This window comes from Mytilus galloprovincialis, chromosome 4 (genome assembly GCF_965363235.1).
Source record: "Mytilus galloprovincialis chromosome 4, xbMytGall1.hap1.1, whole genome shotgun sequence".
Taxonomy (NCBI): domain Eukaryota; kingdom Metazoa; phylum Mollusca; class Bivalvia; order Mytilida; family Mytilidae; genus Mytilus; species Mytilus galloprovincialis.
The window spans coordinates 23,960,413-24,032,501 of record NC_134841.1 but is presented as its reverse complement, the minus strand read 5'-3'; the positions used below and the strand labels follow the sequence as shown (position 1 = coordinate 24,032,501).

General features: G+C 31.6%; 1 long non-coding RNA gene and 1 pseudogene across 1 annotated transcript; both read left to right on the top strand.

Moving 5' to 3' along the window:
• Positions 1 to 28,441: 28,441 nt before the first annotated feature.
• LOC143070997 (uncharacterized) lies at positions 28,442 to 35,327 on the top strand (annotated as a pseudogene).
• A 1,078-nt stretch (positions 35,328 to 36,405) lies between these two features.
• Positions 36,406 to 40,920, top strand: LOC143071671 (uncharacterized). The gene is made up of 4 exons (XR_012976944.1): positions 36,406 to 36,567; positions 38,335 to 38,432; positions 38,927 to 39,047; positions 40,800 to 40,920. It is a non-coding gene; the product is annotated as an uncharacterized LOC143071671 (long non-coding RNA).
• Positions 40,921 to 72,089: the final 31,169 nt, after the last annotated feature.

Here is a 72,089-nt window from a genome sequence, read left to right as displayed (position 1 = left end):
TGTTTTCATTTGTATCTTCGGTTATGGAGAAGCGTGAAAAATAAAAATGACAAAAGTTTTACCTCTGAAAGTTTTCTCTATTACGAGTAACGCTTAAAATAGCTAAGTGCCCTAGACAGTATGTAATAAATGTTTCAACATACGCCTTTTGTACAATATATCTATCAATAAAATCATATAGCAGACAGCACTATTGTTTCTTAAAGCAAGAAATGAAAGATAAACATGTCAAACCAAGATGGGGATTTCTTTTCCGGATCTATTGATGTGCATTGATTCCTTTACAATCATACCATATCTTTCTTTGTTAGGAGGATGGCAAAACAATTTTGCTTGTTGACATATTCTCTATTGAAAACGTTATAGAAATTTACACTTGTAATTCTGTCAATCGGACAGTATCTATTATTTGTTTGAATAATAAAGATAGATACATATAAAAGATGGTAAAAAGCGAATTAACCTTGAGGACACATCATCGAATTAACATTCCCGAAAAGCACATATTTCATTTAAACAAACAAAGGTAGACTACTGTTAGTTAGTCTGTTCGTGTAGATTTATTATTTCCTTCTTTGATTTTGGGACACATAGACACTTGATTATAACAATGAAGTGTTTTATCATATAAATTGGAGTCACCTGCCTCAGATCTAGAGGAGAACATACTAATATCCCATTATTTCTTAATACATAGAAATCATGCGCAGACTGAAAAGTGGATTTCATTTTTAGATTTACATTATTTGCAGTTTCAATGTTCATCGGACATAATATCGATATAGGAAGATGTGGTATGAGTGGCAATGAGACAATTCTCCATCCAAGTCACAATTTATAAAAGTAAATAGATCCATATAAACTATTGCCACTACGGGTCGAGGTTCCTTCCCCGATGATACCACTAGTCCAAAAGTCATCAAGTCTTTTTTAACATGAATTATCACTTATAATGTCATGTTCATAAATTTATAATTTAGTGTGGGTATCTTTTAATTATTTTTGGTATCCGAATCTCCGTTAACGAACTATGAATTTTGTCTGTTGTATCTCAAATGCATAGTGACTATTCAACCTGAGATAACACATGTGTTATAGTAGTCTCAGATTTAACACATGTGTTATAGTAGTCTCAGATTTAACATATGTGTTATAAATTGTGTTATAGTAGTCTCAGATTTAACATATGTGTTATAAATTGTGTTATAGTAGTCTCAGATTTAACATACAAATTGTGTTATAGTAGTCTCAGATTTAACACACAAATTGTGTTATAGTAGTCTCAGATTTAACATACAAATTGTGTTATAGAAGTCTCAGTTTCAACATACAAATTGTGTTATAGTAGTCTCTGATTTAACATACAAATTGTGTTAAAAACGATATGATTTTTTTTTCATTCGCTTTTGAAAGAAGTGCTCATTTTCCCTTACGTACTGAACACTGTAATTTGTTCCAATATTCAAATAGATAGCAATAGAAGTGGTCCATAAAACATTTTTGGCAAATTATACATTTTATCATTTGCTTTTGATTTTTGATTTAACAAAACCGTTTCTGGAACAAGCGGTGGTATGTTATCTTATCTACAAATATTAAAGTATTCAATATAAGCCTCACTAAAAATGGATAACGCAGAAATTAGAATTTTATATTCAGTTTCAATCATTACATGAAGGGGATTGTAAAATATTTTTGCATATTCAGATTTGTAGGTGACCAAATTCCTTAATGGGCTCCAAAAATATATTAAGGTGAGTTATATGGCCCTCAAATACTTAAACTCGAATTTCTATTTCTTTATAAAATTTTACACACTCTTTATGATGTTAACAAAGATATTACCTCTGAATTTGTAGGTCATATTGAGGCTGTATATTTGATATGATTTGATAAATACGTCTATTCAGTGGGTTTTTCAATTTTTTGTTTAATCATTGTTACGTAAATATTGAATTTATTTCAGTTTTGAAATGATTTGTTGAATACAAATAACATTCTCATCAAATGTAACATTCTATTCACAGAATTGAATGTTGTAATATATATTCTGACAGGACTTGAAATCGTTGAAATGACTAGCGCTTGTCCGAAGTCGTGGGTAACGGAGATTGGTCTATAAATATATCGTAGCACACTGATTGCTATAAGGTTAGACAGTATAGTAAATCAAATGATATAGGATTGTTACACCGCATCAGATCGTACAATTCAGCAGAACGGATAATAATTGTCTCAGGTAAGAAAATATTGCATACTTATTATTTCAAATATATATGATCATATATGATTTAACAAAATATATTAATTGACATATGTTTTTAATATGAAAAATAATATTTACATAAGATCAAAGAAACTTCGTGATATGATCTAATATATGAATAGATTTTACTGTAACAGCAGATGCGATGTATTTCGTATTTTAAATCCATGCTGTGGTATCTATCGTTTGTAAAAACTAATTGTAATTTATTAATATTTAACTTTCGGCTCTAAGTGGTCATAATGAGGGTTTATTCGGAAATGAATATATTTGATTCTGACTTGATATGAATTTAAATTGTCGCAATTACAAATGACTAAAAAATGAAACTTATAAAACATTTAATATGGATTGGGAAGTTGTTACATTTCTCAAAAAACTAAAACGTTATTAATGTGTTGGATGATATAACTGATTGTACAATTCTGAATTAATGAGCATACCAATTTGTATTTCGTTTAAAAAAAAGGAATGCGGTGAGTTACTTAAATCGTGCATATGCATATGCTAAATTAAATAATATAACATTAAAATCCGTACATCTGAAAAGGATAAACTTCAAGGATTTAGTGAAAACAACATTCAGCATTTTGTTTCCATTATAAGAGTTTATATAACGAACACTGTATATTCTGCATTATGTTGCGGAAACGTGAACTTCAAACATACAGGAAAACAGGAAACACATTTACAATTGTCAGTTGTTATCCAAAGGAACTAAGAAATTGTAATGGACAATACAAAGTTTAAGGTAAAGTTGAAATCAAGCAAGAATTGATGGCAAATAACGGATTGGAGTTTTTTTTTTTTTTTAGAATAGTTTCACCTTAGATTAATCATAAAATGGCGTAAATACAAAATTTAATCTTGGTATCAATGATGAATTTATTTACAACCACAAGGGTCGATGCCACTGCTGAAGGAGTTTAAATTCCATGAGGGTATCACAAGCCCAGTAGTCAGTATTTATGTGCTGACATGAATTATCATTGATACGGTTATATTTCATGTATTTATTAATTAACTGTTTACAAAAGTTTTGGAATACTAATGCTTTTCTACCTCAAGAATATTTTACCTTAGCTGTATTAGCCTATACGTTTAAAATTTTGGTCTTCAATGTTGTTCAACTTCGTACAATATTTGGCCTTTTTAACCTTTATGGATTCCAGCGTCACTGATGAGTCTTTTGTAGAAGAAACGCGCGTATGCTGTTAATACAAAATGTAATCCTGGTATTTATAATTAGTTGATACATATGCATAAATGCGAGAAAATTAAAACAAATCGTAACTACCTTCATAACATATCTTATACAAAGAACTTGTAATTTACAACACCCCTTTCTTCTCTTTATATATATTAGTTTTGAAAGTACACGTGTACTTATAAAATAGTTATTTATCTTGCTTCGTCTGGAGATTGATCATTCATATATATGCGATGCCTTTATACCACAATGATGCGAAAAGAAGAGGCGCATTAAATACGAATTTTCGTTTGAAGTCAATTCTTTGAAAAAGATTTTCTTTTTTCGTATTAAACTTTTTGGTAAAGTAAAACACTTATATCATGTATATGCATCAAATATAAACCGTTGTATCGGTTATTGAATAAATAAATAAAAGAAAAAGTGAAAAAATTCCAAAAGTCTATTAAAACCAGAGTACATATCTCCTGTAAGACTGGTGCTTCAGAGAGAGAGAAAAATATATAACTTCGCATGCAGCTTCTATGGCATTGAACATTGAGAAAAAAGTTAGATCACAAAAATACTGAACTTAGAGGAAAATCAATTCGGAAAGTCCATGGCAAAATCAAATAACAAAACGCATCAAAAACGAATGGACAAGAACTGTCATATTCCTGACTTGGTACAGGCATTTTCAAATGTAGAAAATGGTTACTAGTATGCGACAAAAGGGAAATTAAAAAAAAAAAAAAAAAAAAAAACTCGATAAAAGATAATTGGTTACTAATTAAACACGGACACCGTGCATGATCTAAGTTTAATTGAATTGTATATGAGCATCTCGGTTTCATTTAGGAAGCCATTTAAGTATTCATAGGTCGTTTGTTGCTGTATATCATATGAATATTTCCTTTATAAAACTGGTCGTTATAGTATATTTCTTGTAAGACATTTTTCATTTCGGGGCCTTTTATGGCTTATTATGTAGTATAAGCTTATCTCATTGTTGGAGGCATTACGGTGACTTATAGGCTTCAGACCACAATTAATCTCTTTGTTCGTGGTCTAAGAATATAGTTCCTAATTATTATATGGGGTATTTCTTCCTAAGTATTCTGACTACTGATTTCTTTAAAATGTTTACTATTTAAGTGGTCCTAGAAATAGGTAAAGTAGGGTAGAAATTTGCCTTCGTCATGTATTCAAGATTTAAATCCTACTATTGGCATGTTTATATGGCTCACAAAAGAAACAGCACTAATATATTGATCTGGGACAGGCATAGTTTCTTCAAATAACAATGGTCTATCAGCAGTTAATATAAAAAAGAAGATGCGGTATGATTGGCAATGAGACAACTATCCACTAAAGACCAAAATGACACAGACATTAACAACTATAGGTCACCGTACGGCCTTCAACAATGAGCAAAGTCCATACCGCATAGTCAGCTATAAAAGGCCCCGATAAGACAATGTAAAACAATTCAAACGAGAACACTAACGGCCTTATTTATGTAAAAAAAAAATGAACGAAAAAACAAATATGTTACACATAAACAAACGACAACCACTGAATTACAGGCTCCTGACTTGGGACAGGCACATACATAAATAATGTGGCGGGGTTAAACATGTTAGCGGGATCCCAACCCTCCCCCTAACCTGGGACAGTGGTATAACAGTACAACAAAAGAACAAACTATAAAAATCAGTTGAAAAAAGCTTAACTCATCAGATGGACAAAAATACAAGTGGAATTTATTTCATGTTTAATGCAATGCAAATTTTCGATTTTACTTTTGCATTGTAACAAATTAAAAGTATAATTATCAATATTTCGATTTGAGCGTCACTGATGAGTCTTATGTAGACGAAACGCGCGTCTGGCGTACTAAATTATAATCCTGGTACTTTTGATAACTATATAATTGTGTTTATTTTTGTGTCATATTGGTCTGTTATGAAGAGTTTACACTTTAGACATCATACCATAACTTCTCATTGTCATAATTGAATATTATTTGATTACTTTATTTAAGTGACGAATTTAGTAAGCGATGACAGATTTTAAATAATATTTCAGTCTTATCATATATATCGGTCATTACATGAAAACTAGTTAGCCAGTGGTCTACGTTCTTGACTTACAGTGTCACTCGCTGGTTAGGCGATCTATATTGTGAATTGGAACCAGCACATAACATATGTCGCTGTATATATTATTGATGTTTTGTTTATTGTATGCCCCTTTTATGGGCATTATGTTTTTCTGGTCTGTGTGTTCATTTGTCTGTTCGTCCGTCTGTCCCGCTTCAGGTTAAAATTTTTGGTGGAGGTAGATTTTAATGAAGTTGAAGTTCAATCAACTTGAAACTTAGTATACATGTTCCTTATGTTTGATCGTTCTAATTGTAATGCCAAATTAGAGATTTTATCCCATTTTCACGGTCCACCGTACATAGAAAATGATAATGCGGATGGGGCATCCGTGTTCTAGGTACACATTCTTGTTTGTACATAAATCGGGTCTTTATCGCTGAACTCTAAGTTTAAACGTTTTTGTCATTTGGTTGTTGGTGGTAATTTGTCTCATAGTCAACTGTTCACATTTCTTGAGATGTCAGAAACATTTTGGAGGATTTTAATACAAAATATAGATGATTTTCCGGAGAACGAACTGGCGATAGATTGAAAGTTACAAGTATAGGTCTACGTAAGAGAAACAGTAGTATCTGGCGTTTCGTTTCGATATGGAACAAGTACTCAGTATGCGCACATTTGGATAACAAAAACTTGGGTTTATCAATATTTGTTCTTAAAATGAAATAAAAGTTTAAATAAAAAAAAATGTACAATATCTTCTCTACCTTTTTTCTGGTTGAATCAATGTTATTTTAAGAACATGTCGTGAGCAGTGAGCATTTCCACTGGTTGTTTAATTCTTTCATTTGATTATTGTCTATTTGCGACATTTAAGGTTAATCTTCATATCTTCGATCGTCTCGTGGTAGAGGCAGACTTTTTTAATAAGTTTTATGGAATGTATTGATATAGGCAGCATTAGTCGCCCCTTGATCTACAACAAATGTCAAATGTCAAATGCATAACCTCAAAGTAAGAATTGTAACTGCTGTTGTTTTTCATACATGAAGAGAGTTGATTCTGGAAAATTATCGCTGCCTTTCAGCAAGTTTAAACAAATAATAAAGTTGTAATCCCGCATTTTTAGACTGTTACAGACTTAGAGTATATACCGTGTTTGTAATAGCATGATCAACACGACGGGTGCCACATGTGGAGCAGACTCTGCTTACCCTTCCGCTGCACCTGATATCACCCCCAGTTTTTGGTGGGGTTCATGTTGCTTAGCATTTAGTTTTCTATGTTGTGTCTTGTGTACTATTATTTGTCTGTTTGTCTGTTTGTCTTTTTCTTTTTTAGCCATGGCGTTGACATATTATTTACGATCTAAGAGTTTGGCTGTCCCTCTGGTATCGTTCGGCCCTCTTTTACAGTAGTTTCGTCTTGTTTTTAACCGATACAAATTTTACATTTGCAAGAACTCTATCATATACAAATGATTACACAACGTTCTTGAAATTTTAGGTCCTCTACGATCTTCTACTTTATACGTGTTTGGCTTTTTAAATATTTTGATATCAGTGTCATTGGTCTGATGAAGACGAAACGCGCGTCTCGCGTATCAAATTATAAGCCTGGTACCTTTGATAACTATCATAGTGTTAAACTTGATATTGCTTTTGATTATTTTTGTTGTATTCAATTTTTTCATTAGTATGAACATTGGATGAACGGTTCTCTACTTCATATTATTAATGAGATAGAAAAAATGGTCACAATTTCTTTCAACATGAAATAGACGGTTAGCATATGGAATTCTGAAATATGAAGCCAAAAACGCTAATCATACATTAACAGAATTAACGGATACAAATTCAGGATAAATATATTACACATGTATATTTAAAAGTAATAAATATCACATTGTTCTTCCTACAATAAGAGTATCATTTCTGATATTAATATATAATATAGACTAGAACAATATCGAAAAGCAATTTGACAGGGATATCAAAGGGATTTTTTTATATTTTTTTCATAGAATGCATATACTCTACCACGATATAAACTTATTCGTGAATTATCAGTTCTATGGTGAATCGGAGATAGCAATAGGTAACTGATGTGCAAATTGAATCAATATATCAAACAGCTACAAATCTAGGAAAAACTCGTTCACAAAGAACCAATACCAAACAAGATGCTTAGTTCTGTCTCCAACAATATTTATAATTTACTGACCGCTTCTGCATATTCCTCGGGTGATAACTCGAATTCAACAAAATAAAATAAACTTTAACTCTATCTCCTTGCATCCTTAACCTCCGATTAATTCATTTTTGTTTACACTAGATTAAGCGATTAAAATAAAGAAGGAAATATGTTAAACCGTTTAAGATCATACTTTTCACAGAATACTTTTGAATTTATTTTACACCAAATCCGCAGGAAATACCAGGACTATTATGATGGAGTAATCAGTTGTAACTGACTTTTACCAATCTTTAAGTAACTGCGACTAATAAGATCGTTACTTTGTTTTAATACGGTACTTTCCCAGGTAAGAGGGAGAGTTCACTACTTTTATAAATGTTTAAACCTGCATTATTTTGTTGGTGCCTGTCCAAACTTAGCAATATGTGATTCAGTGGTTGTCATTAGTTGGTGTCTGTTATAAATAATTTTTTGTTTTTTATTTTGTCACAATATGAGCCGATATTTTTTTAATTGAATCTACCATCTCGGGTCCTTTTTATAGCTGACGTTACGCATATGAGTGCTTACTTATATTCAGGTTTTTTACGCATTGTCAATTATGTCTTTTCCGAATTCTTTTAAGATATTTTTAAATTATGTGTTCAAATACGGAGGTTGTAGTTTGCATTGTTTAAATTTCCATGCTGTTTCCAAAACAGTGGTATATGTTGTTGAAGATATGTGATTTCTTAATCAATATCGTATAAATTTACAAGTTGAGAGCATATTTTCTTACCGATTTAATCGATATCAATTCAAATACAATTTTTCCATCAGAAATTCACTGTTGATAATGCGTTAAAGTGATTCGACATCCGGAGGATAAGCATTTTTCCTTTCTTCGATTCAAAGTATTATAACTAATACAGTCTAAAACGCTGCCATAGAATAATGTTTATTTTGATAATGAAAATGACCCAGTGTCTTGGTATACGTATTGCTCCTTATTAATATGAAAAAGGCACTATTCACATTATAGAAAAATGATATACAAATGTAAATTTGAGAATAGAAATGTGGAATATGCCAAAGAGACAACAACCCGAACAAAGACCAGAAAACAGCCGATAGGTACTAAACAGCATTTCAACGCAGCGAATAAATCCCGCACCCGGAGACGGCCATTAGCTGCCCTAAACAAAACTGTGTACTAGTTCAGTGAAAACAGACCTATATATTTCACATATGTAAAGGATTAAAGGTTGAATCCCCAATAAACGGCCTTGTTTAAGATAACCATGCATTACGTTTATCTTGGTTGGTATATTATATAACTTATACGAGCAATCATAACGATACATAATATCATCGCTCTCTCATGAAAAATAAAACTTAGAAAGGCCCTAAAATCTTTCGTGAAAAACGGGTCTTTACGTTGACCTTAAATTATTACTCACATCGGTACAGGAACAAGTCTGTATGGTTACCATTAGATGATTACATCATATTTGTTTGGTGGATTATTGTATATTTGCAATCATACCACATCATCTTATTTTCTACTGCTATATATTAAAGAAGCACAAGTGATACCCATAGGAATTTCTACTACATGTCGATAAACGTTATTACCAACCCACGAAAAATGTTGCATTGAGTAAATTCTCAGCTTCAATCATCTAATCATAACTCCAGTAAGTTTATCAAACATATTTACCTTCCCCATCTGCGAAGAAGAGTGTATGTGAGTTGCAACACATAATAACTTATGTCCATATGTTTTATTATAAAGGTTAATGACAAATTCTTTGATTGTAGGTACTGAACAATTGGCTGCAATGTCGGCCAGTACTATCATGGACCACTTTTCGATTATATGAAATGGTTGCTAACTCTAGAAATAGGCGTATTATGAACCTTTTCATTCATTAATAAATTATATTCAAAATGTTACATTTGAATATCCAACATAAACAAACGTTTATTTGAACAGGAATTGAGAAATTTTTATATCAGTTTTTTTTTCTGTTTACATCAAGTTTTTAAATACGATAAAAAAAAGTATCTTTAACGACACTGTTAGATAAAGGACTAACACATATATTTGTCCTTTATTCACAAGTTTTTAACCTATCAGGTTTTAAATGTTGCCATGGTCCACATTATAACATGGCCATAGAGATAAATATAAAATTCGATGATTCAAGTCTTTAAGTAGAAAAAAGTAGAAGGAACATGTGTTGTTTTATATATGACGTATGTTGTAACTGAAGTATAATTAAAACTTACATTTTTAACTTGGGGTTTGTTAAGTTTATTAACATCATATTTGGTACCGTTTGTATTTTATTAACATATGTTAACACAGTGTTATTACCTGTATTGGGTGTTTCGAATTTTTTAAAGAGCTTTTAACAGTGTTTACAGTATTTAGTGTTTTATTATAGTTCGTTTCTGTGTGTGTTACATTTTAACGCTGTGTTTCCGTTGTGTCGTCTGTTTTCTCTTATTTCTAAGTGTGAATTCACATTATTATAAGACGTGTCACGGTACTTATCTATCCCAAATTTATGTATTTGGTTTTGATATTTGTTATTCTCATAGGATTTTGTCTAATGCTTAGTCCGTTTCTGTGTGTGTGTAAAATTTTGTTTTGTTTTTGTCGTTGTTCTCCTCTTATATTTGATATGTTTCCCTCAGTTTTAGTTTGTTACCCCGATTTTGTTTTTTGTCCATGGATTTATGAGTTTTAAACAGAGGTATACTACTGTTGCCTTTATTTATCAATTATCAGCAATAATCATCAACGTAACTCAGAATCAGTAGTTTCGTAAGAAGATTAATAACTTTGAACGTAATCTCGACTATACGCCTACATATTGTACTCAGCGTCCGGCTTAACATATAAACGAGAAAGAGATTTATATGTGTGAATATTTGAAAATAATGAACTTTTAAAAAGAAATTAAAGGCATCATTACATTTCAAACATAGGCATGCTCATTGAGGCACTCAATCAAACATTCACAGTTTGTCCAACGCAGCAATCCTGACAGAAAATAAATCATTTTGGTAATATCCTCTAGCTAGTATTTTTAACATATCTGTCAAGAATTACTAGTGTTTGCAATACTTTCTGATATATAAAAGTATGAAAATAAATTCTAAAAAAAGACGCATTTAGTGCTTCAGATGCATGCGATTAATAAAGTGTTGTTTTAATTTTTTAAAGCACCATTATATTACTTATAAACTTGAGTTATTAGTTTTATCTTAATTAACATCAGAAGCCTGTTACTACTGTCGGCAGATGCAAATTGAGTGGTCAACATTGTTTGCTGTCTATCTCATTTGAAGCGCATTGGTTTTTTTTCTGGTATCGTATTTACTTCGGGTGCAATAGTTGTACTGCACATCAGCTAAGCGCATAGCATACGGAGTAATAACAAAAAATGCTTGGTGCAGTCAGAATGTGTCGTGGATGGGTGATATCTCTTTGTATTGACTGTTACATTTGTGAACTATCATGCGTTGCTTCATCCGTTAGGTGTCTGCATGATGAACGCGCGTTCCTGTATACTATAACCTCATTTTTTCAAAGGTTATAGTCTTGACAGAGTGAACGTTACCATAAGTTTGCTAGATTATTTTGACAAGGTTATAAGCATGTTTGGTTCACTTTTTTGATTTTGAAATAGCATTTCAAATCCAGACCTAATTCTATGTTCTCCGTAAATGGCCTGTTATAAATATTATTCTTTCGTAATACACAAAAATACAAATGAAATTCAAGTATTTCTATTTTCCTATCTTAGATATGCATGAAATATTCGCCTTTGATATTCAGCATTGAATAAACGAAAATCACACATTTGTAATGCTGGATAAATAGAATCGACAGAAATTCATACTGTTCGACTTAGAGAAAAGGAAAATAAATTCAATTCAATTGTTCGTTTTGTTTTATTCCTTTCCAAGGCCTCGACTTTTATCAGGTTATCAATTTTATTTTTTTAACTCTATCAAGAAATCCGTCTTAATGCATTGATTTAAAGGATAATTACAAATGCAAATGGTTTGAAAACACAAGGGACATCGAGAGATAACATATTTGTTGATTTTTACCGTCACAGAATCGAAGAGTGATGTCCGGAAGGAATTTCTGAACGATGTTGCCAAATTTGTTTTAGTAATGATGGGCTATATTTACAAACCAATTATCATATGTAATCTTTTGAATGAAAATCCGCATTACTTCAAACATTACTTTTGAATTATATTTTTAGTTTTTCATAATGCAATGTTTCAACCACAGTTGCTTTCATCACTGTTTGTCGAAAGGGAGTTTCATGTTTGTTTCTTAATTACTTTATGAATTTACCAGATTTGTTAGACGCATTAAACATATGTTATGAAAACACGTCCAATCATCGACATTGAAATAAAAACTACAAGAATTTTCGTAGCCATTCTGTTGATGTAAATGGTGTTTATAAATAACGTGACGAAATTGGAAATTTGCATATTAAAGGAGAAAACTTTTAATAATATGTGGATAAAATCAATATCTCTTATAACACAACCCATATTTGTGTGAATCTTTAAAGCTGTATATAAACTATACACCTATAACCTGTATATAAAAGAGGGACGAAAGATATCAGAAGGACAGTCAAACTCATAAATCGAATATAAACTGACAACGCATTGCTAAAAATGAAAAGAACAAACAGATAAACAATAGTACACATGACACAACATAAAAAACTAAAGAATAAACAACACGAACCCCACCTAAAACTTGGGGTGATTTCAGTTGTTCCGGAAGGTAAAGCAGATCTGGTTCCACATGTGGCACCCGTCGTGTCCTCGTCAACTGCGATCGGGTGTTTTACCATTCATCAACAGCTTAACCGATATAGCTAGCCAACATTTGTATACCATATATACATATATCACTTTAAATCTCCGCCCACAACCGGACTAAGTTTTCTGTATTACAGTTGACGAGTGTTGTTTGAACTTTTGTTACCTCAATAGGTGTATTGTAATCGCATTTCGGTGACTATTGCTATGTCTATGAATGTTCCATTCATTGATGGGCAGCCCCTTTCTGCTCATAGACAATAAACAGCAGTATTAACTTCATTGTATACAGCACCAATCATAAAGACCAAAAATTGAATGTGTAAATCAATCATGCCATAATGTCAATAATCAGTAAATGTACGGACAGTTCAAAATTCTTAAGCGTAGGACAAATCATACACTTTCGTCTTAAATTGGACAGTGATTTGTAATTCATTTAACTGTTGGAATTGGTTGTTATATTATGATATATAACTATTAATTTTGGTCAATGCAATATTGTTGACCGTGCGACATTAAAGTACGAGGTTTGGCATGCCACAAAACAAGGTTCAACAAACCATTTTTTTCTTTAATAATGTCCTGTACCAAGAAAGGAAAATGGCCATTGTTATACCATAGTTCGTTTCTGTGTGTGTAACATTTTTACGTTGTGTTTCCGTTGTGTGGTTTGTTTTCTCATATATATGAGTGCGAATTCACATTACTATAAGACGTGTCACGGTACTTTTCTATCCCAAATTCATGTATTTGGTTTTGATGTCATATTTGTTATTTTTTGTAATGCTTAGTCCGTTGCTGCGTGTGTTACATTTTAAGGTTGTGTCGTTGTTCTCCTCTTATATTTAATGCGTTTGCCTCAGTTTTAGTTTGTTACCCGATTTTGTTTTTTGTCCATAGATTTACCAGTTTTGAACAGCTGTATACTACAATTGCCCTTATTGTTGACCATGCGAGATTCTTTTCTACGTACCCATCATCAGCTGATTTTGGTATTTATATATAACTACGCGGGCCTCAAAGGATTTTGAATAAAGAATGAATGCGAGTTTTAAGTCTTTCAAAGCAACAACAATGTCCAATATTAGTTGCAGGATAAACACAATAACTCGTATTACACATTTGTGTAATGCTCGTGCAAACACATGTGGTATTTAAAGACACCAAACAATTATTGTCTATTTCAACTGTACATCTGTAAAGCTGCATTTCTGTAAATATTGACAATACAATTTCCCATAGGAACTCCTTTTACTGCGAAAACTGTACCACTTTTACTATGAAGTTTTGAAAAATCTATCCTAGAATTGAAAGTTCATATGCGCCACAATTTTTTCAAAGGCCAAAATATAGGGCTGTGTGGCATATTTTGAACGTTTTTATATCCTGAACTTCTTAAACTAACACAATTTTTCTTAACTACCCCTACCTTGAATGAAAGGTTACCACAGATTTCAATGTAAACAATATGCACATGTTTATTTACTGGTAACATTCCCAAGTTATGTCTCTGTGAGTTGGAACACAGAGAGCATAACTGGGAACCTGTATGTAAACAAAATTAATTTTTTATGAATATACAAGGTCTCCTAAAAAAAGGCTTGTTTTGAGATATGGAAAAACTTTATTAAAAATTCAATTTAAACACCAAAATGTATTCCCTTGGAAAAAACTCATTCAATTATGGTTTTTTTGCTTAACTTTGGAATTTCAACCAAATATGAAAACCCTGGACCTTCTGTCCCTCCAATGAATGCTCGTATTACACACATGGTCCAATAATAACGTTATATCGATATGTCTAAAATTTGTTCATGTATGCCATTAAAAGATTTGTACGTTAATCATGAACATAACTGATAATGAGTTTCAGTTTAAAAGCCGTTGGCTGTAAAACTTAATGGAAGTTCAATCTGTTGTTATCTTTAATGGAATCTTTCAATTTGCTACGAAATTACAATGACATAGTCAATGATTACAAATACACTTATAATCAAGTTGGACAGCAGAAATAACGATAACAAGAATTGATTAATCAAATAACGCTTGTCTTTTACCAATGCCACTGGTGAAATTTTAAGTTACCAAGAAAGGTTTACACCAAGGACATATTATCTCTTTATAGCACTTATAGTGAATTGACAAAGTGCACAATGTTATGACCGACTTCATTCCCGTTTTGTCGTATGGAGCGAACTTAATTTCTTACATTATATTTTTATTGAACTATAAATACTTTATAACGATTCTGAAAATGTATAACTGAAAAGATAATAAAGTTGTACATGTTTTCTATAATATAACAAAATCGTCATTCCAATCTGAATTAATGTTAACACGGTTAAACTTTTTCACATCTCATCAGATGATATTTTCAATAGCATGCAAGCTAAGAACTTGTACCCTTGTTCTGGTTTTGTTCATTTTCAATTCCGATCCATTATGTCAATACCAATGAGTTACATACCATTAGAAATTCACTAAATAAATTCGTTAGAAAAATGACAGAAATAAATAGTATATATGTAAAGTTCCTATGAACACAGGTGCAAAATAAAACACGAATAGTCATGATGCTGAAAAATGCGACAGCCATGTTTTCTCTGTGGACATTGTGATATAAATTATTCATTTTCTTAATCTTAATATGAAAAAGTTTGTAAGAATATAATAGGTCTGAAATGAGCACAGTTGTTGCAAGGTATCTATTTGTGGTATATATGTACTTTTTAAGGAATTAAAACAAATATGCTCATCAAAGATTAAGAACATAACAGGTTTTGAGAAATTGAGATCCGTTAAGTATAAGTAGGCAAACAAAGAAATACATGATCTCTTATGCTATTGTTATGCAAAATAGTAAAAAAATGATAGTCTTCAACTAAGAATTGAGTATATTTCAGTGTTGTGCATTTGTGTTCAACGGTGTATATTAAAGTGAGTAAGTGTTTTACATGCAATTGTGATGAAGATCTTCTGTCTGGAGTTACATATGCGTTTCTACTTGACGTTTTCAACAATAATATTAAATTGACTTGCAATATTAAAAACGGCTTGCGATGAATGAAAAGAGAAAAAACCGTATAGAATTTATAACTAATTGCATAGCAATAAGCGAGATTCCTATGATTAAATGTACTGACAGCGCGTTAAAAAAAGAGTAAAGAACCCAAATATATTACTTTTTTTACTGATGAATGGTAATGATGAATGTTTTGGTCATTGACATTTTTTTTTCATTCTAAATATCAGTATTCTAATGTTTGTAATTTTATAGGAGAAACGTATCTATGCATATGAAATATGTAAATTGAAGAGGAAAAATATATGTATAAGTGCTATGTCAGCTGGACAAAAAAGCTTTGCAAGCTTTAATCTTATGTAGCTGTTACAACTTCAATGTACAAAGTCATTTTCCAAACATTTCGATTGAATTTTTGTATTGAGTTTTATGTCTACAATAACATTGAAACCAACACGTTTTTATCTTGCAATTATGTGTCTTATCCTACATGGATAGCCTATAGCCCAACGCTAGGCTGTATCTATATAGTATACAGATATTGCTTTAACATTGCCGGACTACGTTTGTGTACTGCTGTTGATGAGTACTGTGTAAACCTGTGTGACTTCAGAATGTGTATTGCAGTCGCATGCCAATGATGTATTGCCTGAACATATGCGAACTAACGATTAGTTGTATACGTTCTGTTTTTTAAGCCTTTCGTAAGAGGAAAAGGAATTAAACCCATTTCTGATAACAGACACACATTAGCAGTAGGATTTTCTACGACGCCAATCATCGATACGAAAATTTGAATGTGAACATGTGTAACACGAAATCAACAATGGCAATTTCAGCGTGTTAAGTGAATATCAAGTTCAGTTAAAAATTCCGAGGTGTCGGATAATGATTTGGTAATTGTTTTTACTGTTGAACATAGTTGTTTTGTTGGAATAGATAATTATTTACTTTGAGCCATACATTTTTGTTGACTATTCGAAATTCTATTTTGCGAAACTGTTTTTATATGAATGTGTGATTTTGTCATTAGTACGCTTGCCTTTTTGAAAATAAATGCAACACATGTAAGTTTTTCTGTCTTTCAAAGCACAAGCAATCAGAATTATTGAATCCACCATTTTCTAAAAAAAGAAAAAACTGTACCTAGTTGGGAATATGACATTCTCTTCATTTTTAAATTTCCTCTGTGTTCGGTATTTTTGTGATTTTACTTTTTAGTCTGCTCGAACTGAAGTAATAGCTAGCCAAAGCTCGATTTACACCTGTTTCGTAGCCTCTTACAAATACAGTTGATATTTAAAGACACTAAACAGTTGTTGAGGAGACATACACGTAGCCTCTGGCTAATAGCAATCATCTTTAAATGAATAAAGAAATAAATTCAACAGTTATTGTCTATAGATGCGGACATTAGTTCATAGAACACAACAATAAACTGTTACGAAGACTGTAATTCGCAGAGTTAAAGAATTCAAAAGAAGGTTGTTATTGTTTACTTTTGTCATTTACTACATACATTTACTAGATATTATTACTGTCCGATTGAATCTGAATTTTATAATAATGTGTCAAGTTTCCTCAATCTCAAGAAATTAATTATTAGAATATCTCTGTCGGTTGTTTTAATATAATTGATGGCTGAAATTTGCTTAAAAACAACTAGGCCTTATGTACATTTGCTCGCTAAAGCTGAAAACAAAAAGTAATCCTTAGTGTTATAATTCCTAGTGACTTTTTTCAATTTGCAAGAAAATCACTATGTAATTGTCAATAAATGTATATTAACTCCTGAATCGAATTTACAGCAAAAATAACGAACTCAATGATTGATTGATGAAATGAATCTTTCATGGATACCCTTAATTTTACACTAAGTGCCTAACCCAACTAAAGTGTAATGCACTAAGGAAATTTTCCTGAATTCTATAACAGAAAGTATAGATTAAAGAAGTGCAAATTGTCATGCTCAATTATATTTAAGATTGAAAATGCACTTTCTTTGGGAAAACCAGACTATATATCCAATAATGTTATTGTATGAATATTTTTTTGAAATTTTGATTAAAGTCAATTCAATTCGTTATAGCAAACATTTTATGTCAGTTTCTCAATCAATTTTCTTTTATCTAGTTTTATTCAACAAACACTTGATATGCGATGTAAATAGGTTTTTAGGCTTTGTTTTGTTGAATCATGATAAACTCGGAATTGGAATTTCTGTCCAACCATTACAAACAAAAAGAGAAAATTTGAAATGTATTTATGAAAAACAACACATCTACGGTGTCTTTAAAAAATGTTATCCTTTCAGTATAAATTCTATTCTTTTAAACTGCAGCGTGAAAAATATTTATCAAATTAAAATTGAAAGGCTGTTTTAAAAGCTTTTTAGTGCATTTTTCATTTTCGCAGTATAAAGTCTTTTCAAAATTCGAATTTTCAAAATTTATTATTATTGTTGGAAACTTGACTCTGTGATTTAACATGTACGAACATCTACTTAGTGTGGTTTTATTTTATGTGTATAATCGTAGAGGAAAAGTGTCACCACTCAGAAATTGAAATATGAACATAAAAGGAATTCATTGAGTTGAAATTTGAGGTTGTTTGTTCTTGAAAAAGTATTTTCGTTTTATTGATATAGATAAAAACACTTTAGTGTTGTCTTCACTGAAAATTTATATATTTTGTTAAGATTTATTCTGACGTCACACAAAATAAGGTGTAAATCTCATTTTAAAAACCCTCATGAGAGGTCAACCAATTTTATATAACCGACAAGATAATAATTTTATAAAGAAAAATGTGAATTTGAAGGGTTATATGATCTATTGAAAGCATCACTTGGGAATTTATCAATAAAATAAACCAGTTACTTACTGAGTTGTATCAGTCTGTTCATGATTGATTTGCATAAAACATTAACCTAAACATTTGTAAAAGAAATCTGGTCCAAGCTCTATACATTTATATACTGATATATACAAGTACATCTTAATATTTTATTTAACAAAGGGGAAATTGAATTAATAACATATTTGGAGTTCGTTAATGACATCTCCAAATTTAGTATTTTTATGAGAAAAATATTTTGTATTATTATACATTTGGCAAAATGCTAGAGTATGAGCTATTATTATGCATTGCGCATAATGAAGTTAAACTTGTATTGTGATCTCGAGTGCAGCCAATCTATATTCTTTCTCTCAATTTGACTTTGTTTTTAGTGCAAGACAAAATTCCTACCACTTTCCAACATACCCTCTACTTTTATAGCTCACTTAGTCTATCGAATACGCCTGCAAGCTGACATAGCCGCCATGGCATAACATAGACCATAGGGGAAATGCAATTGTTGGTTTATATCTCTTAACTTAAGCATTTAGATGACATCTGACAAATGAGTGAAAATGTTTACCAGGTTAAGATCTATCTGCTTAGAAATTTTCAGACAAGTCAAACGATGCGTTGTTGGTTTGCTGCCCTTGAATTGGTAATTTAAAGGCAATTTTGCAGTTTTTGGTTATTAACTCGAATGGTATTATACATGTTGTAGATAGCGATGAACTGTAAACGGCAATAATGTCAAACTAAGTAAAGTAAGATCTACAAACAAGTCAACATGACAAAAACTTACAATTGATTCCATATTATAAGGAGTTATTGCCCTTTAAAGTCAGTTCTTTTACAATTTTACGTAAATTGTTATAATCTCGTGGAAACACCTTTTGTTTTTCTTCTGATTATTTTTTTTTCTTCTGCCGTCTGAGATGCTTTTTTGTCTTACAGCATATCGAATGGATTTTTTGGCCAATGATGTTGTACAGTAATGAGGGTTTCAAAACTCACCCTGTGTGACCGAACACTTATTCTTATAGGAGTTATCTCCCCGCGTCCCCCTTTTCTTGTTATCGCTATATCTCTAAAACCGTAAAAGATTTTAGCAAACTGTTTTCACCAAATTGTTTGTCTACTCTTGAAAATGATTTGGTTTATTTTGACTTGAGCGATCGGAAGACATCTTATGGGAGTTATTTCCCCTTGAAAATTTAAGATAGGCGATTTGTTGGAAAAATTCATACGTTATAAGTCGTAGAGGCCTACAGTCTTTTGATATGAAGTTCTTGGTCCATTTGAAGGAAATTAGGGTCAAGGTCAAAGGCCAAGGTCATGTTCTAAATTTTGAATTTTGCTTGTTACCGTTATTCCACAGAAACTGTGACAGTAAATGATGTGATGTGTTTGCCAAATAACTGTTTACAATAAGGCGCAACTTCAACCCATTTCAGTCAAAGTGTTTTGGTTAACCGTTATAGGAGTTTTCTCCCCTTCAGTATTTCTCCACAACCATACAAGTGATTGACCTCCGGTCTTTCGTTTTGAGTTCACTGACCTATGACCTTGAAATTGAGATCAAGGTCGAAGGCCAAGGTCATGTTATAAATTTTGAATTTTGCTTATTATCGTCATTCAAAAGAAACTGTTACAGTTAATGATATGATTTGTTTGCCAAATTACCGTTTACAATAAGGCGCAACTTCAACCTATTTCAGTCAAAGTGTTTTGGTTAACCGTTATAGGAGTTTTCTCCCTATATGTATTTCAAATCAGTATTTCTCCACAACCATACAAGTGATTGACCTCCAGTCTTTCGTTTTGAGTTCACTGACCTATGACCTTGAAATTGAGATCAAGGTCGAAGGCCAAGGTCATGTTATAAATTTTGTATTTTGCTTATTATCGTCATTCAAAAGAAACTGTTACAGTTAATGATATGATTTGTTTGCCAAATTACCGTTTACAATAAGGCGCAACTTCAACCTATTTCAGTCAAAGTGTTTTGGTTAACCGTTATATGAGTTTTCTCCCCTTATGTATTTCAAATCAATATTTCTCCACAACCATATAAGTGATTGGCCTCCGATCTTCCATTTTGAGATCACTGACCTATGACCTTGAAATTGAGATCAAAGTCGAAGGTCAAGGTCATGTTATAAATTTTGAATTTTGCTTGTTATCGTCATTCAAAAGAAACTGTTACAGTTAATGATAGGATTTGTTTGCCAAATTACTATTTACAAAAAGCCGCAACTTCAACCTATTTCAGTCGAAGTGTTTTGGTTAATCGTTATAGGAGTTTTCTCCCCTTATGTATTGAAAATCAGTATTTCTCCACAACTATACAAATGATTGACCTAGGGTCTTTTGATTTGAGATCACTGACCTATGAACTTGAAATTGAGGTCAAGGTCAAAGATCAATTTGACGTTCTAGATTTTGACCTTTGCTAAAAATTATTTTCTGTTCATAATGAAACAATTAAGTCTTCTGCATATACCTATTAATCTTATTCTTTTTTATATCAATTTGAAGAACCAAATTACATGAAGAAGGAGTGACATATTCTAACATCGTTTTTTAAATTTCATTCCTATTATCGAGGTGGAAAGACCTTCAATTATTCTCTGAAAAATTGGTTTTTAATTATTATTTTTTTTCTTCCAGCAACTTTTTTTTCTTTTGCTTCTTTTTTGTTTCACAAGATGTCGCTTAGACATATAGTATATGATATCGAACAGTAAATGCGCTTTTGAAACTGACACCGCGTAACTAAATACTTTCCCATATAAGAGTTATCTCCCCGAACACTGTTATTATTATCATTCTTTCCGCCAAACTTTAACGACATTTCCCAAAAAAAGTACGCGACATGTTAAACTGATATTAGGTATCTAGTATCGGTTGACCAAAAACTATTTTGTGGTGAGGGCACGACCCTGTTACATTTCTTTTATTGCGGTTATCTCCCCTAACACCGAAAACCTTGTTATCATTCTAACTCCGTAACCATAGTAGGTAGAAAAAAAAACAAAGGGTGGAATTTATTCAGGAACAGACCCTGGTTCTTCGCTACATATGGATTGAAAAGATTCAACGACTCATTGGTAGGGTTATACCCCTTCGAAAATTAACCGATGTCGGTTGGCCACTAAAACTCAGAAACCGTAAGTTGTAGCCACCTAGGTTCTTCACCAATGATAATCAATTTACGTGACTAAGAAAACTGACCTAAGGTCAAAGGTCAAGGTCATGACCTAAATTTTGACCTTAGCTTGTTATCGGATTTACTCAATAAACGTAAAAGATGGCTGATAAAAAATGACGGAGAAAATGTGTCTTGTGCAGATCTACATTTCTTATGTTGGATTCAAAATTATTGGACCAACTATTATGGACCTAGGGCACGAAAACTGTTTTTCGGGTCCGAAATGATGATTTTTCGCTTACATTGTATAACTCAAAAGAGGTTAGAGATAGAAAAAAACTTTGAACTGCAAAAATGTTCAGCATAATAAGATCTATAAAATTAGGTCAAGGTCAGAGGTCAAGATCTCTAGCAACGACATAAAACACCTTAGCAACCATATATTTTTGAACTTAGAAGGCTATGAATAATACAAATATGAAATTTTTAAAACTGGAAATGACATTTTTGTCCCTAATAACGACATTTAAGTCCTTAGCAATCACTTATTTTTAAATTTTTAAAAACTTTAAGTACTATGAATAGTTCATATGACATTTTTAATACTGGTAGAAATATTGTTATCCTTAGGAATGGTTTTTGTCCTTAGCAACCACTTGTTATGAACATAAAAGTCCTTAGAAACCATATATTTTTTAACTAAGGAAAGACCGTTCAAATGTTCATGAACAATTGACTTTTTAATTGTTAAATTGGTTTTGTTTAAATGCTTGAACCACGGCACTGGACGTTTAACCAAAATTAAAGAATCAATCTATCAACTTGATGACATTTCATCTTGTTTCATAGTATTGAGATTTTCAGCAAGATTTTGGTGACAATGAATTACAAGACAATGCACTTTATACTTATAAAAAAAGTTAAATGAAATAAAATCAAATGTCTGTGCTAGATATATTCAACTTGTGAAGTTTTACCCTGGGGATGCACTATTTGTCTGGATTTGTCGTACTGTTTAACTACCGGTCTCTCAATTTCTCGTTTTTTATTTATCACCGAATACAAATTACTCATGGATTTGTATTTGTCATGCGCCACACGACTGTAACTTCTACAGTATTTGTTTTTATGATTAATTCCCGAATGCTTCTGTTATTTATTTCCTTCCTGCAAATTATAGACATACACAAAAATGTAAGAATATCTTATAATGACATTCATATATGTTTCGCATGCATGTACTGTTATCGTAAGTATTGATTACAACGTGTTATAAGATTGGCCGTTGAAAGGTATGAGAGGTGAAGCCAATGTGTTGTCAGTAGTTATATATCAATGTCAATGATATTGTTATATTGCGTGACACGGATGGGTTTATACAAATACTGATCAACCCATAATTCATGGGGAATCACAACAACCGATAGTCAAAGAAAATTTATATAAAGTGAAACGTCGTTTTTTCATACATGTAACACTTTTAAAAATCTTAACAATAATTTTAATGACGTAAAGGTGTTTTTTTGGTGTCATGCTCTATTAATTCGAATTATATTAAGGTTTTCATCAGATAATACAAATTTTAGTCATTACCACTTTACCCCATACATTTAGATTTTCATCAGCCCTTACTACTTTAATCAACCGATGTCTTAATGTCCCGGAAATCTTGCCCTTCAATCTTAAATTGATCTAAAAAAGAGTAAACACATTTGATTCATTGTAATGAATTGGGAAGTGTGTTAAAATATACTTTTCTAGCGCAGTTTTACGACTGCATTTTTTCAAAAGTTTTTAATCATAATTTAAAATTGTGTTCTTGTTGCAGGTTACACGAAACTGATTCTGAAGGTCTTAACCAGTGTCTAAGAGGGAAACAATGGATTGCAATGGAACTATATACACTAACAATTTTACAAACAATACTGACTTCTGTCCAAATAACAAAGGTACAACTGAATGGGAATTGTGTGTTTACACTTTATTCGCTCCACGTGCAATTCTAATAGATAGAATTGTTTCACCTTTTTGGTATTGCATTGGATTTCTTGGAAATATATTAACGATCCATGTTTGGTCAAACAGAAGGCTAAAAAGATTAAATACGTCGTCGCTGTACTTATCTGTTCTTGCAATTACTGACACTATAATGTTGACACTGCATATGTTAATGGAGCTGGAATATGCATGGGGAAAACCGACATTACGATACCCTGTGTGGTGTACTATTTTCTTTGTTTTGTTTTATTTTTCTCAATATATGAGTCCGTTGTTAGTTTTTGGATTTACCTGTGAGAGATTGGTATCAATAATTAGACCTTTTAAAAGTGAGAGGTTTTCAAGGCATTCTAGAGCGCCGAAAGAGATAGCTTGTTTGACAGCCTTTGCTCTAATCATATCACTAGGACAAATAACGGGATGGACGGTAGAAAATGGTGAAATAAAACCAATGTATATAACATTTTATGAAACCTGGTCTTACATTACGGAAATCGTTATTTTCATAATAATACCAGTGATCACTTTGATTTTTAACATACTGGTAATGAAAACGGCAAGGGAAGCCACAAAGTTCAGACGGGAATCAGCACCAATATCCAAACACTCTATTTCAAACGATGGACAAATTTTACAACGAAAAACTGCGTCCAAAATATTACCGACCACTCTAACATTGATGGCTGTGTCATTTTACAGGATTTTTACTACAGCACCAATCACGATAATATATTTATTTCAATATCAGGTATTTCCATATGGAGATCCATGTTTAACAACGAGTGGGATGGCTGTAGATCCAGTATGGCAGAAATATCTACACTGGCTTGTTTTTAAGAAAATTCTAGATGAGGTTGGAATATCCCAGTACTCTTGTAATATCTTTATATATATTGTTACTGCGCGACATTTTCGATCAGAATTGTTGAGACTGCTGTGTTCTAGACTTCCGTGTGCTGACAATGACTCCATGAGAAAAGAATTTATGATGCTTAACCAGAGTAATGGTGTTTCAATGACACGACCTACAGATGGGTCACTTGTATAATCTTTATCGCGCTCATTATCTACGGGTTTAACTTTTTAAGGCTTCGAAATATGATTTAAATTAAATCTCTCGTAAAGGTGAATGAAGATATCACCTACTTGACTATTAATGTATATTATATAATATATTGATGTTATGTCAAAGTTAGACATTTGTTTTCTTTTTTTAATTTCGAATCTGTGATTGTTGTCTTCTCCATTATTCCCTGGTAATATGTCACCGACTATAATTCATAACTTACCATTTATTGTCCCCTTAAATAAATGATTGAAGGTTTTGTTTTTTTACAAACAAATTTGTTCCTCGAAGTCAGATAGTTATGTGAGTTCAGTTCTTTCACCTAAAATTACTGACATACGATGTGAGATGTTTATAAACTTCAACACAATCGAAAAACAAAATGAATACAAAGAGGACGAAAAACATTTTCTAAACAATACATCATTCTGTAGATCGTCCAAAGTCTAAGGAAAATTTAGATACTTTAAGCAAAATGTATTGCATTGTCTGTATTTTCACATTTTCAACAAATACTAATTTGATCCTTCAACACACATTTAAAGCCGAAGGATTCGAATTAAGTCAAATGCAACACAGGTTCTAGTGTATAGGGATTTTCTGAGATTTCACTACCAAATATGTTGAATACACAAAATAAGGCAAATTATTAAAACCAACGGGGGAAAATCTCTTTACATAAATTTTGTCATATCACCTCATTGTTGACAGATTGTCTTTACCTTTCATGTCTGGAATATGCAGCAAATGATATAATGGCGGTGAGAATGTTTGTCACGCACCTATATTTTAATTACTAAAAGGACGACATATAGACGGATCAAATGCAGACTCTATAGTGTCTGTCATTGAAGGAAGATGTTCATTACTATTCTGTGGTAAGCATGTTGTGTCGAGGTTTATATAATTGTTTGAGCGTTTCTTAGTGATCAGTGTTCTTGCGTGAGTTTGTGCTATATTTCTGTCACGTAGTGTTGTCATTTTACGTTTTTTTTTAAACGTTTTCAATATAAGCCGGATGTTTGTTTAACCACCTTCTTTCTAAAAATGTTGTGTAACTATCAAATATTTTTAATGTATGTTGACGTTTGTTACACGAATTTGTGTTTCGCAATCGATGCGTTACTTATGAACACGTTATAGTACGTTTGCCTTGATATACCAGACACGTTAGAATACACGGCACTCGTGTTGGATGGACGATGAATACAATATGTTGTAACCATCTCAAAAAGTACAAATATTTGAACTTTATTTTTCTACATGTATGATATTGGAAAATTAAAAGTTTGCAAGACACTGAAAGGGAAGATAAACACAAATTGTGCTTCAACGGAAGTTGTTAAACTGTCTACTTTGTAGGTTTTACACTTTCTCAACACAATTTTAAAAATCTAATTACAATAGACAACTAATAAAATATAAAACATGGTATGCAAATTATACCCATGGCACACACTTTTTCTACTAAAAATCATCTATATGCATGGATTTTGTTTCATACAATGACCATCTCAACATGTTAAACATAAACACTTTTGAAGTTAAACTTGTTTAACACTGAAACCTTTTTCTTATTAGATAAACATGGTACGCACGTTAATTTAACACATCAATTATGTGTTTGGTTTAATGAAAATCAGTAACATCGTTTTTCGTGGCGGATGTCTGTTGATTTTTTACGGCTACATGTTGTAATGTACTATTATATTATGTGTGTATTAATTTCTCTTAACACCATGTTCTTGCGTTTATTTGTACTGAATTCATGTCCAGATGTGTTGTCATTTTACCAGTATATGTATCATCACGATATGAGCAAGATGTTTGGCTAGCCATAAATCCAGGTTTAACTCATTATTTTGTTCTTACAATGTCCTGTACCAATTCAGTCATATGGTAGTTGTTATCTTAAGTCCGTTTCTATGTATGTTGGCGTTTTCTTTTATTGTTGTTCAGTGTTTATGTTGGTCCGTTGGTTTCCCTTCTTAGTTGATGTGTTTCACTTTGTTTTTATTTGTTACCCGAAAATCCTTTTGCTTAATCGAATAATAACTATTGAACAGCAGTAAATTACTGTTGTCTTTATTAAACATGAAATGCATTATTTGAGGAATTAAAAAAAGAAACATCTTCAGCTGCCAAGATTTAAGAATTAAAAAAAGAAACATCTTCAGCTGCCAAGATTTTGCGAAAGAGTTTAAGCAGCTAATAATTTTACTGATATCTATATGATGATACTAGGTGTTAAAAAGCTCTTAACCAACTCATATTTTTATACCAGAGTAATACAATTGTGCTACAATTGATCATTGTATGTTCAAGACTAATAACCTCACATTGGATCGTGCCACCTTATCGCACTCAATATGGAAATTTCTTTTTTAGAACAGTTCTCTTATTGCTTTTTTTATTCAACTATGTAAAATGTCTTAAATATCTGTAGTTGCAAACTAATTAGATATTGTAAATTTCAAGAAAAGAGTATACGATATGGAAAGAATACTTATATTCAAGAAAACCGCATCAGAGTGTCAAAGTTTTAATTAAAATCCATTTATCTGAGTATTAAGGTTCCGTCCAAGTCCAATTTTTCCAAAAATGGCTGATATTTTTAATCAACTTTTTGTGCTTTATTATTCTATACTAGCCACTAAAACAACCACAATTGCTTAAATCATGAGTATGGACTTGATTGCTTACAAAATCACGAGTTATATAGTAGTAATATTTCGACAGGGGTGTGTTTTGTCAGAAAAATATAATAATTCTGAACACATTTTTTCAAAAAGTCCCATTAATTTATTACTTAATTGAATTCAACAAATCATATGCTAATCTATTCTTCATATTGTCTCGCAGTGCACCCATATGCAATTGTGTATATGTTGATTGCCAGAAAAACACAACGGCCAAGTTTCGTCATCACCTTTATCGTTTATGTCCCGCCATTTTTAATTTTTGGGGTTCGTTTTTTTATTTCATTTTGAGTGAGATCGAGGGGAGCTATTTCAAATAACCTTTATAGTGCCTTATTTATGTCACTTCAGTCTCTTACCATCATCCTGCTTTTGTTAAATATCACGACGCTTTTCGTTTAAAATACTTCAAAAAATCAGCTGTCATCCTCCTGCTCAAAGTGAAAGTAGAGAGTCAGCAGCAATGATTCGTCCGCCAAATATTAATATTATATATTTAGATGCATTTTAAAATTAAAACTACATAATATCTTGTTTTTATTATATAAATGATGGATATTCAAATTAAACGTAAAATCGGGTAGAATTAGTACTGCAATTCGAAACCAAAGAGTTGTTTTAATGATTCGAAACAACTTTCGGTTTGATGTGAATGGGCTGATCTGTTGATCCAACAAATGAAAAGTTGCCGATTGAAGAGTTCTTTCCATAAAAAGGTGAGAATGATGGGTATCCAAACATAAATACCAAAAACAAAGATGATTTAATAATTACTAATGTGATCGAAATTGTCCTTATATCGTAAATCGACACTCAAGTAAGTGATCCCATACCCCAGCGCCATCACGGTGTTTGTAAACATTGGCAAAAAACATGAATATTTTTTTTTTCTGTTTGTAAACGAACTAATATTTAAGCATAACAAAGTAATATAATTTGAAGGTAAGTGAATAAATTTTAGTAAAAATTAAAACATACTGCTTGAGACATAAAACATATGGAAGCTTGACATTGACATCAGTACTAGTTAAGTAGAGTCATAACAAGCATTTTAATAATAATGGGTAGTAAAAGGAAAACGTCGAAAACATTTGGACTAGGCTCTGGACCAGCAAAGGGCAAAAGAACAAGTATAAGATGTGGAAGACCAACTGTTAATTTTATAATTAGGAGAAAAAGGATTAAGCGGAAGTCTCTGCCGCTGTCCCTTGTTTTAAAGAGAATCAAACAGACAACAATTGGTAAGAAAAAAAAACACCAAAGAATGCCATAAATTTTTCACTTCCGTACTATTAGAAAATGGATTAAAACTGAAAATCAGAGAAAGGAAAATTCATAATTTAAGCCCACAAGGTTTTAGAGTTGTGAATTTGGACTCATTACAAGGACATGTCAGTGAAATAACTATGCACGTATGTCTGTGTCCTTCAGCAATTGAGCTAAAGTTTTAAAACCAATCACCAATAAAAGTTGTAAGCGAGGAAAGGAAATTAGGACTTGCAACCGTTCTTTGTGCTCAGTGTGAAAGATGTCATAAACAATTTAAATTCTGCACTAGCCCATCATTGCCAGAAAGTAAAAGGTTAGATGTAAACGTGAGAGCTGTGTGGGGAAGTATTGCCACTGGAAATGGACCGTCTCACTTAAATGAAATCATGGGGACAATGAATTCACCAGGACTCTCGTCAACTTCATTTTCAGCAATTGAACAAGAAGTAGGGGCATGGTGGTTAGCAGCTCTCCAAGAAAATATGTTACAGGTAATTATAATTGATTAAAACATAAATGTAAAATGAATGCATGAACATGGAAAAAAAAACATAATATATAATAAATGTAAATGAGAATCCCATCCCCCCCACACACACGCTCAAAAAAAAGAAAACTGAATAAATAAATAATATATGTTACTTTTCATAGGTTTTCATTATAACATGTCATACATCATGCACATGTACATGTATCAATTTTAAACATGATCTTAATTACTGCCTGTGCAAGTTAAGTAAAAAGATAACTTTTTAAATAAACATCTTATATCAAGAAATGACAAGATGCAAACCTTCATTGAATCTTGAACATTTTATTATTTGGATGAGAAACACAAAGACTTAAAAAAAATATATATATAAATGCTAATATTGCAAACACTCAACAGATGCATGGGTTGGAAAGGGGGGAATTTTACTTAAATCTGTTCTTTTAATTATATGCATGTACATGTATGTCTGTAAAATTTGTACGGCTCCTAAACCAGTTGTCTATTCTAATGAACAAGCACTACAAACTGCTCAGAGTATGAAAAGACCATATTTTTTGCTCAACCAGTATTAAAGTCGGGCACATTTTATACTTGACAAGACTTGACATAATCTTGACACTACTTAATTGCACTTGATTTTGGTCTCGACTTTACTTAATAAGTCTGATTGAGTATTTGCTACTCTTGATATAGAATGAATATGGTCTCGACCTTTCTTGACTCAGTCTTGAGCTTTGAATTTAGTCTAGACTGGTCTGAATCAGCCCATTTAACTCAATTATGTATTGATCTTACAAAATTTTGTTCATTGCTGTCAAATTAATGGATAAAAAACTATAATTTTCAATTCTGATTAAATTCATATCTATAGTCACCTTTAATTATTACTATTACTTTATCACATTAACTTTGATTTTTAGCTCACCTGGCCCAAAGGGCCACGTGAGCTTATGCCATCACTTGGCGTCCGTCGTCGTCCGTCGTCGTAAACTATTTCAAGAATCTTCTCCTCTGAAACTACTGGGCCAAATACATTCAAACTTTAATAGAATGTTTCCGAGGGTATCTAGTTTGTAAATTGTATCCGAAAATTTAACCCATCAACAAACATGACAAGCCATGGCTAAAAATAGAACATAGGGGTCAAATGCAGTTTTTGGCTTATATCTCAAAAACTAAAGCATTTAGAGCACATCTGACAGGGTTAAAAATGTTCAATAGGTCAAGATCTATCAGCCCTGAAATTTTCAGATGAATCTAACAATCCATTGTGGGGTTGCTGCCACTTAATTGGTAATTTTAAGGAAATTGTGCAGTTTTTGTTTATTATCTTGAATATCATTGAAGATAAAGATAAACTGTAAACAGCAAAAATGTTCAACAAAGTAAGATCTACAAAAAAGTTACACGTGACCAATATTGTCAATCGACCCCTTAAGGAGTTATTGCCCTTTAAAGACAAATTTGCTATATTTGTTCATCAAACTTGCTTAAATTAAAAAATGTTCTCCTCTGAAACAACTGGGCCAAATACTCTCAAACTTTAAATGAATGTTCGTTGGGGTATCTACTTTCTAAATTGTATCCGAAGTTTTGATCCATCAACAAACATGGCCGCTGTGGCTAAAAATAGAACATAGGGGTCAAATGCAATTTTTGGCTTATATCTCAAAAACTAAAGCATTAAGAGTAAATTTGTCATGGGGGTAAAAATGTTCAATAGGTCATGATCTATCAGCCCTGAAATTTTCAGACGAATCTAACAATCCATTGTTGGGTTGCTGCCACTAAATTGGTAAGTTTAAGGAAATTTTGTAGTTTTTGTTTATTATCTTGAATATTATTGAATATAAAGATAAACTGTAAACAGCAGAAATGTTTGGCAAAGTAAGATCTCAAAATAATCAATATGATCAACATTTAAATGGCATTTTAAAGCAAAAATAATAATTGTGAAAGGTTTAAGCAAAACGTTTCAGGTGAGCGAATCAGGCTCTTGAGAGCCTCTTGTTATAAATGTGTGTAGCTATCGCAACTATATATTGGCCTTACAGAATGCCACATTGTTTGGTAGTTTGTTGTATTGCTGTCAAATAAAAGGATTAAATTAATACACGTAGTTAAAAACAAAACTAGAATTTTCAGTTTGGGCTTAATTCAGAAAGTCACTTTTAAATTATTTTATAACTTTTCCAAATTAACTTGGTTTTACATAAAACTATACAGCTATCTCAATTATATATTATTCTTACAGAACGCCACGTTTTTTCATAGTTTGGTGTTTTGCTGTCCAATTTAAGGACTTTTAATTAATAATGTAAAAAGAGCTAGAATGTTCTGTTCAGACTAAATTTAGATAGTCACCTTTAATTTTTTTTATAAGTTTTCAAAATTAACTTGGATTTACATAAAACTATTCAGCTATTTCAATTATATATTAATCCTACAGAAAGCCACATTGTTTGGTAGTTTGGTGTATTTCTATCAAATTTTTTCCAATGTTAATTTCTCAATTATTATAAATAATAGGATAACTTAATAAGGTTAATATCTCAGAAGGTAGAAGACCTGGATACTTTATACTTTTATATAGATGCCTTATGTTACGAACTGTCCGTCTGTCATATGACCATTGGCCTTGACCTCATTACTATGGTTCAGTGACTACTTGAAAAAAGTTCAAATTTTTTGCAATGCTAATTTCTCACTTATTATAAGTAATAGGATAACTATATTTAGTATGTGTGTACCTTGCAAGGTCCCCATGTCTGTCAGTCAGTTTTCACATGACCTCAACCTCATTTCATAGATCAGTGAACAAGGTTAAGTCTACAGGGTTAAGTCTATATCTCAGAAATTATAAGCAATAGGTCTTCTGTATTTGGTGTGTGGAATGATTGTAAGGTGTACATGTCCAACTGACAGGTGTTGTCTGACCTTGATCTCATTTTCATGGTTCAGTGGTGAAAGTTAAATTTTGCAATTTTGTCTATTTCTCAGATACTATAAGCATCAAGTTGATTATATTTGGTGTATAGAATGTTTGTAAGTTGTACAAATCTGTCTTGTAATAATCATCTGACCTTGACCTCATTTTCATGGTTCATTGGTCAATATTAAATCATCAATGATTTGGTCTTTTTTCAAATACTATAGGGATAGTAGAATATATTTTGGTGTATGAAATAATTGTATGGTGTGTATGCATGGCTGTTTAGTAGGTGTTAGCTGATCTTGACCTAATTTTCATGGTTCATTGGTCAAGGCTATTTTTTTTCATGAGGTTAATTCGGAGATACTTTTAGCAATAGGTAAACTAGATTGTTGTATGGAATGAGTGTATGAACTACATTTATGTCTGAAAAGGTTTATCGCACCTTCATCTCAAGTACAGTTAATTTAATGTAATGCTTGTTGTATACAATGCTTTTTTACACTTTCAACATAAATTATATTATGAACACTAGAACAGGCGAGACATTTCAGTGTGTCCACTCTTGTTTAATTATGTTTGCTTACATTAGAAAATCTTTTCCTTTCAAACTGCTAAATCAATTTCAGCTAAACTTACGATGAAAGAGTTTTAGAGTATCTTAAGTATCAATTTGGTATTCTATTACAGTGTGGGTCAAGAAACATTTCAGCTTATTCACTCTATGTACTATACAAAATATATACTATAACCCCCACCACCACCACCACATTTTCCAAGTTAAATGGACAATCCATTAAATAAAGCAAGAGGCAATCCATATCATGTGTATGGAATTAATTAAAACATGGGAAATATTTCAGCTTATTCACCTTCTGTACTATACAAAATAATTTTTAATGTATCTAACAAAACTGTCACACAAACTTGAAAAATTGCAGAAAAAAATCCAATTTTCTGTCTGAAAAAACAAAAAAATCCCACCACACTTTAAACTTTTAATTAGGTTTAGCATTCATGGCATCAATTAATGATATTTTAGGAAACTCAAGTGGGACTAGTTATATTTATATGTCCCATATGTTTATTTAACAGGTTGGAGCAGAGGAAACAAGGATTGCCATGGAGAACGGATTTTTTCATCAGTGTATCCCAGCAATAACCGTAATTACTGATGGAGGATGGTCGAAACGAACCCACAAACATTCCTATAATGCCCTGGGAGGAGTGGCAATCATAATAGGGCAAGCAACAAAAAACTTTTGCATATAGGAGTACGAAACAAGTATTGCTACGTATGTAGCACTTCAGAGAAAGTCAATACAATCCCAACAGAACATACATGTTTTAAGAACTGGTCAGAAGATAGTCAGTCTATGGAAGCTGATATTGTGCTTGAAGGGTTCAAACAAGAAGAATCCAAACATGGCCTATATCCGTGTTGTAGGAGATGGTGACAGTTCAGTTTATGCTAGGATACGAGATGAAGTGCCTGGTTGGGTAGATATGTGGAAAAGGAAGAATGTGCTAACCATACATGCAAATGTTTTAGGTCAAACCTGGAAAAACTTGTTTCCGAAAATCATCTATATAAAGGTAGAAACCATTTAACAAAAACAACTCGTGTACGGTTCGTATCTGCTTTGCGTAGTGCCATCAGAATGCGTTCTAAAGATGTAGAAACAAATCACCTCACAAAACCTGAAGCTATTTCTCAGCTTCGTCATGACATAAAAAACTCTGTTTTTCATGTTTTTGGTTTACATTCCAACTGCAGTAACTTTTGCAAGGCAAGGGACAATGTCAATCCATCACTCATGACCATCATGTCATACCACCAGACCAACCAGTGGAAGAGACATTGGATATATTTGAAGAACAGGAAAAACTTTGGTCTGTAGGCTCATCATTAGCTGCACAGGAGGAAGCAAGAGGAGAATCATCTATAGAGTACAGTAATGTTGAACAGTATATAATTCAAGACGTGACATCAATTTTGAATAGAATTGCTGAAAAAGCTCACCGTCTCATTTCTAATACAGCAACAAATTTAGCTGAAAATTGGATGAGAGTAAGGACAAAATTTGATGGCGGAAAAATCTACAAACTCTGTAATAGAGGATCTTGGCATGGACGATGTTTTGGAGGAGGGCTAGGAATGAATTTTGGACCAAAGTTGTCACCTATTGTTTGGGAACAGGCAACAACAACAAAAGCAGGTAAATTCTTTGATGAATACTACGCTAGACATGAAAAAATCTTATCAGTAGCAGAAAATACAAATCGAAACCAGACACTCAGCAATTGAGATGGAAGAGAAAAATGAAAGTTTGCAAACAAAGCAACTCCAAAAAAGCTAGACAGTCTTATGGCACTGAGGCAATGGATTACACCCCTGACATATCTCCATCTGATTTATCAAATATAAAGGACAAATATATTCAGACTCATATTAACATTGGTATACCTCAAATGAATGCAATAACAAATTCTACTTCACAGCAATCTTTGTCTGGTCTTTCGCACACGGAAAGAAGAAAACGCTTAACAGCTTCAAATTTTGGACCAATCATTCGCCGTAATCCTTCATTGAAAGTAATACATTTAGTCAAAAATCTTCTGTACTGCACCTTCTAGGGAAATAGACACACCAGAAATGGACTTCTGCAAGAAAGAAATCTATAGAGGAGTATACGCTCAAAAAGGCAGAACAACATGAGAATGTAACTGTTAAATCTACTAGTTTGCTAATTGCCCATGAACACCCATTTTTGGCTGCTAGTGCAGATGGTATAGTTTCAACTGCGTCTGGTGATGGTCTTTTGGAGATAAAAAATCTTCTGCACAACAAACCTGTCAATCTCTACCAAGCAAGTGAAAAATCATCATTCTGTCTGGAAACTGTCAGTGGTCGTTTAAATTTGAAAAGTACCCACAACTACTTTTATCAGTGCCATGGTTTAATGAATATTTGCAATTATCCTTGGATAGATTTCGTTGTGGGGACTCTTAATCCACACCAGTTGTCTATCCAAAGAATATTTAGGGACAATATCTTGTGGGAAAACATCATGCTGCCAAAACTAAAAGCATTTTACTTCAATGCTATTCTTCTGGAATTGTGTTCACCACGTAATGGCAAAAGTCCTGGAATAAGGAAACCAGGAATCTGGGTGAGTATTTATGAAAAAAAAGTGGAATGTCTCAAGCAGTATAAAAATGTTTAAATGAATCGTGGTTTGAAAATTACATGTATGGAATTGAACAAAGGATCATATGTGTATTTTAATACTACTTGTACATATATATTGAAGTGTAATGTGTTAGAGTAGATAAGACACACATTAAGTGTGCGCTTCCTTGTATGTATTCACCAATGCACTACTATGGTAGAAAGTGGAATATTCATGGGGGTGTAGAGGGTGTACGCCACCCCCCAACCCCCTTTTTGAACTTCCAGAGTCCAACCCTGGTAGACACACATCTATATGAATTATGATGTTAAGAGTTATAAGGGATCTTTTTTAGGTTTATTTTGTTACAGATCAACAGACCTGTTATTTTAGAGTTTGAGAAACTAATTTTTGATTTACATTTTATTGCTGACTTGAAAATTACTCATTGAACATTTCATTTAAAAATTGATAGAAATTTGCAACTCAGTGCCAGATCTGGTAAGGGGATTCAATTGCATGGGATTTTGAATCATCATTTTATTTTTGAAATTTGTTCTTTTTCAACTGAAAAATTTGACAAAGAATGGATACTAATAATCAATACAGTGGACTCCACTTAATTGCATACCTGTTATAAGCATAATTCGCTTTATTGCATAAGATATGAAAACACCAAACCATTCCCTATCTCTTCTATACATTTTTTTTTTTAATTGAATAGATAAAAACAGCTATTCCTCTTAAATGCATAATTATTTCTCAGAGTAGTGTAAAAAAAGACAAAAAATGTAAATTTTGGGGGGAATTTACCTATTGAAATCAATTAATTAATGGATGAACTGACTTTGTTTTCATAAGACTTTTCTTTTTACAGAAGGACCTATCGATTCTATCATGTTATTATTTGGATATCTGTCATATAGGTGTAAAAAACATCTAATCAAGAGATTATCTCTGATTGTATGGCTTCATTATGACACATTTACAATTTAACAACTTTTTCTTATCATCTGCAGTCAAGTAAAAGATTGTATAAAATACCCCATTTTCTTTCAAAATAAATTTATTAAAATATTTTGTCAGTTATATTCACTTTCTCTTAATTGCATATTCCTGTTAATTGCATAATTTTCTCTGACAAATAGGCCATGCAATTAACAGGAATCCACTGTATTTATATTTCAGTAGAAGAGGTAGGCCAAGATTGGTGAAATTCCTAGACAAAAGAATAGAACACAAATGGATTGTAGACAATACATCTGAATGGTATAAAGGGACAGTGCTGAGTGTAAAATCAGGAAAGGATGGTGTGAAAGGTACTTGTTTAAATGTTATGAATTTCTATGTATGTAAATAAAGTACTTTTGCTTGCAAACATCAGTGTTCAAAATAGCTTAATATACAGCTTGAGATCACATAAAAACTATTTCAGACACAAAAACGAGAGCAAGGACAAGTAAACATTTATATTAATTGTTATGCCCAAAATGGCAAAATGAACTGTTTTTGAATATTTCTGTAGATGCTCATTTTAAAAGTAGATGGAACATGGGCTATACAGGGTATAAAAGACAGTCAATATCTTATTAAATAAATGAAAGACCAAATTGAATGAACAATCAATTTGCTTATAAAATATAATTGCACTATGAATCTGTATTTATATCTTTACTTGGGCACATCTTTGTTGTTATGTTTTGTTCAATTTGATGTATCTCTTTAAGGTTCAATTTATGAAGTCCTATATGACAGTGATGACAACCCATATGAAATAAATCATCTGGTTGAAGATAACCGATCTGAATCTGTACGGTTCATTGATGTATAGTGCAATTTTAAATCAGGTCAGTATTGTAGTTTTAGCTAAAATTTAATATTAGAAAAAATGTCACCTGATGCAAGGTTCAAAGATTAATGGCATGCTATATCTCTGACAAGTATATTAATCTTTTTTACTTAAAAAGAAATTATACCCCCACATGTGGGTTATATATTGGAATAGCCTTGTCCATCCGTTATTTTGTCATTCCGTCATCTAAATTCGATCCCAGTTATACAGTTGAAAAAAATGACAGGTGTTGACATAACATTTTACCACTTTTGAGACAGAGAAGTTATTCCCAATGAGATTTCCTTATCTTTACATGCATGTGTTATGACTTTTTCCTTTGGGAATGCAGAACAAATATAACAGCAACATTGTCTATGACATTTCAACCAAACAATCAATTTTTTCCTAACTCATACATCTTGATGTAGTTAAAAGTGACAAATATAATCAAACATGTGTGGTATGTTCAAGATAATGAATTATCAAGACCCTTGGGGAAAATATTATAGTTCTTCAATTTGGCTAAAACCTTGTTATAGAACAATGAAAAAAATGCCATTGGTTGTTGAGATTTCCTGATCTTACACTATCATGGTTGTAATATTCCTATAATCCCACTAATAACATATCACAATGAAAAAAAGTTAATGTGATACTTTTATCAATATTTATAAGTTACATTGAAATGCATCACAATTTATAATTCAGCTCAGATATAAAACATGATGTGTTTCACACCTATGCTTGTCCTCACCAAAACAATAGAAGAAAGATGTAAAGTTTGATAAGCACAATGACTCTATCCTTATGTAGGGTTTCAGAAAAGCAATTCAACACTTTTATGGGTTCTTGTACCTGAAAACACTTTTTACTTTTTGGCAATTATCTGAAAAATTTATATTTTTATAAATATGAGTTGCAGAAATGATCGGAGGACATTTACCCTTAATTCCAATATGGCAATAAGTCATGGTTTTCATGTGAGATAATCATGTTCCTAGGAGCCTCTACTTACCGTTATAACAAAGTGCTGAGGTTCGTTTTGTTTAAGGAGTAAGATTTCTTTTTGTTTTATCTATCAATGATGGTTGCAAATTGTATAACATGAAATCATAATTCCACATTTGATTTTAATAAAATCATGTTTGAAAGATGCAAATTCTCCTTCTGTATAATAAAGAATTACAAGATTTCTTGACTTTTAAATGTTTTATTTATATTTGTAGAAAATTATGTGTTTGTACTATTTCAGCTTGTCAAGAGTTGCATGCTGATGCTTCCACTGCTTCACTCTGCAAATCCCAACTTGGGTTATCCTTCCAGGGTAAAGTTTGGAGAACCTTTTTGAGGGTACTGAATTATTATTGTGTGTATCAAATTTCATATTCAAATTTATTACACCAATGCTTCTCGTTTATTCTATGAAATATTTTTAGAAAGATTTGAACAATGTTTTCCTATGTCACTGATCATGACCTTCTTACCAGCATGTTAAGCTTTATCAAATAAGCAAACATCAATACAAACATATAATTGTAAACTGAAACATAGTTTGCAAAAATGCAGAAAAGAGTGGAAACAAATTTGCAGTTTTAAATCTTTAGAGGTGGTGTAAAAACATTTGACGCCAATAGTAGTTGTCAGCTAATATGTGATACAATTTGGGGAAAAAAATGTTATAAATGGTATTGACATTGGTGCTAATGTAAGCTGACTGTTCCCATATTACGTGAAATGCTTCTTATCATCTGTATGAATGAAATTATAGCAGACAAACAATTTGCAATGATAGTAAATTGTTAGGTTTTATATTTGTTGAAAATTATGTGTTTGTATCATTTTAGTTTATCAAGAGTTGCATGTTGATACTTTCACTGCTACACGCCGCAAATACAAGTAGTTAAATTATACTACCTTGATAAAGTTTGGAGAACCTAAACAAAGTTTACAGAAGGAATATTGATGGTAATTATTTGAGTTCATTCTCTAAGAATTTATTAAAATAAAAGTCTTTGAGACTTTTAGGAATGTTTTAATATGCTTTTTTTTATACGACCCCAAAAATTTTTTGGGATCGTATATTGGTATGATGTCGTCGTCTGCGTCGTCTGCGTCGTCGTCGTCCGAAGACACATTGGTTTCCGGATAATAACTTTAGTTTAAGTGAAGAGATCTTCATAAAATCTTTTCAGAAGGATCAATACCACAAAAGGAAGGTTGGGATTGATTTTGGGGATGATGGTCCAAACCGATTAGGAATTAGGGGCCCAAAAGGGGCCCAAAACAAGCATTTTTCTAGTTTCAGGATAATAATTTGTGTAGAAGTATTTCAATTGCTCTAAAATCATACCACAATGTTTAAAACCACAATTAGAAGGTTTGGATTCATTTTAGGGGATTATGGAGCCAAAGTTTAGGAATTAAGGGCCAAAAAGGAGTCAAAACAAGCTTTTTTTCTAGTTTCAAGACAATAATTTATGTGTAATTGTATGGATCTCTCTGAAATTGTACCACAATGTATCATATACCAAAGGAGAGGCTGGGATTAAGTTTTGGGTTAATTGCCCAAAATATGTAGGAATTAGGGGCCAAAAAAGGGCCAAAAAGAAGCATGATTCTAGTTTCCAAACAATTATGACAATAACTTGTGTTTAAGTGTATGGATCTCTCTGAAATTGAACTACAAGGTTCAATACTGTAATGGAAAGCATGGGATTGAGTTTAAGGGTTATTGCTTCAAGGGGGGTTCAAAAAGTTGGGGGCGGTTTTTTGTTTACCATTTTTTGAAGGCTTCCTTTTTTTTCAAAGAAGTTTCAAGAAGAAATCTTCAATTGCACAGTATAGTGCAATAGATTTGTTAGATCTTTGACCACATTAATTTTGTGACAAAAACCTATATTATGTCAAAAATTTGATCACAATCCAAATTCAGACAGAGTCAAGCTTGAATATTGTGACCAAATTTGCCCCAACTATTCAGGGTTCAACCACTGGGGTCGTATAAAGCTGTGCCCTGCGTAGCACCTGGTTTTAAATGAACAAAGTCCCAATAACATGTATTTATTATGAGAAATGTTTTATATAATACATAGTTTATATCAAAAGTTACAAAAAATACATATTCTTTGAGACTTCCATGGTCTAAAACTTTCAACAAGAATGCAAAAATGGCATATTTGGTAAATAAATGATCTTGTAATCAAATAATAAATTGTAAGAGATCTAGAAGGATATCACCAACTAAATGCATCACAGAAAGAAGTTGAATGATTGAACATGATGTTTTTGTGCACAAAAGTAATATTTTAGAAAATATAATTTTTTGAGACTTTCGGGAAATTATAAATATTTGGCATTAAATTTCCTAAACTTTGGTGTGAATTAGAAAGACAATTTGAACTGTTCATCACAAAATTATGTCAAAATATTGCAACTTTAAAAGTCAGACGAATCACTACTATAATTACACTGAATTTGATATAATTGATGAATTTTAATGTTTACTATTGGCCTCTATACTTTTAAAAACTTTCACTTTCACTTTTGTTTTCACTTTCACTTTCACAATGTAAGTAGTCCCAATAAAATGGCATCCAAATTTTTATACATTTATTTTACTTTACTTTTAAAATCTTGCAATTGACAGTGTTTAAATGCAAATTTATATATGGGTGTCATACATATTAATATATAATACTGAATTTTATGTCATTTTAGGTCAGTTATGGACTTACAAAAATTCTAAACTTTTTGAAAGAATTGGAACTTCAGAGACTGGACATTTTTTCCTGGAGATATTCAGAACTTTAAAACATTCATTAAAAGATACTATGCAATGTTCTGATTCTATTGATATGTAATTTGTCACAGTGTCATCCTTATATTCGTATGAATAATGTCAAACAAATACAAGCTAATTTGACTTAGACGGAACCTTAAAAGTCTCCAAAATGACAGGATTTGTGATTAATTTACAATTACAGTAATCTTTCTGCTATAAATAAATAAAATTGAGAATCGTATATAGTTTGATTTTAGAAGTCGATAGGATTTGCATTGTCTGCCAATTCAGAAAATATGGTGTTGGTATTTGATTTGAGGTCGTCTCTGTTGAAATCGTTTACATTTTATAAGTTTTCGGAGTGTTAAGTGCACACATTTTAAACTTAAAAATAAATGTGCACTGTCCGTATGGTGTCACATAAATATTCATTTTTGTTAACGTATGTTTGTTTTTGTTCTTCCCGGAAACATAATAGCAGGCTAGTCGTGCATTACATACAGTGTATCGATGCAATAAAGTTATCTTTCATAACTTGCAGTGAAATATCAGTACAATGTATTTCTAAGTGAACTGAAATCATTATTTCACATGAAAACAAATGCTGCAATTTCACGCCTCTGTAGTCATACAGCAATATGTGTTGCAAAGTTACACCTATATGATGTATTAACGCATGAAAATATATATACCCTTGAATGTTCTACTGTGTTCACAATAACAATAATAAATAAATCTCAAGATTTAAATATCGAGAAATTTACCTCGAAAAACAGTCGTAAAAGATCAATAACATGTGTGTGTTCTTCTTACACTCATTGTTCATAATTATTTTGAGAATGAATTTCACCACTGTAATGTCTTATCACTGGAAATTCCTTTAAGGGTAATTTCTGTAACATGGGGGTATTATTTGGTTGATGATGGTGACACGGCTGGTACTTTTGAAGATTATCTTACTTCATCACCCTTTTAGTAGGGGGTCTAGTTTACGGGAAAATTTAAGGACTCTCAATAAATGAAAAATTGAATTGAACGTGAAAATACTGACAAGGCACGATTTTGTACTTCACAAACAAACCAACGTCATTCCTAAGCATCTCTATAACTGTAGGACAGTTCATGTGACCTTATTCCTACATTTAATTGTCCTTTAAATTGTTAAAAAGAAGGTTTTTTTTTGTGTTTTGTTTGTCACTATTAATTGTCTGTTCTTTGTTTATCTTTTTCCCAAGATCTTCAATTTGTGGATAAAAAATCACCAGTGACCTGCTCCATACATTGCAGTCACAATCCTATCCTATTTTAGTTGATTGTGAAGTGACAATACGGACTTTTTGTACCGGATGTGTACTAGTCACAAACAGCATGATTGGTGCAACTCGTTGTGAAAAATTAATTCAGATCTAGTTTTAAAAGGTTTTGATTTGATTGATTCCGTTTATGCGTAGTATTTCGTGTCATTCTATGTGTGTAATAATTCTACCCGTGACATGTAAGACTTGTGTACCCTTTGTTTTTAAAAATCATATGTCATAAGTTAAAGAATTAACATACTCATTTTACAAATGGATTTTGTTTCTCATTGGCCAAAAAATTCACATTCTGGTTTTTAGCGGGTTTCGTGTTGCTCAATGACAGAAAAAATGGACAAAGCCAAGTAAAACATTATCATATAGATACTCCTGTTCTATAATCTTTGTAACGCCCGTGTTATCTTCTCGTTACATGAGTCGGAAATAACATTAAAAAAAACTAATTTGTAAATGAACTAAGACTTATACATTTCGAAATGGTAATCTGAACCTAGTGCTACTATTACAAATTAGATACACAAACAAAATTGTACCATGTAGTTGACAACAAGATTAAGGTTTCCTGCCATTAGGGACGAATTAAAGCAGCAATATCAGCAAGAAAACACTCACTTCATATATTTACTGACGTTTTATATAGTGGTCATCCACTAAATTTAACGTATTCCACATGCGACCATACAACTGTCTGAAATCTTTGCGAATCAAAAATGCTAAATTACATTCTGTTTAAGAAAATGCAAACTTGCATACAGAAACGTAAAAGTGAATAGCTATTGCTTAATTCAAAATCTTTTACACCGTTTTATACAACAGTGATGTTTCCACAACAAATATTAACCCTTTTGATTGACAACTTATCTCTAGAGTTATTTATATTGATATTACAACGGGCTGTCAGTTTTTCAAAACTTAATAACTTGTTTGTGTACTCAAACGGCGCAGAGTCCTTACACAATTTTATAAAAGACAGAAATAAAGTAATAAAATTTTGTTAAATTCATCACATTATGATAGTATGAACGTGATCTTTTTACCCAATCTCGATAACTGAAATGTCAATAAGCGTCTCATATATTCAGATATCTATATGTTTTACCCGAAATTGACGGCTTTAAACTAAAATCCATGACACGCATAATGATTTCAACTATTCAATTGTTAACTTCTCAAATATCAGCAGTAACATACCCTTTGAACCATCGATTGACTTTTGCATTTTTCAATATCTTGTTCATGTTCATACTGTACAGATTTTGATCACTAAAGGAAAACCACACGTTACAAATCTAATCCGTGCAAAGTGCTTATCTTGATTTTTCTTCATGAGGACCGATCAAAGCAAACTGTATTTTGAAAGAAAAAATGTATATAAGAACCGAAACAGTTGATAAGATAGCTGAATACGAATGGAATAGATATTTGCAAACACATCAATAAAGGGAGTTGAAACCTATTGGCTACTGATATACTTGATGTTATTTTGAATCATGACATGTTTATTAATTAAATTTACTTTAAAAATGATAATAAAATATTTGCAATGAAACTCTACAAATTCTTGTTATTGTGCGTCAAAAGCCCTAAGAGGTCGCGTGTTTACAAATAATGTTGCAATTAAAAGCAGTAGAAGAGATATGGTTCCTCAGGACAATCATTAAAATTCATTAAAAAAAAAACGAGATCAGTTTAACATCTTACACCATAACTTATATTATATCAGATATAGCATTTGCAGTTTAAGGATGTATTCTTCTGACTTGTCAGTCTCGTTGAAATATCGTTCTTAAATTATTTCCAAAACATGTGATACAATTGGAAAATATTTATATACCTAACAAAATATATTATCAAACTTAACTCTCTGAAAAAAATTGTGTATATACAATAAGTAGCTTTTGAGTCATAACAATTTTTAGATTGTATTGCCAATCAAGTCAGTCTCATTAGCCAAAATGTTGAGAAAATGGGTGAAGGGTACAAGAATTGCTTTTACACGAAACATCATATCAAATTTGTCTTTTTTATAGTTCTTAGAGATGTATTTTTGCAATCATTATAAAGTAAGTTAAATTAATTCAATTTTGTCTATTTTATCTTTTTTCAAAGTATGAAATAACTTTAATTGAAAAACTGATTTATTTCATGATAATAGCCCAAAAATGGGTAAACATTGATAAAAAGTGGGAAAATCATCAGAATAGGGTACTTTCAAATGACCATAGCAAAAACAAAATCCACCATAAAATGATTTTTATATATATATTTTATTATATTTTACAGTCATATAAACCCCCCAAACAGGTAAATAAAATTGAAAATGGAAATGGGGAATATGTCAAATAGACAACAACTCGACCATGGAACAGACAACAGCAGAAGGTCACCAACAGATCTTCAATGCAGCGAGAAATTCCCGCCCCCGGAGGCGTCCTTCAGCTGGCCCCTAAACAAATATATATACTGGTGCAGTGATAATGAACGCCATACTAACTCCAAAATGAACACAAAGATTACTTTTAGGAATGTTTGGCTCCTCAGAGGTGTATATCCTTAAGGGCCAATTTTACCGCAGTTTTTTATTCTTTTTATCGTCGAAATGTGAAAATGGTCCGAACGATATATAACATTCATGGTTGAATACTTAAAAAAATCACAAACATAAAAGATTTTATAATTACTTTTGCCATAGTCATAAAATCTAAATGTTACTCAAAGCGAAATATTGTATAATGCAAGACAATATCGACAAAATATCCTTTATATTTCAGAAGACTGCATTAGAAAATATCTTTAAACAAAAACAGATAGAAATTACAATTCCACAAACCAAAACAATAATATTATGTCAACCTTAGAAATTGGTTTCATAATGACTGTCTACTATCTATTATGTACTTTTAAGTCTACTATGATAAAAACATATTGTAGTTATATATTCAAACCTGACATGGGTCCATACATTTGAGTAATGTTTATTTCTCCTTTTCTTTAATACAGTTCAATATGCAAATTAACGGCAGCCGTCATGATTTGGTTGACTGGAATTTAATATCTGTTACACTTGACCACGGACTTGCTTGATTAATTGCAGCCCAAATCCTATGCTCTTTCGTTGCTGGTCATGTTAACGTCACCTTAAAGACTTTTCATCTGTTTACAAATTGATTTATGAAGACAGTAATGCATACCTAGTTTTATAAGAATTTGTTTTTCTTTCTTTAGTTTTAGTGGTGTTGAATTTCGTGCAATCCTACGTTTGAATTATTTCTCTCTGTTACATATTCATAACCGTCTTGTACACACTGTGTGTTTTGAAAATCAGGTCTACTGAAATCAAATCGCATTTGATAAAATGCGTGCGATACAGAAAAAACCTGCACATTGTACAAATGAATTGTGTTTCTCCTTGTCAACAAAGTTCACTCTCTGATGTTTAGCGGGTTTCAATGACTTAATCGAGTTATCCGTTAAGTCGAAATGAATTGACAAAGACTAATGAATACCAAACCTAACAACAACAAACAAACGGGTTTGGTTACTTAGGTACTCTAGATTGTGTTCCAGATGTTGCACCCGTCCTATAGAATTGTGATTAAAACAATAAGAAAATATCTACCGTCATCTTGGAAACATATATTCCCCAAAGTCAACCAACTAATGATGACGTCCGAAAAATTTACGACGAGAAAATTTCAACATCGCCATTTGAAACTCCTGATTTAAAAGCTTCCTTGTGATCATTTGAAGAGTTTTGATACCTTTGTCTGTTTCTTTGAGTATTTTTTTTTGTTGCATGGTTCTGTTAAGTTTTGCGACAAATATGTTTTAAAATACTGATTTGAACCTAATGCTTCTATTTCAAGTTGGAAATACAAGCACTATTGTAACTTGTGGTATTTTGTACCGTAAGAGTAAAAAAAACTTGCAATAGCTGATTAAGAATTTTCAGTAATACGTTCATGAACAGAGAAACGAGGAAGTGAATTGCCACTGCTTAACTGAAAGGTCGAAAAATATTCTTACTCAATTAAGCTTTACGTACAAAAAAGGCCGCGCATTTGATCGACAACATATTTGCTGAGTTTGGTGCATTACTATTGCGTTAAACATATAAAAACAGAATGCATACACAACTTTCTAAAAGTCACAAATTAGAACTTTATATCATTTTATTGTTTAATTTCGCATTCAGATATATTGATGATGACCTGTCAATAAGTGCTTGTATCTCACATATCTCTATACAAATTAATCGAAAGTCATCTTTGCCTGAAGGAGTTGAAACGTAAGTAAAGGTCTTCTCCCGCTCCAACACAGTTCCGAGAAATAACGATTAAAATCAAAGCGCCATAAGTTTAACGAGCAACATCAGTTTGATATATCTGTGTCCCAACTCACTTGTGACATGTTTTTGTTTCCTTAGGTTTTTATATACCATGTGTTTAATCTAAACGATTGTGTAATAATAAAGATTGTGACATTATGACTGAGGGAGTATTTTATTGAGGTTGATCCATGCAAAGCAAGAGCCACTTAATCTGTAAACGGACCCTGTCTAGCTCCTTGGTGAGCACGCGATTCCCTCAGCGTTTTTAGTTGTGAAAACTTATTGTTATATCTTCGCTAAAAAAGGACCAAAATAAAAGATTAATATATTACTAGTATATAACACTTTGGCTTTGGCGGGAGAAGCCATAAACAAGGCATTCGTACCCCACAAAAGCGCAAAAGTTGCAATTCTGATAGAGATGCTGGTTAAACCATTTATTTAAACAACGGCAACTAAAATAAAAAAAGAATAAAATAAAAAAAGAACTGACTAGTTTCTTTACTTTTATTGTCATTTTTAATGTTATATTTAACAATGCCATTAAAGTGCGAGGTTTGGCATGCCACAAAACCAGGTTCAACCCACCATTTTTTTCTTTAGAAATGTCCTGTACCAAGTCAGGAAAATGGCCATTGTTATATCATAGTTCGTTTCTGTGTGTGTAACATTTTTACGTTGTGTTTCCGTTGTGTCGTTTGTTTTCTCCTATATTTCAGTGCGAATTCACATTACTATAAGACGTGTCACGGTACTTTTCTATCCCAAATTCATATATTTGGTTTTGATGTTATATTGGTTATTCTCTTCGGATTTTGTCTAATGCTTAGTCTGTTGCTATGTGTGTTACATTTGAATGCTGTTTCGTTGTTCTCTTCTTATATTCAATGCGTTTCCCTCACTTTTAGTTTTGTTTTTTGTCCATAGATTTACGATTTTTGAACAGCGGTATACTACTGTTGCCTTTATTTAAAGGGTAGCACTAGATGTTAAAGCTCTTAAGCCGATATTTTGAACCCAATTCACATCGATAAGATGCTGTTACGAACGAACGTCCATCTTTAACATAGTTTTAATTAAAGGAATAAAATTAACGGCACCAATTTTCTTGCACCAGATGCGCATTTCGACAATACAAGGTCACGTTATGATATTTTTACTCTTTTTTTTTTTATTGTTTTAGATATATTTTTGTGGACTATAATTCATTACCTGGCCATCGTTTTTCTTTAAGCCTTGATGTTTTTCATTTTGTTGCGTCTTATAGTTGTTGATTGTTACTGTGATATTATTCCCTTTTTGGTTGTATTTTTCTTTGTTATCCTTTAATATCTAGTTTGTGCCTACTAATTTTATTACCTTTATAATTTCTTTTTAGTTTCATGGCAATTTCAAGTAATTGATATTATTTCAAAAGATTAACCGACATAGACATATTGATATCTTTTAAATTAATTTTAGCTAAAGATCAAAGTTAAAATGTTAGCAATTAAATTCTGCAAAATGCTTGTTTTTTTAACGAAATCTCATATAACAAAAGTTCTGAGAGGACGTTTGTTTACTAACTAATGTTACGATCAAAACATTAGAAAAGATAGAGATATTATGTTTCAAAAGGAAAATCTTTAATTTGAAAATCAAATCAAGTAAACGGGGTCAGTGTTTTTTGTTTAAGATAACGTTGCATTAGAATGTATCATTGAACAAATTTATATACAAAACAGATTTAATTCCAATACCATTCTATTTTTGTGTTTATCCTCGGTCACACCTTACCGGATAGCACGAACGGACGCCTTACGGATGAAAATAAAAGTTGTCCGTTGACAAAATTGATATTCGTTGGGAGTCCGTTGATGTACTGATCGAATAAAACGGACACACACCGGATATACAACGTACGAGAAACGGAAACGTAACGGACAGAACGGATGTCGAACGAACATTCAACGGACGAGTACCGCATAAAAACGGATACCTAACGGAAGCATACCGGATAAAACGGATGAACAAGATCAACGGAAAAATTAAAGGCGACAATAATAATACATGTAAATCGCATAATTATTCAAAATGTTTCTGTGTAACTGGTTTTGGTTTGTTCTTCAAAATGCCGCCAAAGGGCTGTGTCTGGCTTGAATAAGAGCTGCTTGATTGTGAAGACGTGCCTATACTCTAAGATCGATTATAGTGCCGTTACTATGAATAATAAGAATTCATAAAATTTAAGAAATCTGACATACCAATAATTGGCATTTTTGTCACGAAATTTTCAATTGGCATTTATCCGTTCATCATCCGTTATATCCGTTATACTTCCGGTAGAAGTCCGTTTCTCATTCGTTCAACATCTGTTTTATCCGTTAAACGTTCGGTAGAAGTCCGTTGGTGAATTTATCTTTCAGACCTCCAACGGATGTATAACGGACACGTAACGGATACAAAACGGAAACGAAACAGACGAGTACCGTACAAAACGGACGCCTTCCGGACGTTCAACGGACATTTCATCCGTTGGACGTCCATTCAAAGTTTTGAACATGCTCAAAAATTTCCACTGGACAGAACGGACGTCGACGGATAAAACGTATGCTTAACGGACATGCAACGGATATGGACGGCCGTCTAATGGATACGAACGGACGTCTAACGGACATGAACGGATTGAAAAAAAGTTATCCGTTAGTCATCCGTTCGAGCTATCCGTTAAGGTGTGACCGAGGCTTTAAGAATTTTCTCACGATAATTACTCCAAATTTGCAAAAATCTACCAGATTGTAGTTTTCCTCCATCTTTAGGTATTGAGAAAATACTTTACTGTCTAATATCCAATACCAGCAAACTAATTCGTAAATAAACAACATCAATGAGACTACTCAATGTTACACGCCTTTAAGACAAACTTTTTAAATCTTCTGATATGAATTCGTGATTTTGACCACTCTTAGACATTTGCTTTTCTAAAACATTTTCTGTGCTTGTTATATTATGTCAGGAAATTGTCCAGTTCATACATAATTCTAATAATGAAATTAGTTGTTCGATGGTTGCAATTTCTTGAAATTAAGTTGAAATTAAACGGTAATTGATGTTTCTCTTACAATAGAAAAAAAATGTGGTATGATTGGCAATGATGCATCTTACCACACAATACTTAATGACATATAAGTAAGCAAAATTCCTTCATATCTTCATTTAGTTTTCCTATATTGTTTGTTCCCACGAGCAAAATATGAGGACTGCTGTTTCAGTAGCACAAGTGCAAAACATAGCTTTTGATTTTAGACTTGAGTGCAACATTCTTTTTCTTATTCAATAACTTGCTTTCTCATTTTTTCATATTTTACATATAGATAAACATCTGACTCATTAATACAAATCACATTGTCAATATTCACATAAAAGGCTCAAACAAATGATTAATTGATATCAAGAGCTATCTATATGTATGTTATTCAGTCATTCAGTTAATTTCTCTGTAAGAAGAAACATCATTTATTTGAAACTTGGAAAAATTTTTGTAATTTTTTGCAAAAACCCACCCATCTTCCACCCAATTTTAATCATTATATTTTAATGTTGTTATGTTATCATCTTAGGATACGGGATGTGTAATGCTTTACAAGATTGTTGTTATTGTATTTATAGTAGTATTTTACTATTTGTTACTGTAATGTATCATATACTAGTTGGGGCATTTTCTTAACCTCACCTTTGCTTTTTTAATGTCACTGTCATTTATTTGCTACTATTTATATTGTTAATATGTCATTCTCAAATAATTATAAATTTTGAATAAATGATATTTTGCTCAACTTGAGTTTTACTTTACTTACAGCAAATTTAGCTCGGCCTCCCTATAGGTTTGTTGAACATCATCTTTAAGAACTTTGGCTGTCAAAAATACATATTATGAATCGCATTACTTTCCATTACAATGCTAAAAGTCTTCAAAATTTCCCTGTTGGTCTTAGTATCGTATTTAAATGAATGACATTATTGTTTATTTGCAGGTAAGCTAACAACTGATTGGTATATACAACCCAACACATAGAAGGTAATGATGATTCTCGGTGGAAGTTATAACCTTATTCGTCTATCTATATTGTTTGCTTTATATGAGCAAAATAGGAGTACTGTTCTGTATTCCGTGTGTAAAAGTAGTGTTTTTGTTTATACTGTTGCTTTTATCTAGTAGTTGTGCTTCAGGTGCACTTATTTATAAATGTTTTTTGGTTAATAACTCTGTCTACCTTGCGGAAGTCTCTTTTAACGTTTCCAACTTTTTAATATCAATTTGCGATTGACTGTTGATGTCATGACTCGGTATTACTATAGAAATATATTATCACTCTCATTACGATGCTAAAAGTCTTAGAAATTTCCGTTTTGTCTTAGAATCGTACTTAAATGAATGACTTTAATGTTTATTCGCACGTAAGTTAACAACTGATTGGTATATACAATCCAACACATGGAAGAGAATGGTGATTCTCGGTGGAAGCTATAACCTAATTCATCTATCTATAAGTCTGGTCATCTTCGGTAATTTATTGAGTAAAAGTAACATCATTGAAATTAAAATATATATTTTTTAAATTCTATCTTTATTTATAATGTAAAAGCTGACATAATTGTTTCCTGGTTTTGAGAGTTGAAAATAGTTAATTTCTAAATGTTTAATACGATAAATACTAGACATTTTGTATCAGTCATTATCCTATTTTGTAAAGACAACTTCTCTTGTATATCTTCGTTCACTATTCTGCAACTAATAATTAGTATAAGAACAAAAGTCGTACAGGAACAATTAGTTTAAGACCTAGTATACTTATCAGTATTATTAAGGGATTCTCCGACAACTATCAGACGTTTTTGTTTTTTTTTTTTGTTAAATTATAACTTCAAAAGATACGAACACAGAGGTTTCCTCTAAAGTTGATATTGTGGACCCTTCTTTTGAGTTTTTTTTTTATGTAATTCATAATCTCCGAATCAAAGAAAGTGTTAAGATGTTTTGTAAAAATGTCACCTAATGAAAAGTTTTTTATTTGTCAATTTTTTATTTTTTTTAAGGATAAGAAGTTTGATATGAAATTATTTCCTGATACGTATTTTAACAGAGTTATGAAGAGAAAAGATTAAAACTGACACTCCGTTAATTTTATGGACACAATCAAGAATTGCTATATACGTTTTGTCTGTCTAACTAACGAAATTTGAAATTGTGGTTTACAATCTAATCTAATATGACTGTTTAACCGAGTATCAATTCCCATTGATATAAGACGTGTCTCAGTATTTATTCATCCAACATTCATGCATTTAGGTATGTTGTGTTTTTTGTAAGTTAGGTTGTATATCTGATCCTTTGTGGTTTGAAGTCCGTGGATAGTATTGTGTTAAAAAAGTCATTATGACGTCGTAACAGCCTTGATTCTTAGACCGTTGTGAAAATAATTGCGAATGTTTGGATCTGGTTCGATATAATTGTATGAATTTCAAGATTATATTGAAGTCACTAATAAACTCATCATACATGTAGATCCCATGACTAAAATTTTGCACTTACGCCAGACGCGCGTTTTTTCTACAAAAGACTCATCAGTGTCGCTCGAATAAAAACATGTTTAAAAGGCCAAATAAATTACGAAATGGAAGAGCATTGAGGACTAAAAATTCCTTAAAGTTTTGCCAAATACAGCTATTAAAGGTAAATGTAATATATATCTCAGGTTAAAAAGCCTGCAAAAATACTACAGTTTGTTGTGACATATGCACTCGTCAATGTGACATATCTGTTGTTATTATTTTACTACTTTATCTGTGCTAAGTGTATTTTCGTTTGTTAGTCCTATATTTTTGTCACGCAATGTTGTCATTTTAGCGATTTAATTTAACATTGCCATATCAGCGGAAGGTTTAGCTAGCAATAAAACTAGGTGCAATCAACTTTTTTTTCCAAAATATCCTGTACTCATTTAGAAATATGGCAGTTGTTATAAAATAATTATTTTCTATATAAGTTGGCGTTTGGTTTAGTGCAGTTCAGTGTTTCTGTTGCTCCATTGTTTTTCTCTCTCAAAAGTCATGTAGTTGATGTGTTTCCCTCGGTTTTAATTTTTTACCCTGATTTGTTTATCTTAATCCATTTTTTTATCTTTGGAGAGCTCTAACCTGCAATTGCCTATAGTTACGTGTTATATAGAATAAAAACACATACCATACAAAATGTATGAAGCATTGAAGTACATTTATTATTACTTCATTGGGATAACAGAAAAAATTTAACTATATACTGTTCAATGTGCCCTAGATAGTTAGAACTTTCAGGTTACCTGAAACACAATTACATAAATAATAGAAACAAATTAACGGAAACTGTTTAAATAAGTACTAGCTACTAGGCAGATGGTACTAGAGCTTTAGTATTATTTTAATGGAGAACAATTTATTTTGTTGTTTTTGTAATTGGTTCTTTGTTTTTGGCGCACAGATTTGATAATGCTTGCCTTTTTCAGATTTTATGTTTTCTGATCATTACTATTTTTCTATCCTACAAACTTCTTTTTTTCTATATCTCTCGTCTGACATTTTTTTTCTCTCTTTCTATCCGTCTACTTAATAATATGCCTGTACCAAGTGATGAATATGACAGTTGTTATCCATTCGTTTGATGTGTTCGAGATTGTGATTTTTGCCAATTAATTAAGGACTTTTCGTTTTGAATTTTCCTCGGAGTTCAGTAATTTTTAGATTTTATTTTCAAAATTAACGTCATTGTAATTACAACAACATCGCTCAATCATTTCAAACTTTAATATCGTATGCAGATTAATGATTGTTTTCAATTATCAAGAGACAAAGTAGTCGGTTATTCATTATATGCACTTTACTAATTACCGAAATGTACTTAATATAAAGCTCTTTTTCTTATAATGTGAGCATTATTATAGCCAGCAGAGTTTCTTAAGCATATATATTTTTAAAGGATATACCTATCATCTACACAAACAATCACTATTCAGACTGTCACAAAATTTTTCACTGAGCGCTTTTATTCCTTGAAATTAATTAAGATATCAATCCGTTGAACGAACAACTGGCATATACCAATGTTAGAATTGCAATATCAGACATTTTTCAATTTCCTCAGTTCATGCACCAATATTGGTTGAATTTCAAAAGACCAGATATAATAATGGCCGTTTTTGCACTAACCAGAAAGTATTACAATCCTGTTAAAATACAATCCTGAGATTGTCTGTAAGATATTAGTCTGTGAGAAATTAGTAGTTAACCGTTGTAATTTGTCATTCATTTTTATTTGAGACATTCAAACATACCGTATTAAATGAAAAATATAAGCAGCAAATATCTAAAATAAAACTATACTGTCAGATAGTATTACCCTTTTCACTTAGAAATAGCAAACAACCTGCATATTAAAACGTTATTAACAAATGTGTAACATAAAGTCACTGTTGTGATTGACATTTCTAGTAGTATCAGAATGTTTACTATATATGCATTTTATTTTTTTAATAAGTTTTGTAGTCTTAAAGGCTATATTGCGCGACTGTGAGGCTTTTGACATTTTATAATATCAAGGGTCGGATAAAGAATCCTATAGTGTCTTTTCCGTTGAATGGGTCTGTCAATGTTAACATTATCAATCACAGGAAGTTGCCACAATTCCTGTATTTGGACGAATACATAATGTACATGTACATGAACAAAAATATTCACGAATCTATAGCCACTTACGCCCGTCCAAACTGCACATACTCGCTCACCACATATTTTGACTGAACTGTGTTTAAACCTTCTAATCATCTAGTAATTATATGCTAATTCTAATAAGAAATATTGAAATTTTCAGCCATTGTTCTGCATTTGAATTGGCTGTAGAATCGTGAATAGTGATTGTGTATATTTTTTCTAAGAAACATTTAAATTATTAGCAACAACAAAAATATTTAAGACAGCAAATAGAAAAACCAAATAGAGACATTGCTTTTATATCGAAGACATCACTAGCAAATTTGTTATTGGAAATAGCTTCTTTAATGTCAAAAGGTCAAACAACGTTTTCCCTTATACTGGCATTTTAAATATGAGAAGCTCTTACATCAATAAAATCATTTTGATTTTTAAAAAACTTTCTATTTTATCAGCCAATGAAATGACTGAACCCATAACATGATAAGTCGTACCGTTTTTAATCAGTCACTATTAAGATGATTCACGATATATATATATATATATTCAGACTTAAAAACAATTTGCTGATCGTGATTATACTGAAAACGGATTTAATAGTCAGTTCCGTCGTTTAGAAGAAACTGACTATTTCAGTTTAACATGTATGTAACACGCAATAAAATCTTACAAAAAAGCATGAAGGTATCACTCATAAGTGTGTACATTAATTAATATAACATTGACACAGGTATTTTGGGTACACTCGAAAAAAGGTGTTCATTGTAGATTGTTTATATTTTGTGTCAATTTATCATACATTTACAAAACATTGTGTACACACTTTTTAAATATTCAATACAGCATGTTGACCATTATTTGCTCGATGATTGTTTGGTTTGGTGGCAGTCCCTTTAACAAATATGTTAATCTTCTTTTGGTCATATATATTGCCCATTGCGACTTTAATGTCCAATCAAAAGGATGGAACTATATATATACAAATGTCCACTTATTCTTTAACAAATTCTCAAGAGGGGAGCAACATGAAATGACACAAATAACATTTTGGTTTGTATATTCAATTTCAATAATGTTTAAAGTATGTTAACTTATTAGACATATAATGTCAATGGAAATCGTATATCTTTAGACTGTATTGAACATGTTTTAGTTTTATTTTTGTATGTTTTTCGAAACAGGGATAAATGTGCAAGTGTTTTATGTAAAGTTTATGTAGAAGGGAGTTTTATTTAGATTAAAGTAATAACATACTTATGGTTTATTCTGCACCGACATTGCGCACCTTTTTACAGTAATAGGGCGGTAATGACGTAATTTTCTGAGACGTTAAGTGCAAAGATATTTGCCTTATAAGGAAGATTCCCTATTTGGTTTTATTTTTTACCCATATTTGGAATTTTTAAATAACAACACTAGCGTAAGATTTATAGTATTTTACGGTAGTTCCAGCTTGTCCCTACCGCCGGCTAGCAGCTTCATTTATTTTCAAGGTACAGTTTTCTAAACAGTTTAAGTTCCTGAATATTGCATTATATGCAATATGATTATTTATCTTACCTCCTTTACATTTCTAGGAATATAATGGTTAAAAGCGTCCGCATGGAGACCGTGTATATTTCATATTAGGTTAGTAGGGAGGTGGGGCTTATTTCATACACAGTTAGTAGTGGTGTTATGTCCCTTTATATTCAATATTATGTTAGAAGGGCGGCGGGACTTATTTCATACACGGTTAGTAGTAATGTTACGTCCCTTTATAAAAACAAAACAGTACTAAGAAAAAATCGTAAAGGTTTCAACAGACGAAGAAATTGATGATTAAGATTGAAATAACTTCATAAAACACATTTATCCCCTAACAAGTTGTCATTGTTGGCATTTGATTTTGTAGGATCAATGTTTCTTAATGCTAACAGAATAGAAGACTTGTTCATTTTGATAGGTCACTAAATTTCACACGTTAAAATAAGTCGGTAAGATAAATTCGTTACATAGTATGCTAGTGACGTAATACGGTATATATGGATTCAATAAATTCCATATGGGAATTCGAGCTTCGCTCTCACCCCATATGGAATTTACTGACCCCATATATACCGTATAAGGTCACTAGCACACTATGTAACTAATAATATGCAGTTCGTCTAATTGTTACGGTTTCAAGTTAAGAACTGTGGCAGAAATTTAATAGTTTTCTTATTTTTGTTAAATATAGTTTTGAGAATTAAAGTTTGATAATGAATTTTAACTTTAAGTAGAAGAAAGATGCGTAAAGTCGCCCAAAGTGTCCGTTTGTTTCAAATAGTAGGGTTGCTGTTAACATATTTTTATTGTATAGAAAGAGGGTTACAAAAATTGTGACTTATTTATTTGTTTAGTATTTTACATGTATTTATATGGAGAGTTGTGGATAGAATATGTGTTTCTTGAATGTTGATTTTTGGTGAAGCTGTTTTAGAGTATAATCTGTTCGTCTAATCAACAGACGCGCGTTTCGTCTACATACGACTCGTCAGTAACGTTCAGATCAAAATGGTTATAAAGCCAAACAAGTACGAAGTTGAAGAGCATTGAGGACCTAAATTCAAAAAAGTTGTGCCAAATACGGTTAAGGTAATCTATTCCTGGGATAAGAAAATCCTTAGTTTTTCGAAAGATTCAAAGTTTTGTAACAGGAAATTTATAAAACTGACCAAAAATTGATATTCATGTCAACACCGAAGTGCTGACTACTGGGACGGTGATACCCTCGGGGACGAAACGTCCAATATCTTCAGCTGTTAGCACCTCATACAAGCACTAATCATTACCGGTATTTGTATGTTATAATTTCAAGATGGTATGAATTGCGAATGAAACAAATAGCTTCACACAGTGAAGCTAAGCATATTATATTAAATGCAATGGAATGTGGTCTCATGTTTATATATGCAGTATGAAAAGAACTAAATTTCGAAGTAAGCTATTGCATTGTTCTTCCATTGTTTGGAAAACACAATGAAGATATTAAACATTTCATCAGGAAGGAATGTTTTTACAGTGTGAACTTCTGTTTAAAGTTCTTAAAAAATTCAGATCCATTATCCAATAAACGAATTCGAACATTGTTTTTTCTTGTTCCAAAGTGTTATTAATTATACCGAATTTGATTCGCACTTCGGGTAAAAAATATATAAGAGGTAACCTTATTTGCTGGAATATCTTTTATTATTTCCATTCGTTGACAATAACTGTATTATGGGCATTAGTAATGTTTGTTATGTAAGTGCGTGAGGTTTGTGATGGTCTGTGTAGCCTGTCGTTGATAGATGATGTTCGTATATATTCTGCGGTTTGCATGTTGTTTTTTTAAATATCATATCATTTGTTTGTAGGTTTCGCTGTGATGAGTGTTATTGCGTGTGGGTGTGCTGTATTCTGTCATGTAGTGTTGTCATTTTAGCGATATCTTCAACATTGTCATATAAGCGGGAGTGTTTACTAGCCATAAAACCAAGTTCAACCAACCATTTGTTTTCCTAACAATGTACTGTTACAAGTTAGGAATATTGGCGTTTGATTTTGTTCCATTTCTTTGTTCTTGTTCTATTATTTCCCTCTTATAATTTGTGTGTTTCCCTCGGTTCAAGTTTGTAACCCGGATATTGGTTCGCTTATTCGATTTATGTCTTTTGAACACTGGTATACGACTGTTGCCTTTATCTTTTACATGTTGATCTTCTTTGTAAAATAACACATCCGGCTATTTCAAGAGGTTACTCCCGTTCTTTTTCACAGAATATTTGTTGTATTGGTAAACCAAAACATATACACTCAGTTTTGATTCCCTCTGTCTTTTGATAAGACTTGGGTACAAATCTACATTCCAGTTCAAAAGTTTTTCAATTTCACCAGTGTCCTAGTTGATACAGTTATCAAGCTGAGGATTGATTTATATCATCAAGTGTATAACGGTGATTCAAGGATCGGATAATTCTTTGTTTCGTGTGATTTTCATTGACGTATGTACGGAACAACAAAACTTCAAATTCCACTGGTTTTTTTTTCGTATGACCTATACATGTATTTTATTGAGTTATACTGAACAAAGTACTAGTATTCTGTCAGTCTCGAGGAGCAATGATCAGTGTCGACTCACACATCCCGAGGTTTATAACACGGGTACCACATGTGGAACAGGATTTGCTTACCCTTCCGGAGCACCTGAGATCACCCGGGGTTCGTGTTGCTCAGTCTTTAGTTCTCTTTATGTTGAGTCTTCTGTACTATTATTTGTCTGTTTATCTATTTTTTAGCCATGGTGTTGTCAGTTTATTTCCAATCTATGAGTTTGACTGTCCTTCTGGTATCTTTCGTCCATCTTTTATAAGACCATATCGGAAACATACTGGACACTTTAAAAATGTTTCTTTTGCTGTTAATAATTTTTGTTTTGTTATATTTTTATCCTACGAACATAACATTTTTTTTATTTCTTTCCTCTAGATTTTGATTTTGAGTCTCCTTTCTAGTAACACAGTCTATTCGTATCTGATGTCTGTCATTTTTAAATTAACGTCGTTGTTTTTCAATATCACTCAATCATTTCCAAACTTAATCTCGCATGCAGATTAATGATTGTTTCCAATTATCAAGAGACAAAGAAGCCTGTTAATTATTGTTTGCACATTACTTTATTTAATTACTAGCAGGTTCTAAATATGCAGCACCTTATCTTATATTGAACATTATCTTTCCCGGGAGAATACATAGATATAATCAATAAAAAAATGGCACTGCGATTTTTCACCAGTATCATGCCCTGAAAAATAAGTCATCAAGTATTTTAACAAATCATTGGCATACATTATTGTTAGAATTGAAAAATAAGTTGCAATATAAATCTCAAATTTCTTCACAGAAGTATTTAACGATAAGACCCTTTTTGCACTAGCCACAACGTATTACAAACATGTGAAAAAAACAATCTCCAGAATGTCTATTATAAAAGAGTTTGTCAGGTATTGGGTTTAAACTGTTGGATAAGAACAACAAACCCCTGTTCAACCTGCTAAATCAAACCTTGTATGAAGCAAACCCCTTTGTCCTAAGACCATTAGTTTAGGGATCATCATTTGGAGTGTATTTCAAATAAATTGAATCAGTAGTAAATGACCACTTTCTAATTAATTGCTCTCTTAAGCTATTCAGTTTTAGATGCATGATTTTTCAAATTAGTTGTTATTGGCTTTGAACTAGCTCTCAGTAACTTCGAGTACTCTCATATCTGTACTTACTGTTTTTGTTGTTGTTTGGGTGTACAAGTACCCGGTCCTGTCCACTGCGTGATTTATAATATGTATTTCTTTTTGTATCTATCTGACGAGTTAAGCCTTTTTCAAGTATTTTTTTTTATAGTTCGTTGTTATGTTGTACTGCTACAGCACTGTTTTAGGTTGAGGGGAGGTTTGGGATCTCACTAAAATATATAACCCCGCCTTACTCTGTATGTATATGTGCCTGTCCCAAGTCAGATGCCTACATTGAAGTGGTTGTCGTCTGTTGATGTGTTACATATGTGTTGTTCGCTTATTCATTGGTACATTAATTATGCCGTTAGTTATCTCGTTCAAATGGTTTTACATTTGTGATTTCGAGGTCTTTTATATGTGACTTCGCTAAATGGACATTTTTGAAGGCTTTTGTTGACCTATAGTTGTTAATTTCTGTGTAATTTGGTCTCGGGTGGAGAGTTGTTCGATTGGCAATCATACCACATCTTTGTTTACTATATTCACTGTTTACATTACATCTTTAAACATCTCATAATTAATTAAAACCTTATAACAAAAATTCTGACATAAGATGATACTACCAGAAGGCATTCTATTTCGGTCTTTCCCTTTATACTAACAGAAAGGGCAATAACCTGAAAAGATAATATGAAAAAAACATAAAAAAAAACAAATATGTCACACACAGTAGATGTTGTCATTAAAATATTCAAAAGGACAAGAATATTGGTGGTATACGTATTTTGCCAACAGTTTTGGATATTTAAATTGTTAACTGTTCGTCGATTCAGTGCCTTTTGATATGTGCTATTGTCACAGAATAGCAGAAATAGCAGGGGGTCAAGTTCTGGCTCTAATATATCTTTATTTGGATAAGTTTACCAATGGCTTAGGGCGAACATAATCTTTTACAAATTTTTGAAATAGTGTATCCTTTGAACAGAAAAGAAATGAGTTTGAGCGAATCGTACTCCAGTTCAAATTCAACATAAACGAATTTCACATCGCTATGTTAACAGGAATACATTTCAGAATGTAATGCATATATTTTGACTTATACATTCTATTCACCTAACTATTGCATGAGAGTACCATGTGCATGTTTTACATTTTTTATTGTATCCTTACCTCGGACAAACAACATTAAATGAGGTCATGATTGCATATATAACACTGTGGTAAATATGTACATGTAAGCTGTCATTGTGGTTTTTATATTTAACAATGACATATTTGACGTACGTGTTCGTCTGCAACAAAATCCCGAAGCTAAGTCAATTATTTTTAAAGTATACAATATCTCAATACTGTAAACCAACTTATTTTCGCGAGCGATGGATTATCGCGACTTTCGCGAGTAGAAAAATATCGCGAATATTAATCGTCGCGAATAAGTAAAATTTCGATTATTTTTTACTTAACTACGTCAAGTAAGTTTGAGAATCGCGAAATTAAATTGACTAAAATGGATTAGAAAGGCTAAACACGAAATAAAGTATCCGTGACAATCAGTTGATTTACAGTATATTAAAACTGTGAATTACGAAACAAAGGATTTTTTGGAAAAAAAACTAATTACTTTAATTTTATGTTATTTCATTTTTCGATAATAGTTACAGTGTATAAACTGTTGAATAATTCGTTACACTTAAAGTGTGCGTACATGTACGTTGCCTTGGTACAACTTTTAGAAATTGCGGTTTTTAATGCTCTTCAACATCGTTTTTTATTTTGCCTTTCGATTGTCTTGATAAGAACGCCGCTAATGATTCCTATGTAGATGAAACGTGTGTGGAGTTCCGAATTACGTATTTTTGTTTCTATATACTAGAATTTAATTCAATAATAATTAAATTCAGTTATTGTAATTATATAACTTGGTATTTAAACGCAAATCCCATGTTTCTTTGGTTGAAAAAATTTCAAAACGACATAATTTTCTTGCAAGAAACACACAGTATTGAATCATATGATACTATATGGAAAAGGGAATGGGGTGGAGATATATTAATTTTTTGCACGGGGAAACGAACTCTAAAGGTGTTGCTATTATGTTTAACAGCTCAACAGATTATATATTAAAGGAATAAATTGTAGATGAATACGGAAGGTATCTCATTCTAACTGCTGATATTCATAACACATATTTTGTTTTTGTAAATTATTATGCGCCGACCAAAAATTTTGAAAATGAACAAATTGAATGTATTGAAAAAATCAAGATTTTATTAAATAAAAAGTTAGATTAAAATCTTGTTTTGTGTGGAGATTTTAATACGATACGTAATCCATCTTTAGACAAAATGGGTGGTTCAATATAACACACCTGTCAAATATACGAGTAAATTAGACGATTTTATAGAAAAATTTGAGTTATGTGATATTTGGAGGACAAACAATGTTGATTCTAGATTATATACAATGTCGCCCAGATTTTTGGTTGATATCGAATTTTTTGTCAAGCAGTGTTACCAAAACATCCATTGTCCCGGCTAAAAAATCTGATCATAGTATTATCAAATTAACACTGTCAGGAGAAAACTTAAGTGAGAGAGGTCCCGGTTTCTGGAAATTCAACTCGGGTTTATTGACAGACAAAGATTATGTGGATATAGTCAAAAATACTGTATTAGAATGTGATAATAAATAACACAATTTAGAAAATAAAAATTTGAATGGGATACCATGAAAAGTGAAATAAGAGGCGCAACCGTCAAATATTTCAAATATAAAAACATGAAATTGCGGGAAAGAGAGTTCAATTTTAAAAAAACAACAAGACGAAATTCATAAAACTCTCTCTTGTACATATTTAGATAAAGATATAAATACACTTTTGATTGAATTAGACACTGTTAAAGACGATTTAGAGCAAATAGTAAACAATCAAACAAGGGGGCTATTATACGATCACACGCCGAGCACTGCCAAGGCAATGAAAGAAATTCAAAATATTTCTTATCGTTAGAAAAACGCAATTATAAAAATAAATGTATTAAAAAATTAGTTGTAAACGACATTGAAATTTTGTCACAAGAAACAATGCTCAACGAAGAGAGAAATTTCTACGAAAACTGTACTCATCAAAAGAAGACCCTGATAAATATTCAGGTGATTCTAACTTTTTTGATTTAAATTTTATTCCTAAGCTTACAGATCAGAAAAAGGATATGTGCGATGCAGATATTTCAGAATCTGAGTGCGTTAAAATTTTAAAAACATTTAAAAATAATAAAAGCCCTGGTACAGACGGGCTTACTGCTGAGTTTTACAAGTTTTTCTGGATTGATATTAAAAAATATGTTTTAGAAAGCTATGAATATTCTTTCGAGACCGGAACCCTCTCAATAGACCAAAGACGGGGTATTCTGAATCTTATTCCAAAGAAAGATAAAGATTGAACACTCTTGTCGAACTGGCGTCCTCTTTTTTTCTTAAATTTTGATTGCAGATTATAAGCCAAAGTTATTGCAAAAAGAATGAAATTATTTCTTCCGAGACTTATAGATCCGGACCAGACGGGATATGTGGCTCGTAGATACATTGGTGAAAATCTACGAATGAGTGCAGATATTATATTGTTTACTGCTTTAATGAATTATCCAGGGCTAATATTACTAGTCGATTTCGAAAAGGCGTTTGATACGCTAGAATGGAAATTTATTCAAAAAGCATTGGTTTGTTTTAATTTTGGTAGCAAATTCCGGAAATTGGTCTCAACTTTATACTCAAATATATCTAGTCTTGTCGTAAATAATGGATTTAGTTCTAGTCCATTAAAAATTGAGAGAGATGTCGACAAGGGTGTGTCCTTTGTCTCCTTTTTTTTTTATTTATTTTGGCCGTTGAACTGCTGGCAAGAAGTATTCGTAGGAACAATCAGATATCTGGTATAAAAATTGGGGAAACTGAAATAAAAATTTCACAGTTGGATGATGATACCACTTGCTTTTGAAAGATGTATTTTCTGCGCACATTTTATTTGATTCTTTTAATGATTTTGAGACGTGTTCAGAGTTAAAAGTCATTTTTTTAAAACCGAAGCAACAAAGATTGGAAACAATAAATTTAACAAAGAAAGTTCCCTTCCTATTAAATGGACAGATGGTTTTAAAACATTAGGTTTAAAATTTAACTTTTTTGAAGAAATGGTTTGTTCTAATTAAGATGCATGCATAGACAAAATGGAATCAGTAATTAAAATGTGGAGGATCAGAAATCTTTCCTTGATCGGTAAAATCGTAATTATCAAATCACTTGCAATATCGAAGCTTATGTATGTCTTTTCATCTACACAAGTACCAAGAGCTTTTGTAATTGAAATACAACGTGACATCAATAGTTTTTTTATGGAATAGTGGTACTTCGGAAGTTAGTTAAAAGTCTCCTAGCGAAGGGGGACTGAAAGCCCAAAATTTTTAAGTACAGTTGTTATCCTTTCGTATTGGAAACATGTTTCAGAAACATTCTTCTCCTTTTTGATTTAGAGGATTTATTTATGAGCCGATGTGAATTTGAGTTTTTAAATTTAAAAGCAGCTCTTTTTTTATATAGAAGTGATTTCTGCCTGGAAACGTTTAAAGGGTATTTTCATCCCGTTAAATGCATTTCATGTTAGAAAAGAATTTATTTGGTTCAATCCGTTTATCAAAAAAAAAGTAAAATCACACAAAGTTGACAGAACGAGTATTTTTTTACAAATCTTGGTACATGATAGGCATACGGTTCATCAATGACATTGTAGGTGATAGAGGCTAATTTTTGTCTCATGATGCTATTAACAAAAAATATAACCTGAATGTTACTTTTGTAGACATTCTATCTATTAAACGTGCTATACCACGTGACTGGAAAGATTTGTTATTACAACAACACGTGTCACCTTACAGTAACTCATTTGGATTCGTTTTTGAGCCTGAGAATAAAAAAATGCCTATCAATAAATTATTCGCCAAAGATGTATATTCACTTTATATCGATCGGTGAAGTGTTTCTCCTATTTCACATAAAAGGTGGGGAGAAAGTTTTAATATAGAAATTAGTGACGAAAAATATTTATTCACAAGCTTTTAAATGTACTTTAGAAAGCAAACTACAAGCTTTCCAATATAAAATGTTACACAGAATAGTCTCACATAATTATCTTCCTGAAAAATATAAACTTTCCTTAACTAATGAATGTGCCAGTTGTAAAGAAATAGAAACCATAGAGAATACATTTTTTAATGTACAGAAGTAAAAACATTTTGAAGAGAATTTTCTAATTGGTGGTACAATGTATTTTGTTTTTGGAGTAAAAACATTTTTGAATAAAGACAGTGTAATTTCGGTGTATTGAATTCTGATAACTTAGTTTTAAATTATTGTTTTCTGCAGGCAAAATATTACATTAACTGTGTTAAGAACACACAATTAGAAAGACTGTTGATATCTCTGCAAGCTTTTCTTAAATTTATGAAAAGACGGCTGGAGATATTAGAATATTTATATATACGTTTGGAGCTTTTATGTACTGTGAATGGACTTGCGGAATTTACTTTAAGCTGCTATAGACTACCCAGTGGTTCCTGGTAGAACTTTGTTACTTCTGGATCGCCCTTCAGTAATTTAATCGTCATCAAGTTTTGATTGACAAATTGGTTGTGTTTCTTTGTTTCAATAAATGCCATAACAAATTTTTACCCCCCAAAAAAACTAATTTCTTTAATGATTTTGATTTATAGTTTATTTGTTGGATTCATTACACCATGAGGTCAAACAATGAGAATACAAATTTAAACAATACAAGTACACTTACATTTTACAATGTATCTAGGCCCCACTTTCAATCTATGTGTGTGTGTGTGTATATATATACAATAATATACAGTGTAGCAGAAAATTAACTACAATATACGGACTTTAAAAACTAAATTTAACTTTTCACGATCTTGATATACACAATTTCATTATTGTATGCTTGATTTGTTAAAAGAACTATGCAAATAATTCCTTATGTTTTGTTCATTGTTCATTCCGCTTCTAGTGTTGTTACATTATTACCGATTATGTATAATGTTGGTCATGATCGTTAATACAATTGTCAGGAGACGCTCTTGATTGTCAACGCATCCGGTTTCGCTCCGTCCGAGAATCTGGAACAATGAGCTAAATATTCGGAGCCAAATAATATAATTACCGATTAACTCCTTTACCACGGTGGACATCTAACAACTTTACTAAAAACTAAGCATAACTATCTCATTTATATGTATTCTGTTAAAAGAAAATGACTGAAGCATGTGTTCGAATAAAACTTTAATAAAAAAAAAAAAGAATTTCAGCATATATATGTAACACTCAGAAACGTGTTCTTCCCCCCAAAGGTGCCCGCATGATGTTACTGAACTGCAAAACATGTCTAAGTTGTTAAACAGCGCCAAAACATGTCATTTATTTAAACGCCCAAACGTGTCCAACCCACCTAATGTGTCCATATTTATATTTTTTACTGGAAATGTCATTCGTGTCAATATTATAAATACGAAGGTTATTTGGTTATTGCTTTTTCATTAAAGTATACTCATTTTGCTATTTCATTAAACAATAGAAAATCAATTTAGGTCTTTTTTCTAAACCGGCAGAATAACCTGGGTAAAATTGGGGACGTTCCTGAAGCTATGTTGGATGTAAATGTAAGCAGCCATGCTTAGTTTAAAATTGTAGATATAAAATCAGATATCTCGTGTAGGGAAAATTTCCCATTCACTGCGCAATTCTAAGTGAAGTTATAAAAAAATCGTTTTTACTCGCTCTTGATTTTTTTAATTAAATTCCAATCTTGTGTTAATCCCGAATAACTGTAAACATTTAGGTCCAATCCTCAATTCTTGGTATGATAATAGACCTATCTACAGTATAAAAAAGAAGATGTTGTGTAGTTTCAAATGAGACAGCTCTCCACAAGAGATCACATCACACAGAAATTAACAACTATAGGTCACCGTACAGCGTTAAACAATGAGTTAAACCCATACCGCATAAACAGCTATAAAAAGCCCCGAAAGAAAAAATGTATTTTTGCTAACATAATATCGTTCAAATAATGCATGATAATATTTGACACTGGACGTTATGTCTCTTGTTCGTGTGTCTTTAGTGATGCTCGAAACTTAAAATTTATTATAAAAGAAAACCTAACAACCAGTTGATGATTTGAAGAGATTTTACAATGCCAGACTGAGAGTTGAAAAAAGGAAGTCAATTTTGCTGAAAGCCCGCCATGCAATATCGGATTAATATAAAAGCATCATTTGGGGGAATTGGGCACGTTTGGGGGGGAGGTCACGTTTGGGAGTGTGGATATATATTCCTATAAATGAACGAATTAATACAGGATACTGCTTCATTTCTATACTTATTTAGAGTTTATTGATGCTAAAACACAGCGATAAAGTTATTGAATATATATCAACAATTTATCGACAAACGTTTAATTTTATTTTTGGCTAATGGACAGATTTATTAATTTACTCATCGGTGTCAATTTGAAAACATCATCATGTTTAATTTAATGAAATATTATAGGCGACTGTCCTACAATTGAGAGATTTAACCTGTTTTAATCAGTCATTTTGGACATGAGAAAAATGTAATGTTTGTTCCAAGACTACAATATGACCCTTGTATTCCATTCGTGGGATGTGTTGGAGCTTTTGATTTTGACATTTGCTTAGCGACTTTCCGTTTCGAATTTTCCTCGGAGTAAGGTATTTTTATTATTTTACTCTTTACTTCTGCACTATTGATACTGATATATTAATAAAAATGTTTTTATCCTTCTAAATGCATTTGCGTCAATATAAACAACACATTTTCTGGCTTCCGTATTAAACTTGATAAACCAAAATGGTCACCGCATGAATGAATGAATGAATGTTGTTATCTTCAATATATTGATGCCAATAGAAATGCAAAGAGAGTGTGAAGGGTTGTGATTCAGCGCTCTTAAATCACATGGATATGCAGATACATGTAATATACAAATAATCAGAAAATAATACAGCTTAGAAATTGATAATAAGCAATAATTTTATATTATCTTGTGGCGAGCTCGAGGTATCGTCAGTCGGTCAAACATTAACAACTTAACATTTGTTATCTGTATAAGTTATCACAATTACTATATGATCAAAAGAAGTTTAAATATTAAAATGGTGTATTAGCACAAGAGTAAAATATTCAAAAAGAAAAACATCTGTTTTTAAATTTGTATCTTTAAACAAGCTATTTGTTTGCGGAAAGCCAATGAAACAATTTAACCACATTATGAATATGCTTGATATACCATTATGCAATTTTAAACTCTGTACGACATTGTATAACACTTGTCCACAGGTTGACCTTTATCTTTTGGCTTTTGTATTCTTAAGCAGCTCTCTCATTGACGTATACGCCAATCTTCTTTAAATCATATCTAGTACCTTTCATTCATTTAAGTGACTTATTATGTCTCCTATCGAGAAAATAGAACTTTTGAATTTGCACTTGTTTCAAACAAACTCCCAGTAGGGGAGCAATATAGAATGACACAAATCACATTTGGTTTTGTATGTACGATTTCAATTACGCTTACAATATGTTATTAGACTTTCCTACACTAAGTATGAAATATTCAGATTTATGGTAATTACATTTGAGTGCGTACAATATTTGAATATTTGAATATATTGATATTAATAAAATAAAGAAATAGAACGTTCTGGATTAAGAGGCTAGAACGCTTGACACTCAACTAAACATATTCAGGAATTTATTACCAATTTCTGATTTATACAGATTTTGCCTAGTTATAGATTATAACATATCAAGTTCCATATAAGCCTGTGACCGCTATCCATACCATAGAAAGCACAGTTATAATGGCATATAAAAATAATATTGCGATTGATACTTCTGAAGTATTGGCGAGACAAAAAAAATTTTTAAAAGATGGCTTCTGATTTAACATTCCTTGATTGATAATCATATCCCTCAACTGATGGAGACAAAAGTGGAACTTGAACACCAATTAAGTTAGTCACCTGATAGTCATATTCAATTAACGAGATGGAACTTACTCTCACATTAACACTAGTACTAATTATAATCATGTAAATAAAGATATTGTTCATCTATTGTCATTAAATGTTTGTGGATTAAAACGGAAACTACTGTATCAAGAATTTAGAGATTTATTAAAATGTAATGATTTATTATGTCTTACTGAAACAAAATTAGACGATTTAGATGAAATTAGTTTTGAAGATTTTACATTTCATTATAAAAACAGGAAAAAATTTACTAGCTTTAGATCAGGTGGGATAGCTTTAGGCTATAGATCACAGTATGCAAAATTTATTCATTGTATAGAAACCGATTGTCCTTTTGTTTAATGGTTTAGAGTAGATAGAATATTATTTAGAACTGAAGATGATATAATAATGGGTATAGTGTATATCCCGCCTGAAAATACTCGTTATACGTCTGAAAATGCGATGTCAGAAATTGAAATAGAATTTCTTGAATTACAAAAGAATAGTAACTGTATTTTTCTTCTTGGTGATTTCAATAGTCGCACTGCAAATGAACAAGATTTTTTTAATATATCTGATTTCGAAGAACATTTAACCGAATTTATAGATGTAAATGAGTTTAATGACATTCATGTCTTAGACGATCTTAAGATACCAAGAATACGTAATAGTTCTGATACTGTTGTCAATACATATGGAAGAAAATTAATTCAATTTTGTAAAAATAATAACATGTATATTTTAAACGGAAGAGTCGGTAAAGACCGAGTACTTGGTAAACCAACAAGTCGAAGTATTAGTGTAGTAGATTATATTTTATGTACTGCTAATATTTTATGTAAAGTAGATGATTTTGAAGTTTCTGATTTTTGTAATTTATTCTCAGATATACACTCTCCTTTGTGCTTGTCTTTAACTGTAAATGGTTGTAATGCTACACAAGGTGAAAGCGAAGTAATTAATGACAAAAATGTACACATTGGTAAATGGAAACACGAAAAGACAAATGAATACAAAAACAACATTGACGTTGAAAAAGTAAACGAATTATTGTTAAATGTAATGTCTAAATATGATAATATAAGTTCAGTTGATCAAGGTACTGTAGATAGTATTGTAAGTGATATTACGACTGTATTATTGAGTGCTGCAAAAGACACTTTTGGGGTATTTACTAAAAATTCAAGAAACATTGGCGGGGAAGGGAATTTTTCAGACAAAGATTGCTTTAATAAAGACTGTAAAAAGGTTAGACAAGAATTTCGAAAAAGCAGAAGACTTTATAAACACTATGGCTCTAATTTATTTAAAGAAAGACTTCGACAGTCAGAAAAACATTACAAAAAAGTCATGGACGAGAATATTAAACTATATAACGAAAACTTGCGCACTAAGATGAGAAATATGCGATTCAAAAACCCCAGGGAATTTTGGAAAATTTGGAATAAAGTCAAACATAAAAACAATTGTAATATCACCACTGAGTCATTGTTTACTTTTTTTAAAGATATAAACAAAAATAAGTATGAAGGAGATACTTATGATATTAACAATGATTTTAGTCAAGAATCTTCAAATTCTATGTTAAATGAAAGTATTACAGCTGAAGAAATATTAAAAGCTATAAAACATATAAAAAATAACAAATCGTCGGGTGACGATATGATTGTAAATGAATATATTTCCTCGTCTATTGATTGTATGATTGATATTTATGTGTATATATTTAATATTATTTTTGATTCGGGTATTTTACCCGAGGCATGGATTATAGGTAATGTCATACCAGTCTTTAAGAACAAAGGTAGTTCTGCCGAACCACAAAATTACCGCCTATCATTCTTTTGTCATGTCTTGGTAAGATTTTTACTTCTATTTTAAACACTAGATTATGTGATTATCTTGATGAGTACTCTATTTTACTAGAAAATCAGGCAGGTTTCAGACATGGATACTCAACTACTGATCATTTATTTTCAGTATATGCACTATTCGAGTTACTAAGATTAAGAAAGAAAAAACTTTACTGTGCCTTTGTCGACTTTGAAAAGGCCTTTGATTTTATACAAAGAAATTTTTTATTATTTAAACTTTTAGAGAATAATATAAATGGCAAATTTTTCCGTATTATACAAAATATGTACGAAAATGTAAAATCACGCATTATATTTAATGGTGAGAAATCAGAGTGATTTACTTGTGAAATGGGTGTAAGACAGGGAGAAAATCTTTCCCCTGCTCTGTTTACAATATTTTTAAATGATTTACAGCATTTTTTTGAAGGCAAAGATGTACTTGGTGTAAATTCTATTAGTGATGACCTCGAACACGAGTTAACAGTATTTTTAAAAATATTTATGTTATTATATGCGGATGACACTGTGATGTTTTCCGAGAGTAGTGAAGATTTACAAAACATGTTAAATGAATTTGATGATTATTGTGAAAAATGGCAACTCAAAATAAATGTTAACAAGACAAAAGTTCTTATATTCTCCAAAGGGAGACAACCCAAAAATATTAGATTTGTTATACAGAATAGAGAATTAGAAATTGTATAAATACCTCGGTATATTTTTTGCTAGAAGTGGTTCTTTTTTAAAGACCCGAAAATATATTTGTGAACAAGCTACAAAAGCAATGTATGGTATTTTAAAAAAGTGTAGACAAAACAGTTTGACTATAGAATGTCAGTTAGACATGTTTGATAAGATAGTTTTACCTATTCTTCTATATGGTTCGGAAATTTGGGGATTTGAAAATTTTGATTTGATAGAACGTGTACATTTAAAATTTTGTAAGCTTGTTCTACATCTAAAACAGAGTACACCTAGCTGTATTGTTTACGCGGAATTGGGTAGATATCCTGTAATTGTTAATGCCAAAGTTCGTATGGTTAGTTTCTTATGTAGATTACTATGTGGTAAAGAAAGTAAAATTTCATGTCTTTTATATAAACTATTGTATATTAATTTTCATTACTATGGTCTTAACTGTAAATGGATATCATTTGTAAAAACTGTTTTTGATACCTGTGGAATGTCAAATATCTGGTTGAATCAAATATTAGATAAATGGGTAATTAAGAGTATTGAGTTGAAACTTAAAGACCAGTTTTTGCAGAATTGCCTAAGCGAAATTAACACTACTCCTAAATGCTTATGTTATAGAATTTTTAAAACTGATATTAAATTAGAAAGCTATTTTTCCAAATTGTCAATATATAATCAATTTTTATTGTGGAAATTTAGATGTGGAAGTCACCGATTACCTATCGAGACGGGAAGGTGGAATAACATATCAAGAAATGATAGGTTGTGCCATCTTTGCGAATCAAGAGACGTAGGTGATGAATATCATTATGTTATGTCATGTAATGCTCTAACTCAAGAAAGAAAGAGGTTGTTACCATACTATTGTACTCTTCGTCCAAATATTTATAAATATCAACAATTAATGAGCTCTAATAATTATATTGTTCTTGAAAACTTTGTAGATTTATAAAAATTATAAATGTGAGGGTCACTCC